At 33.6% G+C, this 70,973-nt stretch overlaps 12 protein-coding genes across 12 annotated transcripts; 7 read left to right on the top strand and 5 right to left on the bottom strand.

Annotated features, from left to right (window-relative positions):
• Positions 1-567: 567 nt before the first annotated feature.
• TRIADDRAFT_15835 (uncharacterized protein) lies at positions 568-1,302 on the bottom strand (the record flags this gene model as incomplete). Its single annotated transcript, XM_002110601.1, has 1 exon — positions 568-1,302. A coding segment is annotated over one exon (735 nt), but the record flags the coding sequence as incomplete, so codon positions are not given.
• A 1,910-nt stretch (positions 1,303-3,212) lies between these two features.
• Positions 3,213-7,461, bottom strand: TRIADDRAFT_54852 (uncharacterized protein; the record flags this gene model as incomplete). The annotated part of the gene is made up of 17 exons (XM_002110600.1): positions 3,213-3,234; positions 3,301-3,370; positions 3,449-3,525; positions 3,644-3,747; positions 3,826-3,900; positions 3,996-4,082; positions 4,339-4,402; positions 4,512-4,582; positions 4,891-4,954; positions 5,313-5,417; positions 5,756-5,847; positions 5,995-6,206; positions 6,291-6,387; positions 6,627-6,740; positions 6,799-6,925; positions 7,104-7,159; positions 7,393-7,461. The coding sequence occupies 17 exons, from the start codon at positions 7,459-7,461 to the stop codon at positions 3,213-3,215; spliced, it is 1,506 nt and encodes a 501-aa protein (XP_002110636.1).
• A 9,283-nt stretch (positions 7,462-16,744) lies between these two features.
• TRIADDRAFT_22406 (uncharacterized protein) lies at positions 16,745-18,942 on the top strand (the record flags this gene model as incomplete). The annotated part of the gene is made up of 9 exons (XM_002111130.1): positions 16,745-16,881; positions 17,351-17,474; positions 17,610-17,664; positions 17,792-17,912; positions 17,988-18,072; positions 18,157-18,216; positions 18,352-18,479; positions 18,585-18,729; positions 18,832-18,942. The coding sequence occupies 9 exons, from the start codon at positions 16,745-16,747 to the stop codon at positions 18,940-18,942; spliced, it is 966 nt and encodes a 321-aa protein (XP_002111166.1).
• A 4,121-nt stretch (positions 18,943-23,063) lies between these two features.
• TRIADDRAFT_37422 (expressed hypothetical protein) lies at positions 23,064-28,066 on the top strand (the record flags this gene model as incomplete). Its single annotated transcript, XM_002111129.1, has 9 exons — positions 23,064-23,200; positions 25,792-25,915; positions 26,049-26,103; positions 26,283-26,403; positions 26,476-26,560; positions 26,706-26,765; positions 26,894-27,021; positions 27,133-27,277; positions 27,379-28,066. The coding sequence occupies 9 exons, from the start codon at positions 23,064-23,066 to the stop codon at positions 27,487-27,489; spliced, it is 966 nt and encodes a 321-aa protein (XP_002111165.1). The 3' UTR covers positions 27,490-28,066.
• Positions 28,067-31,301: 3,235 nt separating this feature from the next.
• Positions 31,302-32,667, top strand: TRIADDRAFT_22801 (uncharacterized protein; the record flags this gene model as incomplete). The annotated part of the gene is made up of 2 exons (XM_002111128.1): positions 31,302-32,046; positions 32,444-32,667. 2 exons carry the CDS (start codon positions 31,302-31,304, stop codon positions 32,665-32,667), a joined length of 969 nt encoding a protein of 322 aa, XP_002111164.1.
• A 1,505-nt stretch (positions 32,668-34,172) lies between these two features.
• TRIADDRAFT_63788 (uncharacterized protein) lies at positions 34,173-39,178 on the bottom strand (the record flags this gene model as incomplete). The annotated part of the gene is made up of 22 exons (XM_002110599.1): positions 34,173-34,220; positions 34,311-34,424; positions 34,516-34,600; positions 34,696-34,733; positions 34,838-34,920; positions 35,001-35,109; positions 35,208-35,354; positions 35,447-35,528; positions 35,631-35,707; positions 35,776-35,838; positions 35,914-36,030; positions 36,106-36,192; positions 36,386-36,436; positions 36,650-36,751; positions 36,856-36,898; positions 37,039-37,142; positions 37,260-37,316; positions 37,462-37,560; positions 37,670-37,781; positions 38,673-38,767; positions 38,895-39,008; positions 39,107-39,178. The coding sequence occupies 22 exons, from the start codon at positions 39,176-39,178 to the stop codon at positions 34,173-34,175; spliced, it is 1,899 nt and encodes a 632-aa protein (XP_002110635.1).
• Positions 39,179-41,103: 1,925 nt separating this feature from the next.
• On the top strand, positions 41,104-42,158 carry TRIADDRAFT_54847 (uncharacterized protein; the record flags this gene model as incomplete). Its single annotated transcript, XM_002111127.1, has 2 exons — positions 41,104-41,854; positions 41,935-42,158. 2 exons carry the CDS (start codon positions 41,104-41,106, stop codon positions 42,156-42,158), a joined length of 975 nt encoding a protein of 324 aa, XP_002111163.1.
• Positions 42,159-47,636: 5,478 nt separating this feature from the next.
• On the top strand, positions 47,637-48,442 carry TRIADDRAFT_7968 (uncharacterized protein; the record flags this gene model as incomplete). The annotated part of the gene is made up of 4 exons (XM_002111126.1): positions 47,637-47,660; positions 47,786-47,955; positions 48,068-48,181; positions 48,316-48,442. Coding segments are annotated over 4 exons (435 nt in total), but the record flags the coding sequence as incomplete, so codon positions are not given.
• Positions 48,443-52,100: 3,658 nt separating this feature from the next.
• On the top strand, positions 52,101-57,739 carry TRIADDRAFT_22278 (uncharacterized protein; the record flags this gene model as incomplete). Its single annotated transcript, XM_002111125.1, has 20 exons — positions 52,101-52,145; positions 53,457-53,521; positions 54,083-54,238; positions 54,544-54,679; positions 54,776-54,878; positions 54,957-55,056; positions 55,188-55,237; positions 55,328-55,394; positions 55,557-55,674; positions 55,775-55,815; positions 55,922-55,984; positions 56,065-56,139; positions 56,257-56,366; positions 56,454-56,494; positions 56,609-56,704; positions 56,818-56,856; positions 56,935-57,055; positions 57,134-57,192; positions 57,301-57,384; positions 57,449-57,739. Coding segments are annotated over 20 exons (1,860 nt in total), but the record flags the coding sequence as incomplete, so codon positions are not given.
• A 2,026-nt stretch (positions 57,740-59,765) lies between these two features.
• Positions 59,766-63,025, bottom strand: TRIADDRAFT_54844 (uncharacterized protein; the record flags this gene model as incomplete). Its single annotated transcript, XM_002110598.1, has 14 exons — positions 59,766-59,880; positions 59,958-60,051; positions 60,154-60,234; positions 60,324-60,465; positions 60,564-60,664; positions 60,774-60,863; positions 60,942-61,073; positions 61,149-61,187; positions 61,283-61,310; positions 61,385-61,498; positions 61,877-62,002; positions 62,301-62,414; positions 62,660-62,764; positions 62,960-63,025. 14 exons carry the CDS (start codon positions 63,023-63,025, stop codon positions 59,766-59,768), a joined length of 1,347 nt encoding a protein of 448 aa, XP_002110634.1.
• A 2,673-nt stretch (positions 63,026-65,698) lies between these two features.
• Positions 65,699-67,300, top strand: TRIADDRAFT_50081 (uncharacterized protein; the record flags this gene model as incomplete). Its single annotated transcript, XM_002111124.1, has 8 exons — positions 65,699-65,781; positions 65,893-65,945; positions 66,038-66,105; positions 66,212-66,299; positions 66,386-66,492; positions 66,624-66,818; positions 66,953-67,044; positions 67,132-67,300. The coding sequence occupies 8 exons, from the start codon at positions 65,699-65,701 to the stop codon at positions 67,298-67,300; spliced, it is 855 nt and encodes a 284-aa protein (XP_002111160.1).
• Positions 67,301-68,369: 1,069 nt separating this feature from the next.
• On the bottom strand, positions 68,370-70,078 carry TRIADDRAFT_54842 (uncharacterized protein; the record flags this gene model as incomplete). The annotated part of the gene is made up of 5 exons (XM_002110597.1): positions 68,370-68,473; positions 68,798-68,969; positions 69,055-69,156; positions 69,240-69,292; positions 69,958-70,078. The coding sequence occupies 5 exons, from the start codon at positions 70,076-70,078 to the stop codon at positions 68,370-68,372; spliced, it is 552 nt and encodes a 183-aa protein (XP_002110633.1).
• Between the last annotated feature and the right edge of the window lie 895 nt (positions 70,079-70,973).

Raw genomic sequence — 70,973 nt, 5'->3', positions numbered from 1 at the left:
AACTTATTCTTCGACTGCACAGTATACTAAATTGATATAATATAGAGCATTCGATAAGATATTACCGCTGTAGTATACGACATCCGCTACACTATGATATTACATCAAAAACTACATTATCAAGCATTAACTACAGGAGACTATGGTGTTGATGTCCTCAATGTTAACTACACCGACTGATTTAAATAGTTGCTAATGTTAGTATATTACTATAGATAGAGTTAAATCTCTGTAATATGATTGACGTTGCTTATATCTATTATAGTTTATAGTATACACAGATGTTTTCTTTAATTACTTCTTCAGTTTATCTTTCTCAGTAATAAACTGCCAATTAATTGTAATCCAATTACCATCACTATCGACTGAGATTTTTATCGACACGAGCTTTTATTATTGTACCTTCTATCGAGCGTATTTCCTTGCATTTAATCGTATAGTACAGTATTACTCATCTATTACGTTGATAGCAATAATCTATAGTATCTACCATCACATTATACGTGTGATTTATATATATACATCATCATAGTAGTTTAGCATCAGCATGAATAATATATAACCGTTATCGATATTCGTACACTTACCTTTCTCTGGAACATCTTTATAACTTTCTTTTACTTCGTCATTTACAGCTTCGAATAGGGTATTCATTCCAGTTACTAACTTTTCAGTATCGAGAATGTTTGTCCGAAAGAATGTTGGACAAATACAACAGACCCTAACACCAAATGCTAACATCTCAAATCTTAATGTATTAGTAAATGCTACTAATCCAAATTTCGAGATACTATATGGCGCTGCAACTGGTGGTGCTTGGATACCAGCCAAGCTTGCCATGTTTACTACTCGACCTTTCTCTTTCTTGATTAACGGTAGAAACTGGCATGTAACCTCGATTAAGCCAAATAAATTTACATCAGCGACTTTACGAAATGTTTCCATCGGTAACCATTCGATAAATCCTGAATCTGCGATTCCAGCATTATTAACAAGGCCCCATAATCCTTTTCCATCTGGTAACTTCTTTTTTACTAGAGCCACTGAATTTTTAATTTGTTCGCTATTTGTAACATCGAGTACGAATGGAATTATCTTCTTAGAATGAGCCTTTAATTCGTTAACAGCGGAGTCTGTTAAGCATGCAGCGAATACATTGACACCCACTTGATCTAATCTTTCAGCTATTGCTCGCCCAAATCCACTATCACAACCAGTTATAAGCACATATTTCTCGTCGATGTTAGCTATTTTTGACTTTCTGTTGAGCATGTAATATAAGTACACTATCACAAATACAACATTACCAGCAATAAAAATTGCAGCAGCAGGTTCCATCGTTACAGCGCTACTGGAACACAAGTAGATTGAAGAAGTTACCAAATCTCGATAGCCTAAAGTGGTTCCCAAGCCGTTAAGCAGCGATACAAGTCCGTTAAAATACGACCGACTATTTGGAAGTTTTTCACTCAGCTTTATCTCTGTCGTAGATAGTGATTTTAATAACAATAATACTACAATATTATACCTATAATTTATTCATTAATTATTCATAATCTTATACTTATCGATCAATAAACAATGTACTGAACAGTATACGCGCACTTAGTTCTGAGATGATTTAAGTACTTCTACTGTCTGTTAAGCTGACCTTGTGGTTGGTTAGCTATCCTTGCAGCCTTGCAGTTCGACCGGATACCTACTTATGCTGCAAGGCGGCACTAAAATCAATCGCCTATGGTAATTGCCCAGTATCAAGATTGATCTCGAGCCACATTGGACTAATCTTCAGAATAGGATAATACTAATCATTATCCTGTAGTACTGTGATATATAGTAAAACACTACATTGCAGACAAATGCACTCTAAATTAATTCGATCTCTTTTTATTTATAACCATACCTATTATTAGTAAAAATCGATTTTTTTATGCTAGTATCAGTACAAGCATAACCAAACTCGATTGCATTAATTATATGGCAAACGAACAGCTTATAAAGCTGAGCTATGTCATAATCAAAACCTTGTTCATCTGAGTGAAGTTTGCCTTTTACTATAACTAACAACTTACAATAATGAAGAGGAAGATTTAGTTAATTAATCAGGTATAATGATTTGGTTAGGGTATTCTAATTCTAATGATAATCAATTAATTAATCTATTCTATTGTACTGTAGCGTTCGTGATAAATTATTTGCTATAATTAACTGAGTTCGAATAATAAATATGATAGATAAGGCGATTCTTTCTAGGCATCATCCATGAAACGAAATCCATTTCTTAATCTACGAAAGCAGACTTAATGGGATATCGGTAGTTTATTGGAGAATTGTTTTATAAATAATACAATTACTCTACAATTAAGATTACAATGACATAAGATTAATACTAATCATTGCAATACATAAATTATACATTAGATTCGAGGATGCCGCATCTTTACTATGCGAGGTAAACGAAAAATCTTGAAAATGTTCATGCCATTTTCTTGAGTAAGCTGGTATTGAAATCGTATAATTTTGCCAGATAATATTAATTAATGTGTATAGAATAGATCTCACTTTACTGTAGAGAGTTAAACTGTACATAGTACTGCAATTCTAGGGTGATAACACATATAGCAATAAAAGTATATTAGGCCCTATGACTTGGTAAGAAAATAGAAGGCATAATAAACATTGTAGAGATTCAAGGACATTCAATAAAATTTCAGGATAATAGTATATCTTAAAGCGATTGTTCATTCAATAAATTTGAACTAGCTGCAATTCTTAAATGGTTACTTTAGCTCTATAGTATCTTAGATGATAGTTGATCGATGCATTCGGTGGTATTCATTCAAGAATTAATTATACAAGGTTACAAGATTTAAGATTATTTGATAGGTATGTATAAAAGTGGTTTTAGTGATAACATCTGATAACTGAAGGTAAATATCCACATTAATTCATAGAAGAGCACCTATCGATAATTATGATATGATTAAAAAGTAGAAAGGGATCATGCCTGCGATGCTATTTATAACAGGGGCTCTGTATCGTTCCAATTTACTGCAGCTCCTGGCCATCTGAAATGATATTAGTAGAGAATGTTACAATATTAAATTTTTTTCTTAGCATATTTTGCAGATATTAAAATTTTGTGTAAAGTATTGACTTCAATAAAACCGTAAACTACATCCTAATACGTCAAAGATTTATTTCATAATTGATTAAGCGTTAAGAGTATAAAGGCTAAGACAAGATAAGACGCTAAAAAATAGTAAGTGATAGATCTATAAAAAAATTTGCTCTATATACCTCGTCCTAATACATAAATCTAACGGTGGGATGAGGTCCTTTTCATTGACCGTAACTTGCTGATATGGATCTTGAGGTTAGAATTCAATAGCAAGATTAATCACCAAAAATTAGAATGTTATTCCTAACTAGTGGTACTATTACTTACCCACAGTCAGCCTTATTTCTTCATCTTGATTTCCCAGACCATCGTAGTAATAAAGGTCAAAAGTTTTCGGTACATCACTGCATATTATCCAATGGAATAGTGTTACAATTCACTGCACTAAGATAGTGAATCAATTAAACTAATCCATCGGAAAACTATTAGTTCTTAAAGTAGAACTTGATTATTAAACTCTACCTGAGATCGAGTATTTTTCTGTTTAATGAGAAAACAACACTATAATGACTTTCACTATAAACTACCCATATTGGATACTCAGGCGATTTAAAATAATTTCCGACCTATGAATTAAAATATTTATTAATGACCGTCATTATACGATGCAAATATACAGTAGAATATATTTAACATAATTATACCTTGCACGATTCGTAATGTTCTAATAATGATAGTAATCCAATCTGACTTTGTGATTTTAGTCCAGTTAGTTGACACTTCACCAATGCAAAATCAAAAATTTAGGACATATAAAATAGAGTATACTGTTACTGCTTCGTATACATATTTTAGCTCGCTTTCTAAGAATAACCTTATCTCCTTCATTCCCCGTTAATTCAATAATGCCATCAAAGGTATTTGAAGTTGCTTTACCAGTAACGATTAGGTTGACAATTTCCTAACAAGAGCATGAATCAGTATATTATTTTGATCATTAAAGTAAAGATGACCCAACATTGGGTAATGGTATAAGATAGATCAATAAGCGAAGAGCAGAAGCTATACAGTGTGTAATTTTTCAATAAATAATAGTTTTGGTATTTCATAACTATGTCAAGATATAAATAACTTCCATTATATTTGAAAATGACTAAATCATATGATATTATAGTTTTCACCGTAATGTAAAATAGGGCTAGTAAATTCTTATATACCTGCGAGCAATAGTTGTAGGCGCCCATTAATTTGCAGTTTGGGTCATCCATATCTTCCTTAACTCTAGGAAGAATAAATAAGCATATGGAATCGATTTTTTCTTTGTGATAATTGGAAAGTCATTTATTGGTTAATAAGAAAGGATTTCAACGATGTAAGGGTTTAAGCCTACCCTTCAACTGTTCTGCTTAATATCAAGGAATATAAATACAGTATGCATCCATTTCCTTTTGGATTTTGAAACTACAGTATGAAAAACAATGGTGGTAGAAAGATTAAGATTGAGATTGACTTCAAACAACACACTTTCTCTATTAGTTAACATTATATATTAAGTAAGAATTAGCGATATAGGATGGAAATTAATTGCATCACTAGTTAAAAACCTGGGAAAGATTTTCTTGGATTAATTTGCGTAAGGACTCCAGCGATATGACAGTATGCAGTGTTAACTGAAATAACAATTTTAAATAAAACGGAAGTCGTGTAAAAATTTTTTGATATCTAAGCAGTATGTATAACAAATCTAAATAACATATTCACATAACTACCTTTTCAGTTAACTGATCAAGGCGAAACTGGGAATTGCCTTTAAAATGGACTGAGCTTTGTAACCTGTAATATTCCAAGTATTTAGCTATAGCAACGTGTAGTTGTTAAATATAAAAATTTAAAATGCCCTCAAGCAAATGCGATTCTTATTTATCAGATGCAAGCGCTGAGGCAAAAATATCACAAATTTGATTGAGATGCAAGACATTTACATAACAACTGTAAAAGTTCTATAGTAACATCTACTTTAATAATTTTATCTGTCTATAGTATCCCATTTAATCAAATTAAGAATTTGTTGCTAGACAAGTACAATAATACTTGACAATGAAATTAATGAAAAGTTAGCTATAACCATATGCAATAGTATGATTTTTCTAACGAATTTATCGATTTTGTACAGTATATTTCAGTAACTTACAGCGCTACAACGGATCGTCGGCAGTTGCCAGCTTTCCAAAGGGTTTCAGCTATAGCAAGTACAAGACTCTCTTGTTGCATACTTTCAGTTACGTTAGCGATTTGACTATAAAAGAAATTATCAAATGCTGAATTAGTAACTGCCATAAGCTATATTCATGCTTGAACAATAATTACAGAAAATAGTACGAATATTTCAATTCAGAGTTATGAAGACGATTGAATAAAAATTCGAGACACATCAAGAGAAATATTAAACACTGTATATTATTTCTAATAGTAACTGTAACAGTCTTGTTCCAAGACTTTTTCTGTAGATCTAAGAGATAGATATAGCTTGAAGCAATAAGTAAAACAGGCTCTGACAAATTATGCGATGCACTAGAAAAGTAGATGATAGTATTATTTATTTTATGGTTATTTACACCTTATTAATTTTATAACCTTTTAGCTATATTTTGATTTTCAGGATTTGTGAAAAGGAGATGCTTCAAGAAAAATGCTTGCAAAGCAGCTAAGATTCCACATGGGCCACCCTATAATATAGCCATTATCGTCATATGATATTAAAAATCCATACTCTTTAATTTTTTAGAGCTAATATTTGTTTAAAGTCGTGATTATTTTATGCACCATCAATACTCATAATAAATTAAAATCTAAAATTTAAGATACGCGTATACCTTTTTCTGCACTATACCATATTGAATACCCTCGACATCGCTAAATAGAAAGCTTTGAATTCTCCATTCGTAATTAAATAAGCCTGTACCTTTACCAAAAATGATTTCTTTCAATGCTGTTGCAATATTCAAGGTAATCGGAGTTTGTCGAGTTGAATCGTGCTGCTGTTGTATTCTCGGTGATAGTGTTGGAGAACTATGCTCTAGTTGATCTAGTAGCACAGTTAATTAAGCTGTTTAGAATGCAAAAGTCTCAAACTGATCCCACACTTCTTTACAAATTTAATAATTCATACCTTCTAATTCGATAGTTTCTATATCATTGTCGACATTTCCATTATTGCTAGTGCTATCGTCAATTACAGGTTTTGTTACTTTAGTAAAAACTTCATTCTAAATTTTCAGCTGTGATGGTCTCTATAACATTTTTACTATCATTAATTTGACTCTTGTTATGTTCTCGATAGATTAATTGATCAATAGAGACAGCACGAGAGTTACTGAATTGTTTCTCAAGCGTCTAAAAGTTCAATACGAAATGTTAGAGTAAGATCGTCAATAATTTTATAGCATTCTTTGTTCTGTAATTAGATTGAATTTATCAAGATTAATAGGACGCAAATAAATATTACTTTGTCTTCCGAGAAGCTAAGGCTTCTTCCAGAGCTCCTAGTCCTAGGTCTACTGGTTTCTTTGATATGCTTAACAATAACTTCAATCATGGTAGATAATGGCTGCTCCTGGCACTTATAAGCATAAAATTAAGTAATAATTATTAACAATAGGTATTGCTAGACGTTTTACCAATACATCGATTATATTATTAGATAAATCTTTCAAGAATTCGCCCATATAACAAAAATAAACCTTGTTTTTCTTCAGTAGTCCCTCAAGATGCATTTCTCTTGCAAGGGTAATCCGATTATTTATACTGGAATGGAATTAGGGCATCAATTATTCACAATTAAAAAAAGAAATTTATGATATATGATTTTAACAAAATTATTGATTCGATTTTTAACCTTGTTTACTGACCAAGATACTACTGTTATTGTTACTAATGATATATATAAGAATAATTTAATTCGTAAGCGATAGTTTTAATCTACCTGAGTTCCTGCCTGGGAAGCTCAGCATCCATAGTTTTAAGAGTTTCTTTTAGTCCCTACGTACAATAGATTATTATCGTATGCGCTAACAAATCAGTGCAACGAAAAACATTGTCGTACTTTTACTATACAAGTTAGTGATAAAATTTGCTATAATAAGAAGAATAATAAGGACGGTATAACAATTATTTTTACATTGTATTCTATAAATAAAAGAGTATGATGTTATACCATTATTAGTTCAGAAATTATTCTTATGAAGTAGATCACACATTAATTCCTGTTGTACCTTTCTACTGAGATATTCTCTAATCAATGAACTTGCAAGATTTTCGATAACTTTGTTTTCGATTGGCATATTTGTAATTTTTGAATGTAGTGGGCGAAAATTGTTGCTAGATAGACTTTATAGTATTAGTTGATAGATGGATATCTAAATGAATAGATTAAGGATTACTGATAGCGAATTAATTAAAATTGTTCAATGCGGTGAAAACCTAGTAAAAATAATTTTGGAAAGAGCAGGCTGTAATTAATTTGACATGAGTTTACTTCCATAATACAGTCAAAATTAATTTGATCCCGAGATAAGGTACTATGGCTAGTCTTAAAATTGATTGCAAGTATAGTTTATGATTATTTTGCTAATTCCATTTAATGTATTGTATATAATGTAGCGTATTTAGGCAATCCCTCAAATGAAATTAACGGCATATTATTCTTACTTACTATACAGCTATAAAATATAGAAAATTCTTACGCTCAATTTTGAAATATTGCCCGTTATTATTATTGATAGGAGTTGCTCATCATTTTACCTGCATTTTACTATATCAATCAAGAAATTAATTATGGAATACTACGATTTTCTAATAGAATAATGAGGATAACGATTAAGACTTTTGAAGGGGTGCTTCATGACTATCAAGGGAGAATATTAAAATAGCATGAAAATATTTTACTGACACACTGATTGAGTTTACATTAAGTCCAAAGTCTAAATTTACAGTTAATAAAAACGACAGTTAATAGACTAGTTTTTTATCTTATAGCCCTATGAAGGAAACAGGAAAAAAATTGTGAATTCAACTGTCTATTGCCCTACAATACATGCATCCAAATGTTGACATGAAGCGATGATCATACTCGTAATTTCGGGATTGACATAAATTGAATGTCTAGACTTTAAAATGGATTAATAAATGAATAGGTTGATGACCTAGCTCAATTAAGTCAGTGAGAAAAAGTTGACCACGTCAGATAACCATGCAAATCGTCTTGACGTATAAAATTAAACGTCATGATAAGATCGAAAATTTGGCCTAACAATGCGATAATGGTTAATTTACTAGAATGTCCTTCGTCTGTATAATTTGTTAAAATTAAGTGCCATTTTGATATTGATCTATGGATGATATGGGTAGATTAATCCATAACATTTATTAAAATCAACAGTAGTCAATAATCAGAGTTGCTCAGTAATGTTAATAATAAGCTGCTACTCTCAACATGTTCATTTGGACTTTTGCCTTTGGTAGCATTAAGAGATGATTTTAATTTAATTTTATCCTAGACTCTGTAGATGTTAAGATTCAAACATTTAAATTATTTGGTCGACAGGTATAGAATATTCCTTACCACTAAATCAATAGCGGATATAATAGTAATCAATAATCTAACCCACTCGATTATGCTGATGATAGCGAGCTGTACAGAGGTTAAGGCATTCATGTACGATGTCTATCTATAATAATATTAAGGATAAATTCATATCCTAATTTTTAACTCTATGGATGTTCATACTGAAATATTTAAATTAACGGATTGGTAAACGTAGAAGAATCCATTAGATAAAATGCCAATCGCGATAATAACGGTTATCAATGATTTAGCCTACTCTATATTGATGATAGCAAGCTAAAGCTGACAATATATTTATAGTCGATGTTTGCCCTACGATAATATCAATAAGCATACTAATATCATTTTAAAAAAATTCTATCGATATTAATTGAATTGGAAACTTTGAAATCTGATCAATAAATGTAGTAATCCACAATATCAAACACTAATAAAGGCGATAACGATAACTTTTTATCGAATCTGCCCAACCCGATAATGATGGTAGTAAATTACAACTCTCAACGTATTAATTTTCAATATTTGTCAATAGTAATATCAAGAGCTAAACCAAAGTCATTTTTTTAATTCTATCGATATTGGAATTAAAATATTGGCATTTGATCGATACATATTGTGCAATCTATGAATATCGAATGCCAAAAGCAGTCGTGATGGTAACCAATAATCATAATCTAATCTATCCGATCATGTTGATGATAACAAGCTACAGCTCTTAACGTATCCGCTAAAACACATTCATTTTCTATATCTGTCTAGAGTCATATCAAGAGAAGAACTAATGTTATTTTTTCTAAATTTTGTCCATATTGAAACCGAAATACTGACATCTGATCGATAGGCGTGCACTTATTCACAATATCGAATACTAATAACGATAACGGTAATCTGTGATCTGACCTACGCGATAACATTGGTAATAGCAAGTTACAGCCCTCAACATATTCAACTTTCAATATTCGGTTTAGAGAAATATCATGAGACGAACTTCTGTCATTTTTTCTACATTTTATCGATATTGAAATAGAAGTATTGACATCTGATCGATAGACGTAGAGCAATCTACAATGTCAAATGCTAATAACGATAACGGCCACCCACGATGTGATCTACCCTATAATGTTGATGACAGCAAGCTACAGCTCTCAACGTATCCATTTCAATATCTATCTAGAGTTATATCAAGGCATGAATCAATGTCATTTTTTTCTAAATTTTGTCTAAGCTGAAATAGAAATACTGACATCTGATTGATAGACGTAGAGTAATCCACAATATCAAATGCTAATAACGATAACGGTAATCTATGATCTGACCTACTCGATCATGTTGTTGAAAGTAAGTTATAGCTCTTAACGCCTTAACTTTCGATATATGTTTACAGTAATATTAAGAGATATATTGATGCCATTTTTTTAGATCCTATCCATATTAAAATGGAAACGTTGAAATCAGCTGATCGATAAATTTAGACTCATCTAGACTACTAAATATTACTAACGGTAATCCATGATCCGACTTACCCGACAATATTAACGATAGCAGATACACTGTTACTGCCTTAATTTTCGACGTTTAGCTACAGTAATCAAGGGACGAATTAAATCATAATTTCATACCACTCTATCTCAGTTGAGGCTCTATTAATGCTAATATTGAAGCATTTGAAATGATTAATGGATAGCCGATGATATAATCAATGCGATCGCAATCCTCATTATTTATGACATGACTTACCGGACAGTGTTGATATTAAGAAGTTCCAGTTCTCAACACATTTACTTTGAGATAGCTGTTTGCGGTTCTATCAAGGTCGAATATAAATCGATTCCAATTGAACTACAGTAATTTACCTTGCTCATCAATGGAAGATCGGGAAAGACTAGCTAAAATTGATGACAACCTCTTGTTTACCTTATAAACAAGCCAGTGAGTGGAAGAATAGAAGTTAATCAGTTAGACTATATAAGCTACAGCCTTCCTTTCTACCATTGAGGGAATACAGTATAGTATAGCGTGCAAAATGGAATGTCACTTGTTTCGGGGTCATTCATAGGACTGATAATAGGGCTAAGCTAGGCGAGGAAGTCAAATGGGGTGGCAGCTCATTTTGCACACAGCAGATCAATTGTAGCCCAAACCATTCCTTCTAAAGCACAAAATTGTATAGAAAATAATACTGTTCTATTTACTAGAGTAAAAATAGTACAGGCCTCCAAGATAGCTTACAAGTATCGCAATTATGATGGATTGATGATGACTTTTGCTATCCATTTCTACGTTATGGATCGCTAGTAGACCTGTCCAAAGTAGCCAAAAAAGAAAGAGAATGATCGCTTTTACTGTCCCTTTCTAGAATTATTTCAAGGACAGTATCGATTACTGATAGAGGAGTGTATTAATATAGACCGTTATCCGAAGTCCTTAACCCCTTATTTAACCATAAAATGCGAGCATATCATCCCTGACGCATTATTGTTGAGTAAATAAGCCATTAGTTCTATTGCTGTTTAAATAATCACGGTATGCAAGATATTCTGCTACCTCTTCAATTCATCCTTATCAAGAATAGAATAGACAGTGTAACACCAGAAATAAAAGCTACAGCCACAAGTTATTTTGCACAGGATATCGCCTGATCTATAGTATTTATGAATAATTCATGATAATTCCAAATTAATTAATTCTATTCCCTAGCATAGTTATTCTGCTATTAGTAATGTATAACGTAATCTCTCGAGCAATTTGGTGACTAGGTACCTAAATCTCCATTTCTTCCTCCTCATCTTGGATTGGTAGCAAGTAATATTACTACCTGAGATTGCTTTGTTTCTAACTTTGTACCATCGACGATGGTACAAAGTAACAAGCATTACCAGACCTCTATCCTGACATTGAGCCTTATGACTCTGGTTTCTTAAAAGTCTCCGATCTTCATACTATTTATTACGAACAGTGTGGCAATGCATCAGGCAATCCGGTGATCTTTCTATAGGTTAAGAATGCTTTACCATTCTTTAAACTAGCCATAATTGTGTATGATGGATTGGCAGTAGTGATGATTGGAGCATTGTTAGCATATTATATAAGGAATTAGACTAATTTAAATCACATCTGATGAATTATTTTTTACAAATTGTTGCTCTAAAGTAATGTTTACTATTTGCTACGTTAGCAACTGTTAGAGCTTCGGGACATCGAATCAGTACTAGTAAAGGGGGGGGGAAAGTAGAGGTATTTCTTTCTTATGCAATGAATAGATCTCGCTGATTAAACTACAGTAAAGTGAGAAGCTCAAAAATTCAACCCTAGTATTGAATCAGTAACGTATTATTTAGAGAAAATGAGCCATTTCTTTCTAAGATACAATATTTTAATCTCTGATCGAATCTCAACGAAATAAGAAGATTTAAAATGTAAATCTTGACGTCGAATAAGTGTTAGTTGAGGGGAAAATAGATATATTTCCTTCTAATGCATTGAGTAAATCTCTCTAAGAGAACTGCAATAAAGAAATCAAAATTCAGTCTTGATATCAAATTAGTAGATGATGAGAAAAGAAAATGGATACAGACGCATTTTACCAGATTATATTAGGGAGATTACTCTGATAATACTAAAATAAAGTATAAAATCAAAAAGTCCAATCCGAATACTTAATCAGTAGTTGTAGAGAGACAATTCCTGCTATTGCTTTACATAAATCTCCCAATAGAATTGCAATAAAGTAACGAGCTAAATGTCCAATCTTGACATTTAGTCAGCTGCAGTAGTTGAGGGAAAAGGACACATTCCCATCTAATACAATATTTTAAATCTCTCTGATGAAATTGATAGTAGTGGTAGAAGAACCCCACTGACAAGAATTGGATTGCATTAATCATTATAATCATTTCTAAAATAAAGATACTGGTACTTGACAAAATTATACTTTGCAATAATGCAGTAATCCATTAAGATATAGTTGACCAGTGTGATCCTTTAATTTACTGCATATACCCAATTACTATAAATCCAATTCTGCAGTGTTTAGAATAACTCGATTGACGACTGGTAAATTATACAACATGATATCAAATACAGTTGCCGTGGTCATACTTCGTCTAACTTATACTGTATACGATGCTAGTCTCATTGCCAGTATATTATTCTTTACGTGAGCAGTATGATCAATCCTGATGAGAAGTTAATTTGATCATTTGTATTGATTATAAAATTTGATATACGAAGGTTGAGGGTGGAGAACGTGATGGGTGCATATTATCACCCTTTGACTGGCAATGACGAAGAGGTAAGGCCAAACTGCTATTCACACGTCAGCATTTTATAACCAATTCTTTATATGCGGTAACGGCATTGCGATATTGATAGTTTGTAGAAAACGAAATCATTTTGGTTTATATCCTATACTTAACATATAGGTTGAAATACGATATACATGTGCATGGTGCAAATGGGAATTGTCAATATTAAGACTATTAATAGACGAAGAAGTCCTCGCTCTCTTTGAAATTGACCATTTCACCCTCGCTTTAGCTCATATTGAATGGTGCATCAAGTTTTCGCCTAGTTAATATTGTCGATCATAACGTTATATATTGAAATTAATTCAACAGTGACTGTCTTTCTATCCGGTATGTTTTTATGATTGAAGCCATTTCATGGTTCATGGCGGATATTTTAAGAGTACAAATCACATTCTGGATAACGTGGAAAAGATTCGACATATATCAGGTGCCATTGTGCAAGGATGATATGATGTCATATGTCCCATCCAGACCGCACGGGATTTGCATAAGGTTCAAATTTGATAGACAAATGAGCTGTTCTTAATTTGTTCACTACAAAGAAGTTGTAGTTCTACTCTACATTTTCATTCTAACATATGCATGTTCCCTTAGGCATGGCCAGAGGCTAAATTTCATGTTGTTCCCGATGTCGGACATAATGACTATGAACGTGGGATAATCGGAAGACTTACAGAGGCTACTGATAAATTTCGTAATATTTAGAGAGGAAACAGCCACGTTTTTAACATCAATTGATGAAAGATGTACCAGTATAATATACTATCTACTTGAATAGTTATTAATCCGACCTAATGACCCTACAATAATGTTGCATCAATATAGTAGTGAAATATTCATGACATTTACTTCATCGCGATTATTTAGACTTGCATTAACGTCTGTGTAATGGAATTTAGTAAAGAAAATGTTTTATTCTGCAAATAAACTTTTTTTTGATGGATTAATTTCTTCTATTAGTAATAAAATTTGTTTGGTGTGTCGAAAAAGTTTATTCCATTCTACATTGGTCATTACTGTAATAATATCTTCTTTAAGTAGCGTAAAGTATTTTAAGGTAGACGATGATAGAAGGTATAAAGGATTTTATTGAGATACAAGTTATAGGCTATCAATGATATGGTTGTTATAGATAAGGTATTTGAGATAGCAGGAATGTAGGAACTGACTAACGAGTTAGCTTACAAGGGTATTTATAGGTTTTAGATGAGATTGAGATAATGTCTTTATATGTATAGCATGTCGTCTATATGTCGTCATGATGTCGTACATTATGAATGTAATGCAATACAGTACTTAAATGGTATATAATAAGCATTCGTATATTAGGATATTACTATACTAGGCATCTTCTATATAAGATCATAATGTTACAATTACCTGATTATATTCGATTTTAATTAGCAATACTCAACAACCTTGACTGCATTACAATATACTAGAATTAATTTTAGTCAAAGTATTACTATAACTTTTCTGGTTAGCTGCAGCTTTCACCGCATTAAATTCTGATATCTGTCTGCAGTAATATTAAGGGATGAATTGATGCCATTTTGGATCCAATTCATATGATAGAAACATTGAAATCAACTGATTGATGGACGTAGACTCATGTACAGTATATTATTAAAATAATAATAAACGGTAATCCATGATCTAACTTACCCGACATTTCTAATATTAATGATAGTAGGTACACTCAGGCTTTGACTTTTGACGTTTTCCTATAGTATATCAATGGACGAATTAAATCATGATTTTATATAATTTTATACCAGTTAAGGCTTTATTAATGTTAAGATTGAAGCATTTGAAACGATTGATGGATAGGCATTGGTATAATCTATTTGATAGCAGCCATCATTATTTAAGACATGATTTACCGGACGGTACTGCGGTTCTACCGAGGTTGAATACAAATTGATCCTAATTTCCAAATTGAACTACAGCAATTTACCTTGTTTATCAACGGAAGATCAGAAAAGACTAGCTAAAGTTGAAAACAACCTCTTGTTTATCTTATGAACTAGCCAGTGAGCGTAAGAACAGGGAGTTAGTTATTTTACAGTTAGTATAATGAAAGCTAGCGAGTGCCCCTCTGCCACAATACTGTAGACCACATTAATAAAAATATACCGCTATTCTACATTCCTAGCAATTGTTCAGTCACTGGACACAAACATATAATTTCTAGATACAATTGTTGATTTTATAATCCATCAGTTCTACGGCCGTTTAAATAATCAGAGTGTGTAGAATACTCCGCCACCTCTTCGATTCACCCTCCTCATCAAGAGTACTCAGTATAACAGTAGAATTAGAAGCTACAGGCAGGACAAGTTATTTTGCACAAGACTTCACCTAATCCTTTAACGACTAATTGATGATCTTTCCAAATTAATTAATTCTATATTTTCTATTAATTTTAGTAAGGCTTTTGCCACAATAGACGGCATTGAAACATACTGTTATCCTAAGTTCCCAACTCTTGTTCAACTACAGAATACAAGCATATCATTCCTGACGCAATTGTTGAGTATATAATCCATCCATTCTATTGCGGTTAAAATAATAGTTAATCATTGTGTGCAGCTATTCTGCCACCTCTTCGAATTATCCTCGTCAAGAATAGACGCTATAATAATAGAAATAGAAGCTACAAGAACGACAAGCTATTTTGTACAGGGTATCAGCTGATCTATTTACGAATAATTGATGAAAATTTCAAATTAATTCATTTTAGTCCCTCGTTATTTTATAGTTAGTATAATTAAAACTACGTATAACATATTCTCTTAAGTAATCTCGTCACCGAATAATTGATAATAATTCCAAATTAATGAATTCTATATTCCCTTATTATTTTTATTGTAAGCTAGCGAGTGCCTGCCGCTATAGATACCATGACAATGAGAGCAATCTCGTCACTCGATACGTAAATCTCCATTTCCTCCTTGTAATAGTAAGGGGATTGGTAGTATTTATGGAGATTTAATAAGCTGACTTTAGGTAAGATTAATGAGATCCACGAAAGTAGATAGAGCAAAGGGCTACTAGATATCACTAGTCATTTTTAGTCGTCCATGATAGAGGGAATGAAGAACTTTGTTCTCAAGACACAGAAAATCACGTACGTGCATTTGTGCACTAAGTTAATAGAAAGACATGCAATACTCTCATTGACTCGATAAAGAGACAATCCAAGCAGGGACATAGTTATAATACAACATACTATAAGCATAATTGATTATTTATTTAATTTAATTAATATCACAGCAAAGACTTGTGAGTATTTCTCTTACTAGTCCCTCGTTACACTGGCCACCTTGGATTGGTAGCAAGTAAATATCACCACCTGCGATCGCTTTGTTTCTAACTTTACACCATCTATGACAGTGCGTTCTGTAAGTGGTTTACTATAACTATCATATCTTGTACTAAACATGATAGCCAATCAGAGACAACGATATCTAGGAGTTATAGCTATACATGCTGTATATATATATATATATATATATATATGGAAGTCTTATCCTTATTACGATATTATCACGGTTAAAGGTTTACTTTCTTTCTATACCGCTGACTGCTGGAGTAACCATCAGTAATTAAGCTGTCAAGAAAACTCCTTCCTTCATCCTCAACCTGTCTACACAATCCTTGTGAGTCAGATATAACATTACACCATCAACGATGGCAAACTCACAAGCATTACCAGATCTCTATCCTGACATCGAGCCTTATGACTCTGGTTTCTTAAAAGTCTCCGATCTTCATACTATTTATTACGAGCAGTGTGGTAATGCATCAGGCAATCCGGTGATGTTTTTGTAGGTTAAAGTTGCTTAATCATTCTTTAAACTAGCCGTAATTGCGTAACATAGATAAACGTAATCTATAGTCGTAATCATCCTTTATCTAATTTATATACAATGTTAGTCTCATTGCCTATAAATTATTCTTGATGTGAACATTGCAATTAATCCTAGTAAAGCACAAATACATCAGAAAGGTTTTAGATTTACCCACGATAAAAGTCATAATTCCCTGGCTATTTGGATATTGTATCTCTAGCTATCACATTATCTCTTTTTATCATAAAGTATAGATAAATTAAAATTGAAATTGTGTGAATATGTTGTTGCTATATCGATGAGATTGATCGCTCTTATCTTCCAGTTCTTTCTACAACTATAAAGTAGCCTGGAAGACATAGAGTAAACGGAAATGATCATGATAGATTGTAACATTTGCATAATAAAACTATTCTACCTTTTACTGATTAATTATCATTAATAGACACGGAGGCCCTGGAGCTGGAACTTCTGAACATGATCGTCGCTATTTTGATCCAGAGAGCTATAGAATTATTATGATGGATCAGCGAGGAAGTGGAAAATCAACACCTTTCGCTGAACTACAAGTAAGATATAAATTTATTACTTACTCAACTTGACGGAATACAGAATTCATCCCGAAATTGATTGCAAGGATATTACACAGTAGATTTAGAATTTATCATGAGACTGATTAAAGCATGAATTAAATTCTCAATTAGGATAATAACACTTGGACTCTTGTCGAAGATATTGAAATCCTACGAAAGCATTTAGGTTCGTTTATGACAAGTTGTAATTTATGACTAACTTGGTGAAGAAACAGCTGTTAAGAAATTTTGGGTAGCTATGGAGTGAGACAATACTTTGTTTAATTGTATTGTAAATAAATTTTCTATTCTAGGGATAGAAAAATGGGTTGTTTTCGGTGGAAGTTGGGGATCAACATTATCTTTGATCTACACTGAAGAATACCCAGAACATGTTAAAGCGCTCATTGTCAGAGGAATTTTTACTTTTAGAAGGTAGTGAATATAGTGATTACCTTTCATTTAGTGATCAATCCTACTCACAACATGAAAATTTCTTACTCAATATAGAAAAGAAGTGACATGGGTTTATCAAGAAGGAGCATCAGCTCTCTTTCCAGATTATTTCGAAGAATTTGTTGAACCAATACCTGAGGTAATATCAGTACTCAACACTTTTTATGATGATGAGAAAGTTATTTCGATCGTTTGTATTGATTATAAAATTTGATACACGAAGGTTGAGCGTGGAGATTTGATAGGTGCATACTATCGCCGTTTGACTGGCAATGACGAAGAGGTAAGGCCAAACTACTATTTATACGTCAGCTTTTTACATCAATTCTCCATATGCAGTAAGTGCATCGCGATACTGCTAGTTCGTAAAGAACGAAATCATCTTAGTTTATATACTAACTATATTCATTACATACAGGTTAAAATACGATGTGCTCGTGCTTGGTGTAAATGGGAAATGGCAATATCAAGTTTGCTAGTAGATGAAGAAATCTTCGCTCTCCTTGAGAACGATTATTTCACTCTCGCTTTTGCTCGTATTGAATGGTACATCAAGTTTTCGCTAAGCTAATATTGTTGATCATGACATTGTATCATAAAATTAACTCGACCACGACTGTCTTTCTTTACGGTATGTTTTTATGATTGAAGCCATTTTTCCGTTCATGGCGGATGGTTTAAGAGTGCAAATCACATTCTGGATAACGTGGAAAAGATTCGACATATTCCCGGTGTCATTGTGCAAGGACGGTATGATGTCATATGCCCTGTCCAGACTGCACGGGATTTGCATAAGGTTCAAATTTGATAGACAAATCAGTGCTTCTTAATTGGTTCATTACGAAGAAGTGGAAGTTCTATATTACGTTTTCAATCTAATATATCCATGTTTCTTTAGGCATGGCCAGAGGCTGAATTTCATATAGCTCCCGATGCCGGACATAGTGAATATGAACGTGGGATAATCGGAAGACTTATAGAGGCTACTGATAAATTTCGTAATATTTAGAGAGGAAACAGCTACGGTTTTACATCAATTGATGAAGAATTGTAGATGACCACTAGTAGTATACTATGGGTAGCGAGCATTTATATGCTACTTGAATAGTTATTAATTCGACCTAACGGTCGTACAACAATATTGCATCAACATAGTAGCGATATATTTATGATATTAATTTCATCGTACATATTTATTAGACTTGCATTAAAGTCTGAATAGTGGAGTTTCGTAGAGAAGATGCTTTATCTGCAATTATGTTAAAATTGATTCCTTTCTCCTTTTAGAAGTAAAACTTGTTTGGTGAGTCGAAAAAGTTTATTCTATTCCACTTTGGTCACTACCTGATTGTATTCAATTTTAATTAGCAATACTCCACAAACTTGACTGCATTACAATATATTAGCATTAATTTGAGTTAAAGTTTACTATAATTCTATTGGCTAGCTACAGCTTCACGGCATTAACCTTCAATATTTTTCTACAGTAATATTAAGGGATGAATTATTGCCATTTTTAGATCCAATCCATATTAAGATGGAAACATTGAAATCGACGTAGACTCATGCATGTATACAGTACTATTAAATACTACTAAACGGTAATCCATTATCCGACTTCTCCGACATTCTAGTATTAATTAATACAGTATTGCTGATTATACAGAACAACGTGGTGGACAGCATGGATAGCTAGTTTTTATTCGAATAGATCGTTATCCCAACCCTTGTTAAACCATAGAATTCGAAAGTAGAATCCTTGATCCAATTCTTCAGTTCATTGAATACTGCCGAATATTGTATAATCCATCGGTTCTATGGCGGTATAAACTACCACTGCGTGCAGAATATTCTGACACCTTTCAACTCATCCTCATTCATCATGCAAATAGAATAGACAGAGCACACCATAGCAAAAAACAACAGGCGTGACAAATCATTTTGCACAAGGTCTTGAATAATTAATTATAATTAATGAAGAACAATAAAGAATAATATATTGAAACATGTCCATCTGTTCTCCACTCCTTATTTATTTATTTATTTATTTCACTTGAAAGCTAGCGAGTACTGCTCACTTCCACGGGTAAATTACGTAATCTCTTGAGCAATTTCGTCACTTGCCATCTTAGTCTCCAATTTCCTCCTCTTCTTGGATTGCTAGCAAGCGTTACCACTACCGGTAATCACGTCGATTGCTAAGTGATAGAATCCCCCATGATAAGCTTAGAAGTATTGGATGATCTCTATCCTGAGATCGAGCCTTATGATATTGGTTTCTTAAAAGTTTCCAATCTCCATACCATTAATTACGAGCAGAGCGGTAATGTATCAGGCAATCCGGTAATCTTTCTGTAGGTTTATTGCTTAATCCTTGTCTAAATTAGGCGTAAAGTAAAGCAAAAATAAACTATTAACCGGATGGTGGAACGATATGCATAACGATGGCAGCTTGTATCGTTTGACTTTATTATTGTAGATCAGCCATCATCTACTAGTGCATCTTGCTTTTTATTCACTCCGAAATCAAAACACTGCCACTTACTGAAAAACTATATGAAGCTGAACAGACTACGTATTATGCATCACATAGTGCTTCTCTTCCTATTGCTATTGTAATGAGCTGAAAGTACTATATCTATCCATGGATACAAGGTGTGCAGAGGTATTGACATTGCATTGCATTCAATGCACAACTTTTCGGTGTCTGCCTATAGTAATAACAAGATATGAATTAGTATTATAAGTACATTTTAGCTGCATGGGTATTAATACTGAAACATTTAAATTAATTGATTCAGAGTCGTAGAAGAATCCATACCAATGAATGTTTATCGCAATAATAATAGTAATCATTGATCTGACCTACCCGATAATGATAAATGGCAAACTACATCTCTTAGCGCATTTATTTCGATGTTTATCTATGGTATTATCCTGGGATGAATTAATGCCAATATTTACTGTACGCGTATTCTATCGATAATAAAATGAAATGTTTGAAATCTGATCAATACATGTAGAGTAGGCTATCCAGAATCTGGTCTGGCCTAAATATAAAGCAAATTCACAATATTGAATTCGAATAGCGATAATATAGTTAACTGATGATCTAACTTACCCGATCATATTGATGATAGTTACAGCTCTCTATATATTAAATTTTCGATATTTGTCTAGAACAATATCAAGAGATGAACTATTATCACCATTTATTTTCTAATTTTTATCAATACTAAAATAGAAATATAACATGTGATCGATAGATTAGAGGAATCCAAATTATATCGAATGCCAATAACCATAACGGTAATCCATGATCTGACCTATCCGATAATTATCGGTAATAACAAGTTACAACCCTCAACGGCTTAACTTTCTATATCTGTCTACCGTAATATTAAGAGATGAATTAATGCCATTTTTTAGATCCTGTCCATATTAAAGTAGAAACTTTAAAATCGACTGATCAGTAAACATAAACTCATGCATACCATTAAATATTTCTCATGGTAATCCATGATCCGATTTACCTGATAATATTAATGATAGCAGGTACAATTTCAAGGCATCCATTTTTGACGTTTGCCTGCAGTATATCGAGGGATGAATCGAATTATGATTTTATACTATTCTATCCTAGTTGAGGGTTTATTAATGTGACTATTGAAGCATTTGAAACAATTGATGGATAAGCCTCGATATAATCCAAGCGAACGCAACTATCATTCTATATAAGCCCCCATAATTGGCCATTTTGGCTAGCACTACAGTAGACTGATGTTGCTTGAAATGGTTGAATATTGTTGTGCATTATTCATGGCATAACTAAGCTGCAGCTCTCAATTCATTCGCTTGAGATAGGTGTTTACACTTCTATCGTGGTTTAACACCAACTGATTCCAATCTCCAAATTGAACTGCAGTAATTTACCTTGCTGGTCAATGGAAGATCTAGAATAACTAGCTAATGCTTGAGGTAACCTTTCGCTTACCTTGTTAACAACTCAGCAATTGGAAGAATAGGAGGTTAAGGTTAGACTGCAAAAGCCAATATCATACGATGAAGCACAAGAATGTACTGTGTGCAAAATGAAATGTCACCCATTCAAAGCGTCAACTAGACCTAAGTATTGCAACACAAGATTATACTGTGTGCAAAATGAAATGTCACCTCTTCAAGGCGTCTGCTATAGTCTTGATTGATACCACTGTAGTAGAAAGCAAGTCCAATAGCAGTAGGTGATTTTGCACACCACAGTTCCATTGCAGCGCAAACTACCCACTTTAAAGCATATAACTGTATAGAGTCTACTTATTCTACGATCCAGGTTGCAGGGAAAAGCCTTCATGATGATCTACAAACATGATGGATCGATAGCTTTTGCAATCGATTTCTTCATCATTAATCATAGCCAGCCAATATGTGCAAAGTAGTCAAATAGAGAAAGAAAGAGATGGATCGCCTTTGCTGTCAATTTCTGTAGTATGATGGATAATAAAAGTAATATTTAGAGGTGAGTAAGATCACAATCTTACTAATCTCTAAACATGGCCATACTTGGTATACAATACGAGTGTATCTGCAGCAATCTCGAAGACAGCATGGATAGTTCGTTTTGATTTAAATAGACTGCTATCCTAAACCTTGTTAATCTACAGAATACCAGTCTAGAATCGCTGATCCTATTTCTTGGTTGATGAAACATAATTCTAATCGGTCGGTTCTATCGCGGTGTAAACGAGCATCGTGTGCAAAATAGTGTTGCAACTTTTCACTCATTCTCAGCCATCGGGGATAATCGAATCGACACTGGTACATCAGCAATAGAAGCAACAACAGTGACAAGTCATTTTGCACATGGTCTTGAATAAATAATTAGATGATGATGATGATAGTTGAATAATAATGATCAGTCCATTCGAAATAGAACATAATTATAATTGGTAGATTTCTTATGTATTTATTTAACTTGAAAGCTAGCGAGTGTTTCTCACTACCACGGGTAAATTACGTAATCTCTTGAGCAATTCCGTCCCTTGTCTCCTCGATCTTCATTTCCTCCTCACGTTGGATTATTAGCACGCAATATCACGATCTCCAATTACCTTGTTTCCAAAAGTAACCATCATGGCAAGCATAGAAGTATTACCCGACCTCTATCCTGAGATCGAGCCTTATGATACTGGTTTCTTGAAAGTCTCCGATCTCCATACTATTTATTACGAGCAGAGCGGCAATGCATCAGGCAATCCGGTGATCTTTCTGTAAGTTAATTGCTTAATCCTTCTCTAAATGAGACGTAAAGTAAAGCAAAAGTAAATTACCGGATGCTGGATAGACCAGCATGATGATAGCAGCTTTTGGCCATGTACTATAGCAAGATTAGACATAACTACACGGTAATGAATTGCACCGTTTTATCATACCATCCATCATCTACAATCACTTTACTTTACTTTATGAAGCTTAATAGACTATTCTAAATCACATATTACCTCCTTCCTATTACTACTGTAATTAGCTGGAAGCACCAGATTTATTCTTTGCGATTATTTGATTATAATTTATAGAAATCCTTATTCCAATTCGTAGTTAATGTGTAAGTTAGTCTTCCAGGAGTAATGCCATGATTGAAATCAGTATTAGTTAAGGGAACGCATGTCCTTGTTAAAGCAATAGGTAGATCTAAACGACTGGATTATAATAAAATAAGAAGCTAAAAAATTCCAATCTTGACATTCAATTCATATCTGTTCAGGAAAAAAACGAGACATTTCTTTCCAAAATGCATTAGCTAAATCTCTCTGATAGAATGACAATGAAATAAGAATCAAAAAAAATTCAATCAGGACGAATGGAGGGGATAAATGGAGAATTTTCCTTTTAATGCAATAAATGATCTCTGGTGGAAGTCCAATAAAGTAAAAAGCCGAAAAATAATCAATCTTGACATCGAATTAATAGTACTGGACATAGTTGAGAGGAAAGTAGAGATCTTTCTTTCCTTCTGTGCCGTGAATCGATCGCTCTGATCAACCAAAGTCAAGTAAGAAAATTTGAAAAATTCACTCTTGACATTCAACCGTTGATTCAGAATAGGGAAGGTGAGGGGAAGAAATAGAGCTATTTCCTTCTAGCAAAGCAGGTAAATCTCTCTGATGAAACTATAGTAAAGTAAAGAGCCCCCAAAACTCAATCTTACCATCGAATTAGTAGTACATAGTTGAGGGAAAGAGAAATCGTTATTTCCTTCCATGCTGTAAATAGATCGCTCTGATCAACCATGGTAAAGGAAAAAATTGAAAATTTCACTAATGGCATCCGATCAGTAATTCATAATTGAGAGTAAATGGAGACATGTTCCTTCTAATGCGGTAGGTAGATCTCTCTGATTGAACTACAATAACGTAAGAAACCAAAAGTCCAATCTTGACATCAAATCTGTAACACATAGCAGAGAAAAAAATGGAGGCATTTTCTTCTAATGCTTTGAATAGATCGCTCTGATGCAACTACAGTACGATAAAGTTTGAAACTGAAAATTGACTCTTGACATCAATCAATAGTTCATAGTTGAGAGGAAAATGAAGATATATTCTTTCCAATGCAGCAAGTGAATCACTCTAATAACACTATATTAAAGCAATAAACCCAAAAATTCAATCCTGACATTAAATTAGTAGTACATCGTTAAGGGAAAATGGAGACAGTTCCTTCTAATGTAGGAAGTAGGTCGCTCTGAAGGAACTACGATAGCTAGTGTACAGTAAGTAGTCAAATGTCCATTCTTGAAATCAATATAGCTACAGCCTATGAAGAAGAATTGGACACATTTCCTTCTAAGGCGTTAAGTAAATCTTTCTCAAAGTACTGCAATAACTAAGAAGCCAACATCCATTCTTGTCATCAAATCCGTAGCAGTTGAGAAAAAAAATAGATACAGACACATTTTCTTCTAATACAGTAAGTAGATTGCATTAATGAGACTAAAATGAAGTAAGAAACCAGAAAAATCTAGTTCTAATACTAAATCAGTAAATCAGCAATAATTGAGGGGAATATGGATCCATTTCCTGTCTATACCTTTCGATAAATCCCTCCTGTAGACTTGCGATGAAAGTAAGCAGCTAAAATCTAATCAGTCGTTAAATCAACTGCAGTAGTTGAGGAAAAAGGACACATTTTCATCCAATCCAATCATTTTTAGATCTCTCTGATGAAATTGGTAGTAGCGGTAGAGAGCAATCTCAATGACATGAACTGGACTGCATCAATAATTACAACCATTTCTAAAATCAAGATACTTATACTTGACTCGATGATACTGTACAATAAGCCGTAATAAGACATTATTGGCCTGTGTGATCCTTTAATTTATTTTATATAGCCAGTTAAATCCAAATCTGCAATGTTTGGAGCAATTAACTCCATTAACGACGTGTAAGTTTTATTGCACATGCAACTTATATACCTTGCTCGTTGCATTACCTATACATTATTCTTGACGCAAGCTCTATAATCATACCTTGAAAGGTAAGGATATATCAAATGGTTCTAAATTTACTCACAGTAAAAGTAATATTCGTTCAGTTGTTTAGCATCCTTACCTATCACGCGATGGCCTTTATTACAGCAGATGAATTAAAAATGGATGAAACAAGTTGATGCGATATCAATTTTTAAGATCAGTTTCGTCTACTAGATTATTTCCACAAATATATAAAATAGCCATGAAGGCACAGAGTACACAGAAATCATCATGATAGAATCTAATGTTTAACATACACAATGAACTATTAATAATTATATATATATAATTATGAATGTATCTAACTTTTGCTAATTAAATTACTAGACATGGAGGCCCCGGAGGTGGAACTTCTGGAAATGATCGTCGCTATTTCGATCCAGAGAGCTATAGAATTATCTTAATGGATCAGCGAGGTTGTGGGAAATCAACTCCTTTTGCTGAACTACAAGTAAAATATAATTTATTGCTCATTTAATATCACGAAATACATCAAGAAATTGATTACATAGATATCACACAGAAGATTTAGAATTGATCATGAGACTAACCTAACTGTAAATACGAATTAAATCTCGAATTAGGACAATACGACGTGGACTCTTGTTGAAGATATTGAATCTCTACGAAAGCATTTAGGTTCGTTTATAATAAGTTGTAAGTTATGACATGAGTTGATGCTATGCCCTGGTCTATCAATTAGAAATGATCTGTAGAATCCACACTCAACGTGAAGAAAGAGCTGTTAAGAAAATTTTGTTAAATGTGTAGTAGGATAATACCCTATTAAATTGTGTCATAAATTTATTTCATTCTAGGAATAGAAAAATGGGTTGTTTTTGGCGGAAGCTGGGGATCAACACTATCTTTGACTTACGCTGAAGAACACCCAGATCGTGTTAAAGCGCTCATTCTTAGGGGAATTTTTACGCTTAGAAGGTAGCGGATATAGCTATGAACTTTCTTTAGCGATCATTTTACTCACCATATGAAATTTCTAACTGAATATAGAAAGGAAATTACATGGTTTTATCAAGAAGGGGCATCGACTCTCTTCCCTGATTTTTTCGAAGAATTCGTTGAACCAATACCTGAGGTTATATCTTAATAGCGCTATGCAACTTCGTGAGCACGTAGAGCAATGACATTACCTATGCTTAATGCTCAATGCCTTTTCCTGATAGTGATAAGCGAAAGCTATTTCGATCAATAACATTAATTATAAAATTTGATGTACTAAGGTTGAGCGCGGAGATTTGATGGGTGCATATCATCGCCGTTTGACTGGCAATGACGAAGAGGTAAGGCCAAACTACCACATCTACGTCAGCATTTTTTTATCAAATTCTCTAGAAGTAGTAGCTACATCGCAATGTTTAGTATACCAGAACGAAATTGTTTGGATTTATATACCTTACATAATATACAGGTCAAATTACGATGTGCACGCGCATGGAGTAAATGGGAAATGTCAACAGCAAAATTATTAGTAGACGATGAAGTCATTGCTCGTGCAGAAGACGATCATTTCGCCATCGCGTTTGCTCGCATTGAGTGGTACATTGAATTTTTTGTCAAAGTTAATACTGTCCATTATTACATTATATAATAAAATTAATTAATTCGACTGTGAATATCTTTCTTTATGATATGTTTTCATGGTTAAAGTCAATTCTTCGTTAATGGCGGATGGTTTAAGGGTACAAATCACGTTCTAGATAACGCCGAAAAGATTCGACATATTCCTGGTGTCATTGTACAAGGACGGTATGATGTCGTATGCCCGTTCAAGACTGCATGGGATCTACACAAGGTTAAAAATTCATAAACAAATAAGTACTGATTAATTTGTTAACTATAGCACAACTTTACATTTCTTCTCTAATACATATATGTATATATATATTTCCTTAGAGATGGCCAGAAGCTGAATTTCATGTCGTTCCCGATTCTGGGCATAGTGCTCGTGAAAAAGGCATAGCCGGAAGACTTGTGGCAGCTGCTGATAAATTTCGCAATATTTAGGAAGGAACCAACCTTAATTTTAACATCAAATCATTGAAGATGTACCAGTATAGCATTCTATCTACAACAAGCCATTCATATTAGTTGATACTTGAACAGCTATCAATTTAGCCTAATGACCATATCTTGTGATTGTAGCAACGTAATAGTAACTTGTGGAAAATATAATGCCATTGTTTCTAGATATCCATGATATTAGGTCATGATGAATATTTACACTTGGATTGATGTCTGTAGTGAATTTACTAGAGAAAATGTGTTATTCCATAACTACGAGTAATGTCTTGCAATTTATTTTCTTATTCTTTTAGTACAAAAAAATTTGTTCCATGTGTTCAAAAATTTATTTTATTCTACCGTAGTCGCTATCTGATCGTGTTCGATTTTAGTTAGCAACACTCAACTTGATGACGTTATAATATTTTAATATTGACTTAAGCTAAAGTATTGCCATAACTTTACTGGCATCATCTACGATATCAGTATACGACATGAGTCTGACATGGGCATACTTCTTTCATGTGAATGAGTAATTCAACTTAAAATTGCGTTCTGAATTAAAACTATAGTTTTCAATAGCAATAAAGTATAGGTTTTATTTCTAAGTTAACTTGCACTACTGCTCTGCTAGTGTATAAGCTCTCTCTTGACTAATTTTCATTTTGAGATATTGTATAATCGTTCATTGAGTGTAGTGTATGCAGTACAGGATTATTGACACTGGCTATCTTTACAGTATATACTATATCGGTTTATTATATTATTTATTAGGATATGGAGGATTTATTTTTTTCTAGCGATGCAGTTATCGCTTACATTAGTCGATTTTTACTTTCTAAATAATAATTAGTCGTGAGCCTTTTAGACTTATGGCTCTGTGGAATAGCTGAAGTGATTTAAAGACTGGTCAATATGTACTATTTCCATATAATAAGTACTGTGTTGTACTGTATGACCACTAGTAAATTCTCTATCGAGTAATGTTTATAAATATCAATTAGGATAATATTGTACTAGCAATATAAAAAGTTAAAAGTAGTTGCAAGACAGGAGTTCATTTATAGTTGTAGTACAAAGAATTATATAAGATTAAGAATATAAAACTAAAAAAATTTGCAAGATATGATTTAATTTATAGCTCTAGTAATAAGAATTATATAAAATTATGAACATAAGGTTCCAAAATAATTGTGGGTATGAAGTTAATTTATAGGCCTGATATAAAGAATTAGTTAAAATGTTGAATATAAATTTAAAACATGTTTGCAAGATTTAATTTATAAATCGAATTCTAAGAACTGCATAAGATATACAAGACAACTTTAAAAGCATTTAAACGATAGAAATTAATTGATTGAATTGATACTTCCAATACAAAGAATTACATAAGATGTTGAATGTAAGAATATATACAAGAGTTGAGTTAATTCATAGGTATACTAAAATAATTCTATAATCTATATTATATAAAATATAATTGTATCCCGCATCTATCGCTCCAAGGATCTGTGTATCTGCAGTGATAGTTAGGACAGATATGCATAGTGATGCTGTACTGTATACGCATATGTCAGTATGTAATCTGTACACTATACTAACATATGAACTTCTGCTTTAATTTCACGTACAGCGATTTCGCCAGTCGCCACTACATAATTCATCAAGCACGCACAACAGGTTCTACGTTCGGGTACACTCGTATAGTGATTATCAAACATTTGCAAGAGTTCATTGAATTAATTCATAGGTAGAATACAAGGAATTATATAATATAGTGAATATATGTATATTAAAATAATTACAAGATAGAATTAATACATAACTGTAATACAAAGAACCGTAGAACATGATGAGCATTCTAACTAGATGATACATGTAGACTCAAAGCACTCCCTAATTTCGAATTGTTTTTCCTCATCATCGCTGCCATCCTCACTAAAGCCTCTTTACAATACGATATCTCCTAATAAGACCCCTTTATAAGAATCCGCTACTATAACCTGAAAGATACATTACATATATCTAATAGATCATAATTCGATCCCGAGTAGCTTTCCACCTTCAATACTTTATTCTTAGTATGCTACAGGTGAATTCTAGGTAAATCTGCAAACAGACAAATAGACGGTTGGACTATCCTTAGGCCAACTTGTATTTTAAGAGTAAATAAATAAATAAAAATCAACGAACAAACAGCTCAAAACTGGAGGCCGGACTTATTAATTATTCTATTTATTGCACTTACTGACCACAAAGCTGCCTTGTTATTTCTGGCTCACTTCTAATGATTGTACCTAACCTTTTTCTAGATCGGCGGATATTAAAATTGATCGCAAGGGCATTTAGCTCTCTTTGCCATCCATCGAAACAGTTTAAATCGCCAATTACAGCCACCTATTTAATGGGAAAAAGTTTATAGCTAGAAAAACAGCTAAGCTACTGAAATCAATTTTTGAACTCATTTCCTTGTTAAGATTGGCAATCCTTGTTCTGTTAATTCCCTTCTATTATAATCTATTTCCACATTTTAATTTCGATAGAGTTTATCTACCGTTCTTGATTGAATACAGTACGCGGTAACGAGTTGTATTTATTTACTTGATATCGATCTTCAACTCTAATTCTTACCTTGCATCTTGGAAGGGAAAACTCATTAGAATTCATCCACTCATTCATATTTTTACGTAGTTATCATTTCTGCTAATGTTAATGATCGGTGCCGGTAATTAATAGAGCTCACTCAGAGAACTGATCTTTGCCATTCAGATTTTCCGATTATTTGAAGGAAAACATCATGTCAACCTTTCAGGATAAAATTCGTTGATATTAGCAGTAGATATTTCTTTACTATTGAAGAAATAAGATTTACTGGAACAAATTCGATCGCGATTATTTTTACCTACGATCACTTCAGCTTATATTCACTATCGCTAATTAATATTATTCACTCAGAGAATTGAAATTTTTGCCATCAAGATTTCCGATCATTTAAGGGAGATCATTATATCTACCTTTCTGAATAAAATACGTTGATATTAACAGTAGATATATTTTTTTACTATTGAAGAAATAAGATTTACTGGAATCAATTTAACCACCTCTTTTTTACTTAACTATCATTTTAGTTCATATTGACCTTCGATAATTAATATTGTTCATTCAGAGAATTAATAATCCTTGCTATCCAGATTTTCCAATCATTAAGAGGAAACCTTTTATATTTCTGAATAGAATACCTTGATGTTAGTAGTAGCTACGGTACGCTTTTGATATTGAAGAAATAATTCTCTGGAAGCAATTCAATCACAGTTGTTTTACTTAGCTATCATTTCAGCCTATATTTACCATCGGCAATTAATATTGTCCACTCAGAGAATCGATGATCTTTGCTGCCAAGGTTTCTCACTTATTAGGAAGAAACAATTATATCTATCTTTCTGATCGTAAATCTCTATTTATATCATGCTACAAATCTTCCAAGAATAAATTCACGGGAATCAACTCAATCATTAATATTTTATATAGTCAACATTTCTGTCAATGTTCACGATCGACAATTCATATCGCTCCCTCAGAGAATTGATGATTTTTTACTATCAAAGTCTTTCAATCATTTAACAGAAATAATTATAATTACATCATTGCTACTTAATTCTACCATTCATTTGACTAACAGACACGATAGCAAGACAGCTGACTGCTACCTCATTCAATTTCTACTCCAAATCTGACCATAAGATTCTGGATTACCTAAATACAAACGTCTTAATCATTTTTATTTCATCGTTGAACCATATCCTCAATTTCAAGATATGATTATCACCATTATTATCTTACTAGCATTAACTTATCTATGTTATGCTTGCTTTTTGGTTAAACCTAAAGGAAAAGTGGAAGGATTATCCGATAGATATGTACTAATTACTGGTTGCGATAGTGGTTTTGGACGCTTACTAGCTGAAAGTTTATGTCAGCAAAAAGTAAATGTTTTTGCTGGTTGTTTAACTCTAGATGCAGTCCAGGAATTGAACGAGAAATATTCCACAATTCATGCTTTCATCTTGGACATTACGAGGGCTGAACAGGTTGAGCAGGCCTATGAACTGGTTCATAAAACCCTACCTAAAGATGTGGGACTATGGGGAATTGTCAATAACGCTGGTATATTAATCAATGGATTTACTGATTGGTTATCCACAGAAGATTATCATCGTATCGTGGATATTAATCTCTATGGCACCATCAGAATGAGCAACCAGTTTGTTCCTCTCATTAAAATAGCTAAAGGAAGAGTTGTTAATGTTGCTAGTATCTTGGGCATAGCATGTCCTTTTTATTTTGCACCCTATTGTGTATCCAAGGCAGGAGTTATCGCCTTTTCTAATGTCTTACGACGTGAAATGGCGCCTTTTGATGTTTCAGTAAGTTGTATGTGTCCTGGATTATTTCGTACACCTTTATCACAGCCAGCAAAAATATTAGAAGAGCTGAAGGAGAAACAATCTAAGCTCAGCCAACAATTGCAAAAAACGTATAATCAGAAATTTTTTACCAGCTGTAAGTATAAATTTATGTACCATAAATTATTTTCATGTGATTATGGCTAACTTCTTCATTACTCTATCATGATGGCATACCTATTAAATAGTTCCGAACCTTAATAATTTTCTCGATCCAAGTCACGAATAGATATTCATCAATACTGTAAATATGGCATATTTTATAGCATAAAACAGTATTAAATTTTACATCGAAATAGAATATAAACTGTTTAGTGTTAGCATCAGTATAGAGAAATGGAAAGTTTAAAAAAATTCAGTCTCGTTCAGTATTAGTGTAGTTATATAATGAATGAATATCTTGGAAATCTCTATACATTGTATACTTAGTATATGCTATATAAGCTAGTAGTTATGTTAAATCTTTCATTTTTTTCACCTTTATTCCTTTAAAGTGGAGGAAAGCTTACTGGCAATAGCTGGGAAAGCCTCACCTGAGGTGAATAAAGTTACTGAAGCCATTGAGGATGCTCTTTTTTCTATAGCACCTCGCGAATTTTATTACATTGGATCTGATGCATGGATATTCTTAATCATTAGTTACCTACCGTATAGCCTTGCTGATTGGTTATTTCGAAAATTTTCACCTATGCCAAATCCAAATACTTCTGAATTGTAATATCTCCTACCTTTGTAACAAGTGTTAAAAACAGTTTATCACTCTACATAAATTGATATGCATATGCAATTCCCTCAAAGCCCCGAACGGCTAGCCAGTCAATAAAATGAGCCAGTGCAATTGATAATGATTAGCTTAAAAGTATAACATTTAGATATACTATTCTAACACGTTCTGTTCTCTCCTTTGGAGATTTCTATTTCGTAATATAAAAATATAATACGTCATCAATGATATTAATGACTCTGCCCATTATTTAGATGTATGTATAGCTGTTATTTCTATTTCATAGCATAATTACAATTTATGTAAAAGCCTCATTTTAACTTGGATGTACCGGTCGGCGACAGTAAAAGAATATTTACAGTAATAGTTTATTATATCGTTTTCATGATCTTCATTAGTTGCATACTTTGAAAGCTTTGCTCAATTTTCAAAGCCATACAAGTAATTTTAATGGTAGCAACATACGAGTAAGTTTATGGTATCGCCTTTCCTATTCATTTACTTTGTAATTTTCGTATCTGCCGTCGCAATTATTTTTGTTGTTGCTATATTTTACTTACAAGTCTTCTTTGTTGTGGTAGCTCTTTATCCTAGCACTGATGTTAACTTTTAAGGCTGCAAATGCACTGTACGAGAAAGATGTTGCTTTTTTACTCTCGCAGTTAGTACGGTTAATGTAACAATGAAACTGTTATAAACGAATTTATCTGCGATTGCTTTTGATACCAATTTCGAACTCTTCTAATAACGTAACGATAATCGCTACTGGTTCTGTGTATAGCAAGACAATCTTAGAGCCAGAAAGGCTACAAATAACTTCAATGACCGCAAGTTCTTCAGGTAAACAGCTTTTTAAATTTTACTTCACGTTAAACATATTTTGTAGTAAACAAAATCCAATTAGTTATGGTTCGGTAGACTTTGGTTAGAAAATAATAATATGCCGTTATTCGCGCTGCAAGGACACAACGTAAATCCATAAATTATGATTCTGAGCCGTTAAGGTAGCATTTAGGGCATTACTTACTGTATTACTGGTAATAATAACTGCAAACAGCTTTATCTTAGTAGTAAATAAACTATAGTCTTTAGGACAGTATCATATAACCTTCAAATGGCATTTAAGTATATTTGAGAACCATCGGTATTGGATAATATTATTAGCCGACAAGCTCGATTCGTTCAAGTGCTCTTAAAGAATACAGGACATTTAGAGTAAATTGACGAAAATATTTTCAAACGACAACCAATTAAGTACACAAAATGATTCAACCAAAATAAATTTTATTACCGAATTAAGATTCATGCCCTAAACTCGATAGTAGCAAAATGTACCGGAAATAGGTCATATCAAACATAACATATTCTAATATCAGTTCAAAAATGGTAAACGGTAGTTAGAATGACTACAGTATTTAATATTTTACGTGCACATTGAATTATTCACATACTGTATAGGATACATTTCATCAATATAAACAAATCAAGTTTAGTAAAATCTATCTTCTTTCCAATTTTGCAGTTAGTATTTCATTCTTCTTGCATTCCTTTAAAGTACAAAATCAGATCGTAAGCTGAATATTACATAGCCTGCATTGAGATGTATATACAACAATTGACAACAAATCAATAAATACCTCGGTAAAAGCTTTAACAGTCTTTATGTACAATCTTTGTTTATCGACTAAATCTAAGTATCGATCAGTAAGCTCATCTCTACGCATTTTCTCATTAGCTCTTTTCTTTTCGGCCTGCAAAAAAAATCATTATAATCCAATGGATCAAAATGATCATTACAAAAAACGATACGACTGAAGAACATTTCTAGGTAAAACTATTAACCTTTGTTCTATTTTGGGTGATTCCGCTCACGATCTGTTCCAACTGTTTCAGAAACTGCTCTTTATTAGCGGCAGAAGCCATGGCCCTTTCATAAAATAATTCGCAAGGAAAGAATATTAATTTGGGTTAAAACAGAATTCTTGTCAAAATATTTTAACTTTAGAGTGTATATGGACTTACTGTTGAAAGTTATCATGGATCGAGTTCAGCAGGCTGACCTAATGAGTAAAGTAGAAAATTAAATGATTCCTTGTCAATAAATCGATCTTTGTCTATCGCGATTGTTAGCAGTAAAAATATTAGCACTGGAAAAGTTTTATACCTCTTTCGATAGGTATAACTTTGTATCATCCAGAGTATTATACAAGGTAAAATATTGCTTCGTTTCGGTTAATGTAGTTGCGACTGTGGAATAATAACAAAGGAAGGTGGCTTAAAGTGCGCTACCTCACGTAACATATACGAAATAGGAAACAATCTCAAACCTTGATTATATAGTTCCACGAAACGTTTCTGATATTGAGTAAGTTCAGCTCTTGTTGGAACTTCATCAATTTTTCGCTGAACTGAAGCAATTTCACGATTTCTACCAGCCTTAACAAAGGATAATAATAGAAGATCAGTAACAAGGACAATAATGAATAATTGACCGTTTATATTTATATTTTGGCCAAAATAATAGTATAGCATACAAGGAATAATTTTATTTTATTGAATTTCTCTTTATCGGCAGTATATTGTTTTTCTACTAAATGTGACTTCTCTTTGTCCAAGCTTAAATTATCTTCTTCTTCGTCTTTCAGATTATTAATCATTTCTTGGAGACGAATGATCTCGTCCTAAATGTAAAATCATTTATCTTACTATACATTTGGATAAATTGCATGTATTCGCTAAAAGTTACATCACTAGCATTGGGCTTTAGCCTTACCTTGCAGAAACTCTTAAATTGTTGTTCTTGCTTTTTTAATGTCTCATTTTGAAGTACAAGGTCTTGCAACGTTACCAACAGGCTGTAAACAAATATAAAAAGGGATACAAGATTTATACTTATAAAAGAATCAAAGGCAAATCGGTGAAGCAGCAAACAATAATGAAAGATCGTTCAACTTTACCTAGCATTTTCGCCAGACTTTTCGATCTCATTGAATTCCTCTATTTCGCTAACGTACTTTTCCTTCTTTGTTTGATACTATAAGAAAAATAAAGGTAATTCTATTATCTTATTGTTAGTGTTGAGAAAATGATGATGTCAAATACCTCTGCCAAACTTTGCTGCTTTTCTGCTAGTTGTGTTTCCAATTGGTTGTGTTTTTGACTTACCTACATTTATACCGATTAAAGCAATTACTACTACATAATGAATATAAAATATCGTAAGTTTTGCATGACATGTACCACTGAAAAGTTTTGTTCTTCTGATGCAATCTGCTTTGATAGATTCTCAACAATTCTCTTATGGGATTCTAGGCCTCTCACTTGTCCTGACTTTTCATCACGGCCAATATCAATTTGCTGAAATATATAAGTTAATAATATTAGTAAGGTTGTAACTGTATCAAAAAAATACTGTGACTTTTATCTATGTACCTTTCCAGCATACTCAGAGGATATATTTTGAATTTCTTCCGACTGTAATCCTACGATTGATCCAACTAGACTTGATGAGACCGTAGCCTAAACAAACGTAAAGAATATCTTACGTTCTCAACTTGTTTATCAAGTATAGAAAAGTTTTATAATATCAACTGGGTATTTCCAGGATACTCTATAGAACAATTACCAAAAACTAACACACCGTATCATTACAGTGTAGTGTTAGTAATGCGTATCAATGCAAAGTTTAACTTAGGTAGTATAATACACTTACCTCAGCACCAGCGGCTGCAGACATATCATTCATTATTCGTGAGATTTCTTTCTATAATTTTAATACACCAATAGTTACAGTAACTGCACGTACGATTATCGTAAAATATGCATGAAAAGATAATTTCCTTTCTGTTTCCCAACTAATTTTAATAATTACTATATCTGTGATAATTATATAATATACTGAATGTCGTAACATGATTCGTAAATAAATGTTACATTATAGTATTATAGAATGACCTTAAAAACATCCTATACTCACTTCATCAACAACTTCCTCTTCATCATCATTAACTTCTTTACCGGCAGCCGCTTTAACTGCTGAGCTAACGGCAGAAGCTTTTTTTGCAACTTCACTTTGCTCCTATATTATCAAGAATTAACAAGAATCAATAAGTTTACCGTGCATATACCTATCCTTGCTTAGCCTAAACAGTATAGAACATTTAACATGTTTCATTTCCTTACCGTCTCGTCCTCACTTTTGGATTTAGGAGCTGCACCAAATTTCCTAATAAATATAACAACATTCTAATTTTAAAACGATTTATAAAGTATTAATGGGTACAGAGATCCGACTAATTCTTATTGTGTCGTTGTATTTGTATGATTCAATATGAAAAAATTGAAGATAGATAAACAAGCACTTACATGCCGTACTCTAACAAAGTCGATTGAATACGAGTTGGTTCATCTAATTGTGCGACTGCTTTGCTGTCTGATCGACGAAATCTACGATTTGGTCTATAGTTATCCTTCAAATAGCAGCAGATAGGATATTCAATTCGCAGTTGATGTTAATAACATTATTAAGACAAGAGTATACTGTATAGTTATTGTGAGTATCACAAAATATTTATGTGCTTAATTACCATGACTGTTTTTAATCCTTTAGAAATTCCTTCTTTCTTATCGGCATATTGATCATCCTATTATGTGTGATAGAACATTTTAAGGAAAATTAAAGGTTATCATTGCGAGCAATAGTAGTATTTAAGTAATGACGATAAAATATGGATAAATTAGCCATAAGCTATGGATAAAGTTGAAGCAGTGATAGCTAAAATTTTCTACCTCAGGTGCACGGTAAGACTTTGCGAAGTTGAGCTCAGAAATCTTTCTAGTAACATTACCAGTCTCTTGACGCGTTTCTAAAGCTTGTTTTACCAACCACTATAATTATAGTCTAAACTTAGTACTTTTCAACAAGATAGCACCTAAAATTTTTTGCATCTTGTTGACAAAAACGTTACACAATCATCACAGTTTCTAGCTGACAAACCTGAACAACTGGGTATATATGTATAAAATCAAGACCTTGAATTTGATGAGGTTCAATACGATAGGGGCACTTCATCTTTGGTAAGACGGCAACAATCTTCTCAGTTAATGCTCTAAAATTTCGAGATAAATACAATTTGATGGTATTCGTAATTGATTATTTACGTATCAATCCTCATGAACTTTAGCTTTCATTACTGCACTGTAGTAAAAAGAAATAATCAAATCGAATCGGATATACGGTCTATTTGTTTGACAAGCGCAACTATTCAAGGTAAAACTTGATAGTGAAATACAATAAGATAATTTATTTTATTATTTGCATGTCAATCTGTACTATTTAATCCATATGAACTTTAACTTTATCACTGTATGGTCGTAAAGAATAACAAGATTGATTCCGGTATATCATCTGCGTATCCTGACTAGCGAATCCATTGATAGTAAAAATGTAACTGGATAGTAAAGTGGATTACTTTACGTCAAGTTGTACTGATCAATCCTCTTAAACTATAATTTTATTACTGTAGTCAAGAATAACAAGATTGAATCGGCTATACAGTCCATTTATCATGGCTGGTGTCAATGTTAACGTTCAACCTTGCCAGTAAAATATAATAGGATAGTTTAGTTTATTACGTTCATGTCCACCGTCACTAGTCAATCCTTATAGACTTTAATTTCATAATTTTAATGAAGACTAACAAGGTTAAAATTGGGTATTCTATCTAATTGATAGTAAAGCGTCATAGAATAGTGTACTCATCGTTGATTACTTTCATATCTATCTGCAATGATCGATCTTCATAGACTTCAATTCCATCATTGCAGTGGAAACTAACTAAATCAAATTGGGTATTCTGTTTATGATCAATCTCTATGGACTTCCATTTCATTATTGTCGTATTAAAGACTAACAAGATGTAACAGAGTCTTCTGTTTAGGAATCATGATAAGTGTACACAACACAATCGCCATCTCCTAATTACACTGGCAATTCTTACATCTTCTGCCCAATTGTAGAATTCTCTTGGTATAACAAGTCGACATCGATATCAAAGTTACTGGAGGTAATACACCAAGTCATTCCACCTACAGTCTATTATTCCATTATCGAATACGTTTTTAAAATAAAGGAAGAAAATAATATCAGACTTTATGTATGACATGGATGCCACGCTAAAGTAGAGAAGATTTCAATCCATTATGCATCCTATTTGTCTGACCTTATCAAAAGGCGAGAGGCCCTTAATACGAGCACGAAAGTATCCAGCAGCAATAAGCAACTGCATTGTATCATCTAATTTAACTTGTTGCTCCTCATCCGTTCTAATATCAGCCTAGAAACGAGAGAGATGAAGAAAAGCAGCTTTATTTTTCTGCATGGCTACAGCAGCAGCAAGACATCAAGATGAGCCAGCAAAGCAAGAGGTTTTACCTTTTGGAACTGGTCCTTATCCGCATCACTAAATGCGGCTGAAGTAAGCCGAGAAAATACAGAAGTAGACATCTTGCCGTGGCACCAACTAAAGCTATACTATCGCCCGTTAAAAGTGAGCAATACTTGGCTAAGATTGAAACTAGAATGGTGTTGAATTAAAAAGTAACTCCAACTGGATTGGGATTGCTTTGCCAAATCTGTGCTGCTTCTCTAGCAATTGCTATAGTAACTTGGGGCATGAATATGCGCTGGAAAGAGCATAGTAGTAAGTACTGTATTGAGTACAGTACAGCATACTGTACACTGTAGACTTATGGCCAGTATGGGCTGGACCGGACCGGACCGAGCCGGGCCATTGGCTCGCAGTCACGAGTCAGTCAGTCGCAGGTTCCATGACAGCTAAGTGTTGCAATCTGCAGTAAGCGAGCGAGTGAAACCATTCATCACCATTTCATAATTTAGATTCAGTATCGATGCCACCAGTCTGTCAGTCGCTCAGTCCATCGCTACTACATCCTGTACTAAGTATAAGTCAATCTTCAGTCCATGACCGCAGTGAAATCACTAATCACTATACTATGATTGAGTATCGATATCAAGAGTCCGTCACTCTGTCCATCACAACTAAGTGTTTCGATCCGTAGCGAGTGAGCGATTGAAATCATACATCGCCCGTTCATGATTCAAATTCAGTATTGATGTCACGAGTCTGTCAGTCGTTCGGTCCATCGCTATGATTCAAGCTTTACAGTAGTTACTCAAGGCATGATTCGAAAGTCTCCGATAGCAAGAGTCCGTCGCTCTGTCCATCACAACTAAGTGTTTCAATCTGTAGAAAGTAAGTGACTGAAATCATTGATTACTGGACTATGATTCAGGATTCAGTATGGAGACCACGAGTCTGTCAGTCATTCGGTCCATCGCTATGTACTGTAGTTACTCAAGGCATGATTCGAAAGTCTCCGATAGCAAGAGTCCGTCGCTCTGTCCATCACAACTAAGTGTTTCAATCTGTAGAAAGTAAGTGGATGAAATCATCGATTACTGGACTTTGATTCAGTATTCAGTATGGAGACCACGAGTCTGTCAGTCATTCGGTCCATCGCTATGATTCAAGCTTTACTCAAGCCATGATTCAGTATGGAGACCACGAGTCTGTCAGTCTCTCAGTCCGTTACTACTACTAAGTGTTTCAATCTGTAGTAAGGATATGAGTGAAATCGCTAAGTTGTGCTAGACACGACTCAGTTGATTGAAATTGTAGACATCGCATGATGACTATTAGAGTGCTCTATCAGTAGTGAGCATACTTGCTATCTGACTGCGACGGTGGCCTAGTTAGGGGGTTGCATTAATTCTCGTTTTTTCATCATCTTGATCTACCTTTTGCGTTGCCATCATCGAAGTCTTGCCATTGCTCGAGCTTCTTATTACTCCCTTATTCATGAATTAATTAATCATTAGTATCATTGATGAGCCTGACAAATGGCTTATTAGCGTAGGAAAGGTGTGTAGTTACTGTTGTACTTCAATACTGAATACGCTTGTTTGTCATCTTTCATCTGCTACAAGATCATTGCTAGGCTTGCAGCAGTGGATTTTGCACACCGATCTCCAACTTTTAATCCACAATCAACTTGCCCTAGGAAGACTGTCTGCAGGTTGTACAACTATCGAACTTTTAAACCCATCATGCTTACGATAGCAATAGGTGTAAGCAACTATCGAATACGGTTGGATTATTAATCTTGATTGACCACACGATCTTGTGTACTGCTTTATTAATATTGCCGGTGAAGGATCCTAACCAATGGTGAATTAGCTTGCCATCGGTAGTGACGAGGTCGGGGCACAAAAGACGTCTTCAAACGACGTAAAATAGACGTTCATGCATTCCCAGTTTCTAATTAATGACGACGGAGCTGTCCATAACCTCAAGTAGAACTATCGATAGTAGAGACACACTATTGTAGTCAACATCTACGAATATGATCATGACATTCATATTGTATACTTTTATTGCCCTTCTCACTGCTATTATAGCTTATAAAATCTTCCGTTATTCAACGAATGGCAAGATCCAAGCGACTGACAAGTTTGTCTTGGTGACTGGATGTGACTCTGGTTTTGGCCGACTTACTGCTTTAAAACTGGACCAATTAGGATGTTATGTATTTGCAGGATGCTTAACTCAACGTGGCATCGATGGATTGCGTAAAATAGCAACCAAACGTCTTCATCCGTTCATGCTGGATATCACTAATGCAGAGGATATTGCAAGAGCTGTTCAAATCGTAACGCAAACATTGCCTGATGATCAAGGCTTATGGGGTATTGTCAATAATGCTGGTGTATCTGGCAGTGGATTAATCGAATGGGTACCCATTGAACGTTATAAGAAAGTAACAGAAGTCAACTTGTTCGGCTCAGTAGCCATCACAACAGCTTTCTTACCACTGGTTAAAAAATCACGCGGTAGAATTGTCAATATTGGTAGTATTCTAGGTCGTATATCCACTGCTGGTTGCAGTGCTTACAGTATCTCCAAGTACGGCTTAATGGCATTCTCCGATGCTTTACGCCGTGAAATGAAGTATTTTGGTGTCACAGTGCATACAGTTGAGCCTGGCTACTTTAGAACCAATATGATTTGTGGTGGTGCTCTTGAAAGAGAGACTCTCCAGTTATACAACAACTTGGACGATCAAACCAAAAAATTTTATAGTGAAGAATATGTCAATAAACGTAAGTTCAACATACTATCATGACGGTAGTGATATAATTACAATTATTATAATGCATAACATTGACTATTGATCTTTTAGTACTAGAGGATATTCGAATTTATGTTCAGCAAGCTTCATCGGATTTAAATTTGGTTGCTGAAACTGTTGCCGATGCATTACTATCGACCAGACCAGACTATCACTATCTGATTGGTTTTGAATCGAAATTAATGGCATTGATAGCGCTTTTACCTACAAGCTGGAGTGATTACTTATTTAGTCAATTTTTCACTATTCCATTGCCTGCAGAAAATAACTTATAGCCAAATTTTATGCAGCAAATTCAATAAATGTATACAGGATAAGTCTTACTCGTTTCAATCGATATATTACAACGATTAGGAAATGATTTCATGATGTTTAGTCGAACCTTACTTTTATTAATAGGTATTTCTATTGCAAAATGACGAGTTATATTGAACGATAAAGTTGTTTTCATATGCTATAGCCGTAAAGATGTTATTATAAAAGTGATATTTTAAACTATAGTCTGTTCGTGTCTTGAATATCGAAATTCTTCATCAATCTATTTACTAGAGAAATAGCAAGCAGTATCTACGTAAGAACAGCTACTTTAATAACGAGTAACTTAATACAGTTATCAAATCTGTGAAAAGGGATAATATCTCGATCATCTATAAAGTGGACTCATATATATTTTACTTTTTACAAATTTATATCCGATATCGCGATTGAATTTATCATAAGATAGACTCATATGACGGTTAAATTGTTTATTAAAGTGATAATTAATTAATGATAGCGTGATAGTCAGATATTGTATTATAACTTGTTGCTGTAGAATATGTACCATCAAGTATGTTAAAGTAGAATTCTTATAATTAGATTGTAATGAATTCGTGTCGTGAGGTAGCTGTCAATATTTTTTATAAAGCTGTATGTAATGTTAGGAGTAGTTGCGTTTGTGTACACTGTCATTAATTATTGGCTAAATCGGAAATTGATCACATTTCTATGTATCCTTTTGTAAAAGTTCTGGACTATGAGATTAACTAAAGTCTAGTTACATCAGAAGCAATGAACTTATCATTAGCCTTACTTAAAAGATTTACGTTTGCTTCAATATTTACATCCTAATTCTGCTACTGGTTGGTATAGACATAAGATACTGAAAATGTAGTTTTGCATTGTCATTAGTTTAGGTTATACTGTAACTGTACTAAAAAAGCTCTTCTTTTACTAATTCATTATTGCCTGACTCTGAAATAGCATTCAAGTATCTACGCTCTGTTTCTCTGCGTCTGTAGAGTATTTAGTGGTATGTAGCAATAACAAAAAGTTTTCTATTGCTATCTTATATTGAAATAGTGTTTACAGATTCTCTACTGTTCTCGTATATTCAATATTGAATAGCCAAATTTTACCATGTTGGTACGTTATGTATTTGAAACACGAAAGTTTCTGTATTTCTATATATGCTATCAAATAACTTTTCCATATTAATTTTACTCTACGTATGATAGATAATACTATTATTTACTCTTGATCCTATAACTGAAAATTTTAAATCCACAAAAGTGACCCTGCCATCGCTGTTAGTAACGTCGTAAAATCGATTGCTATGGAATAATGCAACAAATTTTGGTCGTATTTTAATATTCCATTAAATTTGCCATTTTAAGGAAAAGGTTTTAATAGAGTAATAAAAACGACAAATGAATGGAAAAATATACCATAAAATCTGTTATTTTAATGTAGTTTTTCTTCAAAATTATTTCTACCTGCTATGTATTGCACGCATATTCGTGTATCTACGTGTATTTGCTAGGCTATAAAGCCAATTGCAAGCACTATAAACCAGGTATACTATATTGTCTGAACATTATACTGTATATCATATCTTAAATTATCTGCAATTTATTCAATCAAGACATCATCGTGTTCCTTTAAATTATTTAGCTGTAATTTTAGTTGTAAGCAGAACCATGATAGCTTGAACGCCCTTGCATGTGTACACGTTATCAATCCATTGCCAATATTACCTACTAAATTAAATTTTGAATACAGCATAGACTCGTATATATCATTATTAGTATCATGATTGTACAATTTGCTTGTCAACCCTATACTTGCTAGAAGAGTAAAACAATTGTCGGAGGTCCATTTTTACATTGCCGCTGGAGACTAATGTAGGAGCTGAAAGTATAGGGCTACTAAATTATTAGCATGCAGTTGCAATACAAGGGTGGAATTCAATCAGAGTATAGACGCGTACAGCTTAAAGCCTATGACTAGAGCTCGAAAAAAATGCAGCAATCGTAGAGCAATGTATACTTAAATCCTTGATTTTCCCCTGTGGAATTTTGCTATTCGGAAGATAGAGCATTGACAACTCCATTCTTGTAGTATTCTTGCGCTATGCAATGGTATACGAAGCGACATGATAGGGTTGTACAATTTGCTTGTCAATCCTATACTTGCTAGAAGAGTAAAACAATTGTCGGAGGTCCATTTTTACATTGCCGCTGGAGACTAATGTAGGAGCTGAAAGTATAGGGCTACTAAATTATTAGCATGCAGTTGCAATACAAGGGTGGAATTCAATCAGAGTATAGACGCGTACAGCTTAAAGCCTATGACTAGAGCTCGATAAAAATGCAGCAATCGTAGAGCAATGTATACTTAAATCCTTGATTTTCCCCTGTGGACTTTTGCTATTCGGAAGATAGAGCATTGACAACTCCATTCTTGTAGTATTCTTACGCTATGCAATAGTATACGAAGCGACATGATAGGGTTGGTACCCATTTCATTATTGCGGCTCATACAGAGTACATCAGATGATGGCGGCAACTACAAGTGTAAGAATAGAAGTTAGCTGTAATACGGTAGAGTAGTATAATCAGCTTGACAAAACATTTCGTGATTGCTAAGCTGAGAGGAGCCAAGCTGGAGCTGATGGCATAAAACATGATCTGACTCTCATTGGATGGATCATGAAGTCATTATAATGTTTCTTAACGGAATTCCTGAGGTTCTATTCAATCTACTGCAGCAAGAATAATTAGAAACTACTACAACAAGATCCACAAATTATCCTCTACCGAAAAAAGTCTGCAAAACTTGTGTGAAGTTATGGGTTGGCTAGCAAGTACGAGCGCAATGTCATGGATACTTACGATATTCTTTTGCTGGTTCATTTATCGCTATTTTGTGAAGAAGAAATTGTCTCCTTTAAGAAGAGTAAGTGCTATGTAGATGCAGTATTATAGCATCAAATCATATCTTACAAATCGCTTACGCAAATTGGAAATGATAAATGAGTTGTTGTTCTGCAGCACGGGATAGGTGTTAATAATGTAGATGCAGTATCATAACATCAGATCCTATCTTGTAAATCGCTTATGCAATTTGAAAGTAATGAAAGAGTTGTTGTTCTATTGTACGGTTATGTGTATCAGTAATGTAGATGCAGTATCATAACATCAGATCATATCTTGTAAATCGCTTATGTTCTACTGTACAGGTTATATGTATCAATAATGTAGATGCAGTATCATAACATCAGATCATGGAAATCGCTTATGCAATTTGGAAATAATGAATATGTGTATCAATAACGTACTGTAGATACAGTATCATAGCATCAAATCATGTCTTCTACTAAACAGCTGATACAAGTTGAAATGATGAGAGTTGCTATTCTACTGTATATAGACAATGTAGATGCGCTATTATATAGCATCAAATTGTGTCTTCTACTAAATAGGTTATGCAAATTGAAAAGGATGAAAGGGTTGCTGGTCTACTGTAATGCAGATGTAGTACCATAGCATCAAATCATGTCATGTAAATCGCTTATGCAAATTGGAAATGATGAAAAAATTATCATTCTACTTTATGTATCAATCACGTCGATGCAAGTATCAGCATCAAATTATATCTTCTACTAAATAACTTATGCAAATTGAAAATGATGAAAGAGTTGCTGTTCTACGATATGTACGTGTATCGATAACATCTAATTTAGCTATGGTATCTGCAGACTATACCTGCGGCAGTTAACTTTGGCATACTCTACGATATACATTATACAGTAACATCTGATAGATATTGTACGTATTTTTACTTTTATTTTCCTTTCTTTAACGCACCTAATCATCTACGAGACAATAATGTTTGGGATGTACATAAAGCTACTAATTTTACCAATATAAATATTATAAATATAACGCTTTCATGAAACACTTTTAGATGCCGGGACCGTTTACCTGGTCACCGCTAGGTCAAATGCTAACATTGCTGAAAAATGAACCAGCAGAACCATTCTTTGAGTAAGTATATTACCAAAAACTAATTGAAGTATTGCATATGCTTTTCTGATTTTTTAATGATTGGATAAATATGCTGCATTCGTATACCCTCACACCAAACAGTAGTTAAGTATTTAAGATGGCACTGTTTCCATCATCACAGATGGAGCGCTACCTATGGACAAATATTCTGCTATCAGTCTTTGCTGAATGAAGATCGTGTTGCAATATTAGATCCAAAAGCAATTAAGCATGTCTTAGTAACAAATAGTGAAAATTATCAAAAGCCTGCCTATATCTTAAGGTACGGAATGGATAAGATATCTGATGTAAAATAGAACTTGTTGTTAGACGTATTATATTTGTGTAACCTGCCAATGACATTGTTTTTGATCTATTTATATACCGTGTTTTGGTAATGTTGTTAATGTAGCAGTTTATTTATACTTTAATACTGATTTCATTTAGGCTTATTAAGCCTTTATTCGGCAACGGTGTAACGTCTTCTGAAGGAAAGACTCACACAGAGCAACGAAAAGTTCTTAATCCTATTTTTAAATATTCCAAAATTAAAGGTATGAAATAGATATATATTAAGTAGCAGGACCAGCGCCTACAAACTTTAACTTCGTATATAAGCTACTTTAGTACAAGTTTTTTTATCCATAGCATATTGTTCTTTATTGCCCTATAGCAAGCAAATAACATAAGACTATGACACCAGTTTGATTATTCATATTTTTAGCGCTAGTTCCAATGTTTCAACATTATGGAGATCTACTAGCCTCATTATGGTTCGAAGAAGTCAAAAATAATGTAGTGAAGATAGATATACTAAAAGATTTAACTAGGCTAACGTTAGATATCACATGCAAAGGCATCTTTGATTTCCAATGTAACTCCCTAGAAGATAAGGGTAATGATATCTCTGAAAGTTTCCGGACTATAATAACTGGTAGTGAACTATCGTAAGTATATGCTACATTAGAAATACAACATAATCAACTATACAGCACTGCTAAAACTGCAACCGATAATATAATGTGCCAGGTATATACCGATACACCCTTTTCTCCATCAACTTAAAAAGTGAAACTAATTTATCGACTATGCAACATTAGATTTATGAGCATGATTCCTATCATAAGAAATATTCCGATAGCGCGGAATGTCAATTTTGCAAAGTCTCTTAAACGCTGTCATGATGTTGTTGATACAGTTATTGCTAAAAAATTACAAGAACTAAATACAGGTAAGTATTTTTCTCTGTACACGAAATAATCCTTCAACGTATTGATCCTCTTCTACAATCTGTAGAGATGCACAGTAACTATATCACGAAATACTATTTTATTTGCAGAAGAAGTTAATACTGAACATAAAAGCATTTTAGACACTATGTTGTCATTAAGAGATGAAAATTTAAACCCGTGTGTAACCCAGCAGGAATTACACGATCAAATTATGACTTTTCTCTTTACCGGTCATGAAGTAAGGTTTTGTTATGATATCATACAACAAATTGTAAACGTAATTTTTCAGCTAAAAGATCTGCCTAATCGTAGTTGAGTCAATTTTCTGCCATCTTTAATTTCTGTGATACATTTTGATTGTAGACAACAAGTGTTTCTATGACGTGGACATTGTATGCATTAGCCAGTAATCCAGATGTGCAGGAGAAAGTACGCAGAGAAATTAGGATGGTATTAGAGGAACATCATTTGATAACATTGGATGTTCTAGAAAAATTACCATATCTTGAAAACGCCATTAAAGAATCTCTTAGGTTTATTCATCGTTTGTTAATTAAAGGATTAGTTTGTCTAATTGCAAAAATTGAAAGGCTTGAAATATAATCGATACTGAAATTATTTTTCTCTCTCTATAATCTATTGAAGATTATTCTCTCCTGCACCTATGACATTTCGTGTGGCAATCAATGATGATAAGATTGATAAATATGATATACCTAAGGGAACAGTAATTACTATTGTACCACCTCACAGGTATGCGTATCATTAGCTGTTATAGATTGTGACTTGTTCCTTTCGAAAGCGTTGTGATGATGTTAAAAATAGCCGCTATGTTTGATTTTATACATACATTGATGTATCCTATATTTGTGATGATTAATTCATAACCACAGATTGCCGGATTATTTCCCCGACCCGTTACAATTTAATCCTGACCGCTGGGAAGATTCCAACTATACGGATAAATACAGCTATGTGCCATTTCTAGCGGGGCCTAGAACATGCATTGGAAATAAATTTGCCCTAGCTGAAATGAAAACTGTACTAGCAATATTACTTAACAAATTGTCATTCTCGCTTGTACCAGAGGTGAAAATTATTCGTAAAATGCGACTAACCATGAGGCCAAATCCAGATCTCCACCTTCGAGTGACAAGAATATAATTTACGTAATATTGACTCAACAGAACATTCATACCTAAAACTGAATGTTAAAAATTGTCCTATTTTTCTATCCTATCGATAAAAGTGTTGATCCTTGTATAATAGTACCTATATTGATAAGCTATTTTTTTAGTTGTTTTCTCTAGGGAAGATGTTTTTAAAATCAAGCCTTTGCATAAAGACGCTCAGCTTACTACGAGAATGTTTTGGAAATAATTACAGAATAAGCGTAAATGAAATTATCATATATAAGGCTTTTGTAAGAATACTTTACGTTTATTGCATCTTTAATGAATATATCAGTTGAACAGAATATTGAAAAATAAAAATAAGGAATTATAGATCTGAGTCTTTTTACTGCTACTATTCGTATGCCTTATGCTTATCATACTACAAGTATAATACTGTACGCTGTGTGTTCAGTTTTGATTTTGTATTTTCCAGTGTAATAGACTTTTAGGAGACGAACTCTTTTAGCCGCATTTCTAACTATAAGTTAGAAGATTAATTAATTAATGAATACAATCGTGGAATAAGCTGAAATTTTAACACCAGACTAGACTGCAGTAGCAGGGTATATCATCCACGCTTGGCGAAGTGTAGATATTAATAACATGAAATAGCTGGATATCCCTAATGTACTCGCAATTCTAAACCTGTTGCACCATTATACCATACTATTTGTCGATTTTATCCCTGTCGTCCGTCCTTTGGGCCATTTCTGCATGTCTGCTTTGATTCAATCGTTAAGCATAACAAAATAAAATGCATTTCAACATACATTAGCTGAAATTGTTACACCCTTGTGCATTATTATCCAAGTATACTCCTGTCATTACAGAGCTGATATTTTCAATCTCGTTGATATCATCACTTGTAAGCACATTGATATCACCCTTGCCAAAAGTATTTTATATTATATAAATATTAGTATTGTATGGTAGAATTACTATCCAAGCATATTCCTATCATCACTCAGTCGACATTTCCAACTCCATTTCTATATCATCATTTGTAAGGATGTTTACCAGCATTGTGTGATAAAATACTATCCAAGTGCATTCATATCCTCACTGAGCCGATAACATTGTGCCATAAAATATTATCTAAGTACATTCGTATTAGTACTGAGCTGATATATCCAACCACATTGATATCATCCTTGTAAAGATATTCTATATTACTGTATATAATTATTATTACAAGCAGAATTATAACATGATTGCATAGTAGAATCACTATCCAAGCATATCCCTATCATCACGCAGCCGACATTTTTCACTCCACTTCTATATCAGCCCTTGTAAGAATGTTCACCAGCAATGTGTAATAAAATACTATCCAAGTATATTCATATTATTACTGAGCCGATAACATAATATGTATCATGTATAATAAAATATTATCCAAGCACATTCATATCATTACTGAGCTGATATATCCAACGATACTGCTATCCTCTTTTGAAAAATATTCTACATTTCTTATCATCGTTGTAGAGTAGAATTACTGTCCAAGCCCATTCATATCACTTCTGAGCTGATATATCCAACGATACTGATAACATCCTTGTAAAAATATTCTACATTATTATTATTGTAGAGTAGAATTACTATCCAAGCACATTCATATCATTACTGAGCTGATATATCCAACGATACTGCTATCCTCTTTTGAAAAATATTCTACATTTCTTATCATCGTTGTAGAGTAGAATTACTGTCCAAGCACATTCATATCACTTCTGAGCTGATATATCCAACAATACTGATATTCTGTTTAGAAAATATTCTACATTTCTCATCATCGTTGTAGAGTAGAATTACTGTCCAAGCACATTCATATCATTTCTGAGCTGACATATCCAACGATACTGATATCCTGTGTTGAAAAATATTCTACATTTCTCATCATCGTTGTAGAGTAGAATTACTGTCCAAGCACATTCATATCATTTCTGAGCTGACATATCCAACGATACTGATATCCTGTGTTGAAAAATATTCTACATTTCTCATCATCGTTGTAGAGTAGAATTACTGTCCAAGCACATTCATATCATTTCTGAGCTGACATATCCAACGATACTGATATCCTCTTTTAAAAAATATTCTACGTTTCTTATCATCGTTGTAGAGTAGAATTACTATCCAAGCACATTCATATCATTTCTGAGCTGACATATCCAACGATACTGATATCCTGTTTGAAAAATATTCTACATTTCTCATCATCATTGTGGAGTAGAATTACTGTCCAAGCACATTCATATCATTTCTGAGCTGACATATCCAACGATACTGCTATCCTATTTTGAAAAATATTGTACATTTCTCATCATCATTGTGGAGTAGAATTACTGTCCAAGCACAATCATATCATTTCTGAGCTGACATATCCAACAATACTGACTGGTATCCTGTTTTGAAAAATATTCTACATTTCTTATCATCATTCAGCCGACATTTCCAACTTCTACATCGTCCCTTGTAAGGATATTTACCAACATTGTGCAATAAAACACAATCCAAGTCCATTCATATCATCACCCAGGCGATATTTCCAACCTCCTTGATATCATCCCTACTCAGGATAAACCTCCCACTGCTAGTAAAAATATTTTGCCGGCATTGCGTCATTAAATATTTTTAGTCATGGCTACCGAGGACATTCCGTCCATATCCTTCCGTCCGTATCCGTGGTAAACAATCTCTTGTAGGGTGACGTGCGGATACGCCGAAACTTGCCGGACGAGAACAGCATTGTTTTTGTAAACAATCGTCGATCGCTATAATAAACCGTAAGGAGCGATCGAATCGAGTATAATTGGTATATTCTGATCTCTGTTTTGAGACCCTATCGTCTAAGCGTGAGTCAAATCTAATGTAAACATTTGACCATCCTATACTGTACTCTAATCGATCGGACTACCGTATGATACACCATATAGTCGACGATAACGGACGGACAGAGTCGGTCCAGCTGGCTGAAGCAGCGGTCGAGGGGATTTCCGTCCGTCTGTCGCAGAGGACTGCATACAACGAGTAGAATATCGCAAAGGATACTCTTCAATCTATACTGTATCGTATAATAGCGTGGCAGCTTAGGATAGCGTATAGCAACGCTAGAAAATCATCCATTCTCGTCCAGTCTGGCTCATTCAACGATGAAATCATCTTGGCATGGCAGGAGAGAAATAATTTGGTTCGCTTTTTAATCGACTTTCATCTATTTTATCCTGGTTAATTGGTAAAATTAGTCGGTGTAGAATAAAGTAGTGAGTGGAGAAGATTGTCAAGATGCCGTTACAAACAGTTTATACGAGATTACTGGCTGATACACCGGAGGAAAGTGGATCTGAAGAAGTACCTCCACGTTATTTGAATGAATTTCATACTGTACACGAAGAAAGCAATGTCAAGAAAGGTTTGCTATTTCTTCTCTATACTAAGATAGAAATCATCTATTTGTCTATGGATATCATCCATCGATACAATTTTCTTCTTTTTTGTTAGCACGATGGAATCATATCGAGAATTTGGATGTTTTCTTTCGGAGGGTACGTCATTCGATCAGCTAATATTGTCCATGTTGTAAATGGACGGAGAGCTTGATTTTTCTTCTTTGCTTTTCGCTCAATCATCAACATCGCATGGGCATGGTATTAAACTGAGCTAGCTATCCATACTAGTGGAAACGATGATGATGATGATAGCTCGATGGAGATAGATACTGTTTATTTTCATCCTATCCAACCTTGAAGTGTGCCTTGAAAAGAGTCTTTTCAAGTTAAATCGTCTTGCAGTAAGGTGTATTCGATAACATCAATTCCATTCTATCCTACCCATGTCCTAGATCAACAGGATCCACTTCCATACCAAAACAATCTATCCATGGCACAGATAGACACTGTTGAGTTCTATCCCATCCAATCTTGAAATGTGTCTTCAAATAGTCCTTTTAACTTCAATGGTCTTATAGTAAAATATATTCAACATAATTCTAACCTATCCATTTGTCGGATCAACAGTATCCTCTTCAATACGAATGCGATCCATCTATGTTGACTGTAGTCAATCGCATCGTATTTTATGGGATGATCATGGAGCTATCCCGAATTATTTCAACAACGATAGTTCAAAGACCATAGTAAAATATATTCGACAAGATCCATTCGATTCTATCCTATCCATTTCTTAGATCAACAGTATCTTCTTCAATACTAATGCGATCCATCTATGTTGACTGTAGTCAATCGGATCGCATTTTATGGGATGATCACGGAGCTATCCAGAATTATTTCTACAACGATAGTTCAAAGACCATCTAACTGTCGATTCACATTATATCCAAGCTTTTAAGCTTAGGTTGAAATAGGCAAAAACCCTTCTATATGCCCATATGGAGCAGTCACGGACTCGTCTATTCGACAATACGAGGCTACAAAGTAAATTTCAACCATCCTATCCTACTAGTACAAGTAAGCCATCTCCTCGATGAGTATTGCTTTTTCCAGGAAAGCAATCATATAACTTATCTAGCCTTATAGCGTATGTCGAAATAATCTCCGATCACCTTACAGTAATGCTTGTTCAGTATACTACGCGAGAAGAGGACTTCAAAGAGTCATGTCCTAACAGTATCCAATCTCCTCCATCAATAATGTCTTCAATAGCAAAGCAATCCATGAATGTACCATAGCTCATCTTTACAATAATAGCAGTAAAGTAAAGTAACAATATTTCTTAACTACAGTTTTATACTGTTGATCATTATCGTTCAATAGAAGAGAATTTAAAGAAAGAAATCAATTTCTTCATGATAACTCAATTGATGTCTTATTTATTTTTCTCCCAACAATATTCTATAGGTTTATAAATATTACATTAATCATGGCCTTACCTATATGATTCTCAATTACGTTTTTGAATTAATGTAAGTATTCTGTTATGGTTAAAACTTTTTTGAAATAATCTTGATAGCGATAATTATTGATGGAACAAAATGAAGCTCTGAAAAATAGTCGGCCTAAAAACCAATTAAGCACTGTAAAATCAATCGAATTGAAGCGTCGACTAGTCTTTCATGGTCTAGGGCTAGTATTAGTTGACAACAGTAATCAATCATTATTTTCGCTTACAAGAAACACGACAAAGCGAAGAACTTAATGACAATATAAAATATTGCTTTCGTTTTGTAATTGCTTGTTGTCATCACAATAAGAGAGTTTATTCCTCACTACTCTACTTATCGATTTATTTGATGGATGCATGTACAGTAGTACTGGATGTAATGCAAGAAAAGGAAGGATATTATAGATAATAATGTCCACTTCCTCCTCCTTGAATCGCTTCATTTTTCTATCAATATCATCGGCTGGATGCCCAAAAGAGAATAGCTAGTTTACATACGAGCGATAGTAACCTCTTGACTTTAATAAAAGCTTGTCTTGGTAGACTAAAAAATGCTTACCACAACGATTCTATTTTTCTCTAGGCAATTTCTCTTTATAATCCTCTTTACAACTTTCTTGATAACTTGTGTCGATTATCCTGTCTTATTTGGCGATAAACTACCATCCGGACATACTGGTGATTCTCATAAAGTCACTATTCCTGATGCTGTTAGACCCCTTGGACAATGTGTTAATAGGTATGGTATCCTTTGCTCATCCTTTCTAGGCTAAAGTGATGTTATCTTTTAAAAATCATAGTATAGGAATATCGTGCTCGAATGATTGATACTTGAAATAATGCTAGCTTACTACGAGTATTTACATTATTCAAGCACAAATTATTTTTGACAACATCATAATATGTTATGCAACAATAGAAAGCACCCTATGTGTACTCTTTATTGTAATAAGTAAACTTGAATTTATAGCGAATATATCACGGACTGATTTCTAGATGAATCAATTTGGAAATGCATTGATTAAATATACATTTCATTTACAGATTTACAACTTCAATCATTTGTTTTTTGGTAATTGCTTTTACTTCTTGGGCAATGCGTCTCATTAGAATTATATGGAATCTATCGCATTTCATTGAGATCAAATCATTCTACTCAGAAGCACTAAAAATATCAACGGTACAGCAATTTTATAACAAAAATGACTAATTGCCGCGTTTCAAATTAGATCGGAATAATTTGAAAATAATAAGTTCCCTTTCATCTTTACCACAGAGTGAGTTACAAAATATAACGTGGCAAGAAGTCCAAAATAGAATGATGAAATACCAACTTGAACATCAAATGTGCATCCATAAAGAACAATTATCAGAATTAGGTAATAATATCAATATAATCTTTGCTTCGCCATAATTATCAAATCATTTTGATATTAAAATGTTATTATCTTCTAAAGATATTACCCATAGAATTTCAAGATTTACAAATTATCTTGTGGCTATGGTTAATAAAGATATTATCCCAGTAAGATTGACAGTTCCTCTTATTGGACAAAGGTTAGTATTACGCGTACTACATTCTACTTTATTAGTAAGTGATTAAATAATTGTATAAAGTCGTTAATTTCAATTCTATTAGTTTTTATTTTGATTAATGTTTGTAATGGATTTTCTATTATCGTTTACAGACTATTCTTCACCAAAGGATATTTATATAATTTGGAAGCAATTCTATTTTGTATGCGAGTGTTAAAATTATTTTCGGATTGTTGATTATCAACTTATAATCTAACACTCAAACTTTGTTATTTCTTAAACTGTATAAAAGGGGCTCCCGGCAGTCCTTTTGATAATGACTGGCACTTACGACCAGATTATAAAAAAGCAAATAAGAGGTTGGTTAGACATGTTATATAATCAAACCGAAAGGACAGCAGTTGTTAAAATATAGTAACAGTAAATGACATGGACGAAGCTTTAATAACTGCAAAAAGATATCACTATCGAACATAGCTATATGATATTGAATTGCTCTTTCAATTATATTATTGCAATAGACAAGAGCTCGCAGAACAATTGAGCACCAGGATATTTTACTTTGCTCTTTTAAATATTGTCCTCAGTCCTATAATTTTCATATGGCAAATATTATTTTCCTTTTTCTCCTATGCTGAGGTGAATTGTACAATAACTATTGAAAGAATCATTTGATTTTCTTAAGTCATGTTGAGATAATACACCAATGCTAACATCTCAATTTTCTGTTTGAACCAAGATTATACGAAGAGATCCGGGAAGATTAGGAATTCGTCGATGGTACGTGAAAATACTGTCCATTAACACTTTATCCTGACTACTGATAATCTTATGTTCGAACTTAATTTGTCTATACTGCGGCACTAATACAATCAATACCCATTAGGTCACTATATTCACGCCATTACCTGAGGCATTTTAATGAATTAGATCACGACTTAAATCTTAGGTCAGGATTTTAATTATTCATTTACAAGGGTTAACATAATGCCATAATAGAGTACTCAATAGATCTCGTTCGTCTTTCAGACTTGGTAGGGCCTACAAACCTGCGTCAAAGTATATGAATATTTTCTACTCACATTTATTAGCCCTTATTGCAAAGTAAGATGTTTTTAGTCATTAGTCATCAACATGGTATTAAAAACAAAATTGGAAGTGTTCCATACATTAATACTGTTCATAAGTTGTAACTTTACGGTAAATTACTTGTCTATTTAGAAATATCGCCTTCTTCGCTGGTGCTATGTTAGCGGTACTTTTGGCGTTAACAATCTATGACGAATTTCTGTTGACCGTAGAACATGTATTAACTGCTGTAACTGTTCTTGGTAAGTCTAAACTGTTGCACGATCATTTTAGCTTATGTTGAACCACTCTAATAAAATTATTTTGCTCTATTTTGTACTTTTGATTAGGTGTCATCATAACATCATGTCGAACATTGATCCCCAATGAGGTTCATAAATACTACTACATACCTTGTATATCTTACGGGCAGTATAATGTAACTTTAGTCTAGAAATTACTAATATCATTTACTTTTTTACGCCTACTACTTGTTAATCAATAGCAAGACGTTCAATGCCCTCATAAGGCCATGAAATCAATTTTATGTCACATCCATTATATGCCCGATGACTGGAAAACTCAAGCTCATACTGTTACCGTAAGCACTATATCTGATGTTATAATGCACAACTTATTCTATGCTTAGGCTTTTTTAGTAATCGAAAACTTCTTTAATTAACTGAAATTATCATCAAACATCTATGTTTATAGATTAGAGAAGAGTTTTCAACCCTATTCCAATATAAATTGGTAAAACGATAAAATAATATTTCAATTAAACTATTTCAAATCATTTTTATATATCAATAATTTACTTTTTTCCAAAAGTCATTCTATCTAGAGGAACTACTAAGCCCCTTAATTACGCCTTTTGTACTGCTTTATGCTCTACGAACAAAGTCATTGACTATAATAGACTTTTTTAGGCAGTTTACGATAGAAGTTGAAGGTATAGCTGAATAATACCTCTATTGTATAATTTAAAAAACATAAAATAGCTGTCTATTCTATACGGTAATATTCATAGGTGTCGGTGATGTTTGTTCTTTCGCGGAGATGGATATCAAACGACATGGAGATCCAAAGGTACTTTATTCAGCCGGCTAAATTCTACTATGAATAAATTTATGCTCGCTTTACTAAACTCTTACATCCTTTAATTAAATATTGTTATTTAATTTTTGCCTACATTAGTGGTTATCGAGTAATAATCCTGAAAGAAACCAACAATCTACCGCGCGTGATGGAAAAATGGAATTATCACTAATTAACTTTCAGGTTATATCGTAATTCTCTTTGGTCTTATTTTCTATGACAAGTTAACACTAATTTTTCAATACAGATGAAAAATCCGGAGTGGAAACCTAATCCCGAAACTAGTCAGTACATAAGTAAACTAAAGGAACAAGGTAACGATTATCTTTTACAACTATATTGTACGTCAATCTTCGATAAACTGTTACTTTACTATAAAAAATTTAAGAGCATTCACATAAGGGCCATTTCTTTCTACAGCAATATCAGAAAGTGCAAGCTTTTCTTCACAGCAACATTTACTCTCAAATTTATCGTCTTTGGTATGGTAACATACGTAAATAATGCTACTCTTTTAACTTCTCAACACTTTTTTTAGCTAATTAATTTATAATAATTATCTATGATACACAAAAGCATTTTAGTACGCTATTTAATAGCCGACCGGCTACATCTGAAGACACTACTTCTGAAGGCATAGCAACCAATATGCAATCTATGCAGTATGACTATAGGAATACAAATAGTGCAATGTTGCATCCTTCTCTTGGATTTGTGGATGGTTACGGCTTGCCACTAGACGCCACCCATCAATCATTACGTGACCATGACATTAACATGAGTACCTTGATGTTGCACGAAGTATGCTTAACAGTATTTTGGTAGTCTATCTGCTACTGTAACTCACTGTATTACACGATAGCAAGTCTTCGGTGAATCATAAAATTAAATTAATTCTCTTATTCTGTTTCAGATGCATGATCGACGAGTGAATCTATCATCATCCAACCCTACTAGTCCTAGAGATAGGTCATATCTACGTCAAATGCATCCAATGGGTCAGTCAGCACAGAATAATGGAAATAGTGAAGAGAAAGAAATAGAATCAACACCTAGCCAGAATAATTCATCCGTTCAAAATAATGAAGGATTAACCGATGGCAAACCTCCCCAGAGTTATGGTACTGCTCACATTGTATAAATTTACCTTTGAAGCAAAAGTGATTGTCATGCTATGGTATAACGAACGGTTGTTGTACGGATACAAGATAGCTGAGTTTTAATTATGAAAATTTTACGTCACATGCTTTTTGGCATTTTCTTGTTTATCTATCAAGTTAATACATTAGTTGCAATATAACATTAGGGTATTATGAGTCATCCTAAAGTATTCCTCCAGGTTTCTGAACTTGTAATCCTTAAAATGATTTATTTTGCAATAATGCATGTAGAACAATATGCAAATTTTATATAGTGCTCATACGATTAATCAATGCTGGCAATGACTTTTTATTGCATAGTATTAATTAATTATCATTTCAATTTTAAATGGAGATCTCGTGAATACATATAAACCTCACTTTTGTTTAGAATTATTGCTCCAGGCTAAGGTATTTAGATCATGATACGTTTGATAGCAGTCCCAATGTGACAGTTAACATCTGTGAATAGTTTTTCGACTTACTCTAATACTACAATCAGCCGATAATATTGTCGTTGGCAATTTTATCAATTTCTTCTACTATTACTGTGCGATATACAACATGTAAAGTAATCATATACGCATATCATTGCAAAATAGTTTGCGCAGATCATGCATGAATGATTAAAAATCTGATTTATATAATTGGCATGTACGAATGTACATATACTCGTGTATACTTATACCACTGAAAGCTTGACTTTGTTGCTTTACAAAGATATATAAAGTCTCTAAAAAAAAATTTGGTGTTTTATGCTTCTGATAAATGTATGTATTAACAAATAGTGGTTTATTAATTATACATTGTCGGCGTTGTTTCGGTTATTGGATACATATCATTTTGTGTTGCCTTATAAATCATTCTGAGTCTAATTGTTTACTCCTCAGTCAAATAATAAAGCCTAGCTGTTAGAATCAATTCAAAGTGCTTCGACGTCTAGTATCAATATTAAACGGTAACAGAAACCATTATTCACAATATTAATAAATTATAATTATTAGAGATATGCCTTAACTCTTGGCACAATAACTGACAGTAACCATAATTATAATTGATGATACTTTAGCTTGATAATAATATCTAGACATAGTTTTACACTAAATAGTACTGTACCTCAAGTATGATACAAATTAAAGTGAACAAAATTTGAAAATGGTCCATAACCGTGATGTATCGTGTTACAAATATTAAAAATGTAAAATGATATCTTAGCGAATAATACGTTTCAGTAACATGCAGTATTTAGAGGTATATAAGAACTATGATACACATCAAATACAGTAGTTTGCCTATCAAATAACTACAATTTTAGGTATGATTGTTCAGCCAACTCTGCAAAGCAGATTTCACGCGTACAAGATACTTGGCTAACAAGTGCATAAGGACCATATCAGTGATATACCCGTTTATAGAAAAATAATATCAAGAAGGTATATCGTAAAAGCTGAGATCGCTAAGAATTAAAATATGACGAGGAAGAGCACCAGGAGAAGGTGACAAAACCTTTAATATCTTTCTATTAACATCGACATCGTACCTACATTGCAACAATAGAATGAATCGTAAATAGAGATATACCACAAAATAGCTGTCTTCTAATTTATGTCTACTTACACACAAACAAAGCCAATTACGGCAGTCTGAACAATATCTTCATCCGTTGACAAAGCCGCACTAACAGCTAAAATTCTATGTATTAATGATTTCTCTAAGAAGTAGATGAAATAATGACTATCATTACATAAAGGCGATGCAGGAGTATATCATATTCGCATATGCTAATTTTGAATATGTCTTTAAATGTCTATACCAGGAACTACATTGATTAATTTCAGTGCTGCATCTTCAGGTTTCATTCCTAGAGGCAGGCATGATGTCGGAAGATTTGGGCCTAGAAGTAATTTAAGGCACAACCCGTGTAAAGTTTATTAAAGAATTTGACATACAAAGTTGACTTAAGAAACGACAATTGTAGTGTACCTCCAACTTTAAAAATTTGTATATCTGAAAAGGCAAGCTCGTAAACATGCGGAGTATATCCGCTATTATCATCACCGTAAAAATACGTCTTTATGCGTAAAGCACGAGCATTAGCACGTGTACTTTGCGCCCTTTCTATAACCTATGAAAGAAATTCAGTATTTAACAGAACAAAGTTTACCTAAGGTTCAAGTAAATGAATTACCGGTATATATGATTTATTAAATCTAATACACATACTCCGCCAGATTTTGGGGCTAAGACAATTTCCGCATTGCTACCAAAGTGAATCATTAAATCGTTATATAAACGTTCATTGTCCAGAACGATAATTTGATCGACTAAAACGTAGCAAAAACAGAAGGAAATTATCATCAGGATAACCTTTAGTAGTTTATATCTAAGCTAAATCAATTCAATATCTAGCAATATTAAATTTACAGCAGCTACCTTTAAATGTTTCGGCTGCATCCACAATTATCTTATATCCAACATCGGTTATCCAGCCACATGTATTAATTATACAGCCGTTGTGGCACCCTAAAAATTTCATGATAACCCGTTAAGTCATAACTGTTAAAAACTGCTAAAGTGGGGCTTTTCATAACATCTCCGTACTTGAAGGTAAATTAGCCCAATATTTTCGCAAAGAATCTGCAAGTCGTGATACCAACGTCATGTATAACTTTACATTAGTTGAAGGGGTATTACTACCATAATGGAAAACTAATGATGGGTAATCATCCAGCCCTAACAATTATGTAGCAATCAAAAATATTTATCAACATGCTGTATAAAAAGGTGCGCAACCTCACAAATCTTTACCATCTGATACGGTAATGGTCCTATTGATATGTAACGCACCTATAATTAGGCAAAAAGTAAAAAGTAGTGCAGTGTTATTAACGCTAGATTGAAAAGCAATTTTGAATAATGTTCCTAAAAATTAAACAACTTACCAATCGTGCCAGGAATTGAAACAATACCCTAAATATAGTCAAGAAATGCACAGCATATAGATAATATAGTATCTAAACCGATAACATTAAGAGATCTTATACCTGTCCAACGTCTAAATCTATGAATGTCGGTAATCGTCCCAATCGAACGGCGTAATTAAGTAGTAAACGACATAGAGTTGACTTTCCTACGTCAGTAGGACCAATGACCATAGTCTTTAAATTATAATATCCATTTTAATTAGTTAGCAAATTGTGTCGTACGATGGCCCATTCTACTTTATCATCGGACTAAATCTTCGAAATTCTATAAAGCATTCTTATAGTATCGATATCGTATTATGAATTCACGACACGATAACAGCTTGATCCAGAGTAGGCATAATTCAATCCTTTACCGTATAACTAAGATATACTGTATATTGCTGCTCGATTATCAAAGTAACTCTTACAAAAAAATTGTAATGCACTTGAACCTGCTATACAGCAACTATGTAATATAAATATAACAACAATTCAATCCTTTTACTGTGTCACTAATGTTGATTCTATTAAATTGTCAAGTTGCCTAAAGTACAATTGACGTCAAATTACCACTGGTCCATCAGTATTGTTCTCGACTGCCTTGCATCGACGTTGTTCCAATGCTTCATGTAAATTAACATAGAATTGCATAGGAGTCTTATCCGAAACGTACGCATAAACAGATTCAGGAATAATCTACACAAAGATCATTGCTTAATAAATATTAATCAATGACAGGATGTATTTTAAACTTTAACCGACGCAGTTCTATCCTTTCATTGAATAATTAGTTTGGCAATTTATACTACATTACACGTAAGACTCGATTTCTTCTTGTATTACAGGCACTAGTGCGCTATTGATAAATATACTCTTCAATCTTACTCAATCAATAGTTGTACCGTATACGAGTATGTGACTTTTTTACATACCGATACAGATGTTAGATGAAGATTATGTATGTAATATCATACCAACACTCATTTAATCTTACTTTAATAGTACAGCCATGCCAAGTGAATACTGCACATGTAGTCCGTTTCCTCATATCCACAACTTTATCGCTGACCAATTCACAACCAAATATTTCTGCTTTTCCTTGCAGAAGCTGAATTAGAATATGTCATCATTATCAGTAATATACGTGTATGTGATGTTGTAATGTACATAACAAGGTTGACATGATTTGCATCATTATGGACTGTAAGTTGTCATTGGAAATGTTGGATAGTCATGCGTCTGGAGCTATGCCATATATAGCATATATCACTCTATTGATGTACAGTATATTGAATGCCACAAATACAATTAAGACCAAGAATGTACTGCATGTTATGGATCGGTAGAACTTACAATAACTTTAGCATCGCTAACACTTCGAACTTCAATTCTTAACTCTGTCTCAGCTTCCAATTTATACTCTTTCCCAGGTAGACTTGCTACAGCTCGAGCTTTGATCTGATACCATAAAAGTCAATTTAGCATTTTCTTATCATTAAGGAAACTTTGTACAATTCGATACCTTGTCATCGTTCTACCTTACTCAAAGTGAATGTAGCAGTTGAGCACATTACTGCAACTACGGTAGGACATCATTTCAAGCTACTGTTGTGCACTTTTGCAGTGCACAACAGTACTTTGACTCCAACTTACCCGCTGTTCAACAAGACCATCCTCATCTTCATTAGAACGAGTAACATCGACACCGGTGGAGGCCATTTCTATACAAGATTTTAGTCAGGGCTCGTTTAAAACAAGTTGAATAACTGACTAACCAAGTGAACCAAGTGATTATTTTTATTTATTTCCAATCGGAATTTTCAATTTTAGCCTACAGCATTTATAATTGTGAAAGTAAGGTCAGCTTGAGACTGGTGCAGCTGCAGTCTCAGGTCTGTGTACTGTAGCTTGATGTCTTTGCAGTACAGTACAGTACGGTACCGTACAGTACCTATCCCGCTCCGATTGTACCGTATAGTACAGTACAGTACTGTACTGTACTGTAGGTGACTTTACGGTGTACAGTACTGTACTGTACGTACAGTACTGTAGGTGACTTTATGGTGTACAGTACTGTACTGTACTGTACTGTAAAATACTGTACACTGTACACTGTACAGTATGCAACATGTGAGGCATTAGCTACTGTACTGTATGAGCAAAATTGGAGTGATGGCGTACAATATCCGAAAACATCATTTGCAGAAAGTACCATTATTTTATAGATGAAAGTGAATTCTGCCACTAAACTAGGGCAAAGCTGGATTCGATTGAACTTGTCTGTTTTTGGGACTGATCGTTGTTGGCAATTGAACATTCAATTTTGAAAGTGATGCACTCTTTGATTTGCAGTCGTTGCAAAGACTTTCTGCTACGCACTCATGATTTGCAGTCATTGCAAAGACTTTCTGCTACGCACTCATGATTTGTAGTCGTTGCAAAGACTTTCTTCTACGCACTCATGATTTGCAGTCGTTGCAAAGACTTTCTTCTACGCACTCATGATTTGCAGTCGTTGCAAAGACTTTCTTCTACGCACTCATGATTTGCAGTCGTTGCAAAGACTTTCTTCTACGCATACGCCATTTGTAGTACGCAGAGACTTTCTGCTACGCAAACATGATTTGTAGTACACAGGCACTTTACTACCAAACCTTCGACAGGTGTAACTGTGTACAGTTCAGTACGTATACAGTACAGTAGAGTCTTAGACTGGGACTGCTGGTGATCATTGTACAGTATATCTTGTACAGTATGTACTGTACTGCATGTACTGTACACTGTACGCTTGGACAGCACAGTGTACAGTCTCTATACACTGTACGCTACCGTCTGTTATTCCAGTTTGACAGTGGACTGTAGCAGACAACGCAAGTCTCTTGCAGACAAACTTTGAAATAAGAAAGAAGACTAAAACTAGCATCCAAGACATCGCAATCCAACTGTTCCAAAAAAAAGCGTGAAGATGTATCAGGTTTGTCACCAATAATATGGTTATTGATGTTACTAGAATATACAAGTACACCAGAAGTGATAGGTCGTACTATTTCATCATAATCGAAGAATAGACTTAACACGCTACAGCAAAAAAATCCATCGCTACATCGGATTGAAATTGGATCATCAAAATGGCCAATGGAGGTTGCGATGCAATGCGCTACCATAGGGTTGTGCTTAGTACAACGGTACATACATCCAGTCCAACACTAGAGAAAGTGTTGCTTCCATCAGTAGCTATACCAAATTGACCATAACATACAGATGAATAGTGTGGCAAATAGTTCCAACTATTCCATTCGATTCAATGCTTCAATCAGACAACTGGGTAAAAAAGGACATAGTTCAAAATGGCACTCATGGATGCCATCAACTGCAGTCACCACTTGATGTGGCCTTTTTGGGGGAAATGTTCTTTTTACATCAATAATCCTTAACGGTGATAGACTGGATAGTAAATACTGTACTGCCCATACTGTATCGTACCAAAGCGGTAGCCAAGAGGACATAGTCTAGGTGTAGACTACAGTACAAGCTTCATCATCAACACGCACTGCGCCGACGGGCAGAGTACAAGTTCGGTGTTTCGCTACTTGATTTCAACTTGTCAAACGATTCTACAGTAAGCAGAGCAATGCTTTCCTCCATGTTTTCATATACAACTAGGAATATCCTACATAGTACATTCACCTAATCTCTTCCACCGATAAAATATCTCTTTCAAGCTAGCTGTTGTTGGTTCTAGCTTGAACATTTCGTTCATCATTGTTTTTATAGCTCTAAAATGTTTGTCAACTACAGTAAAATGCTCTCGCTGAATGGACTTGTACAAAATTTCTTGTTCAACATGGCTAATTTTCTTACTTAATTCATCGATATCAAACACAATATTCTAACTAGTATACCTTGGCATAGAAAAAATAATTTACTAATCGTTCTAAGATCGGTTATCTACGAGTAAGTACAATAAATCAACAATAAAAGTTTTTAAATCCCGTAGAAAAAACAGATTGAATAGAGTGGATAGTTTACACTAGTCAATATTGCACACCAACTACATATTCTATTCGACATCGTACGTAGAGAAAAAATTATCAACTATAAATAATCTCAATGCTTTGTACAACTACAAGCACATCTTTAGTATACTGTACAGTACACATAAAAATGGACGATTGAAGAATTGTAGCAAAATTGGAGAATTCGTAAAAATCAGATTGATTTCTTCCTTCAATTTTATCCCTTGACTAATATGTCTATATATATATGGCCATCTTCTAGCGCTTTCCATTACCTCACATGGTGCAGCAGCCTGCTATTTCTCAATCACCGCAACAACAGTCAATGTTGCAAGCACACCAACAACAGTCACAGCCTAGGCAACAAGCAACAGAAATGGAAAAAATCTACTCCTTGGTACAGGATCTATCCAATCCAGCCAGTTCAGAAGCTAGACAAGAAGCCTTACTAGAGCTAAGGTGAATAATATAAATTATTTATCCTTTCTCACCAACGTTACAATCCAATCATACAGTACATGTATCAGAACTACCAATAATGTGATCCTTTGATACTTTTCAAATACTTAGTAAAGGACGTGAAAGTGTACAAAATCTTGCTCCACTGATATGGCATTCTTTTGGTAAATTGGATATTGATATAGTCTTTTTCTTTCCGCTTCGTAAAACATGCCTTACTGAATACGTTATTCTATTCTATTCTACATAATTATAGGAACTGTGGCTGCTTTGGTGCAAGAAGTAGTTGATATTTATCCATACGTTAATCCACCAACTCTAACAGTAAGTTGAGTCTTGAATTGCTTAAACTTAATTTAATATCAGATAAGATACATTAACTTAATCGTCATTTTTGATATAAAATTGTGCAATGTTTCTTGCGATTCAGGCTGCACAGTCCAACCGCGTTTGCAATGCATTAGCTCTTCTTCAGTGTATCGCTTCACATCCTGAAACAAGATCGCTATTTTTAGAAGGTTCGTAGGCAATGTTATTATCGTAACCTTCGCAACAATTAATTCTAAAACGTCCAAATAATGAAAAGCTTTGTTTCTCCACACAGCACATATTCCGCTCTTCCTGTATCCCTTCCTCCATACCACAACTAAATCAAGGCCCTTTGAGTACTTACGTTTGACCAGCTTAGGTGTCATCGGTGCATTAGTTAAGGTAACATACTTATTGCTGTTGCTTATAAAATCGATCGCCTGGCATAGGGTGAGATGAATGTTGGTTGATTCTGATACTATCACCAAAATGTTGTTTTTTTTTTGGATACCCTACCTAAAATTAATCAACAGACTGATGACTCTGACGTAACCAGTTTTCTACTATCCACTGAAATTGTTCCCTTATGCCTACGAATAATGGAAATTGGAAGTGAACTGTCAAAAACTGTAGCAACCTTCATCCTTCAGAAAATTCTTGTCGACCCTATCGGCTTGGCTTATATCTGTCACACATATGAACGCTTTTCGCATGTGGCCATGATTTTAGTAAGATTATTTGTCTATCAATTATTATAAGAAAACAATTTTGGGACAGTAATTTATTACCATCCATTGTAATTGTATTTACTATGGAATACTTGATTAAATCAACTTTTTAATGAAGTATTATTATAAATTAGAGTAAAATGGTGTCAGCTCTTGGCAAAGAACCATCAGCTCGATTGCTCAAGCATGTTGTTCGATGTTACTTGTGCTTATCGGAGAATTCTAGGTAAGCTTGAATTCTTGCTTGCTTTTGATATTAAAATTAGCCAACCTAAAATATTCATAGCTAATGCTTGGATACTTTTGTCAACAGAGCTAAAGAAGCCCTGAGGCAATGCTTACCAGAGCAACTCAGAGATAATACTTTCGCTATGTTCTTAAAAGAAGACAACTCAACAAAGCGTTGGCTATCTTCATTATTGAAAAATTTAAACTTACCTGATCCTGGATTAAACGAACCCCGCAATCTAGTAATGTCGTGATAATCTTACATCGATTAGCTCCCATAAAACGTTACCACGTCTCATTCATCCAGTTCTTGCGGTGACTTTCTCCCTTGCCATCATAAATATAGTCATTTTTATCCTTAACAATGTTGTAGTGCTCTTCAAATATATTTCGAATCCAGTGTAAGATATTCATAATACAAACTGTGTACATATCTATATCATACTGTAATTTACTGTAAAAGTATAGAGTGTACATTTGCTAAAAGCTATTTTTGAAATCTTGTATTTGATTTAAAGATAGTCTATGGTGCCATTTGTAAATTTTATTTCTACTGCATTTGCTTTTGCATGGAATAGTGTTAATAGATAATTTGCATTATTATAGTGGAGCGATTTTATTATGTAGACTGAAAGATAGCATTTAATTTGATAGTGAGTGAAATTTTATTACTGGTGTATCTATACAATCTGAAACTGCAGAGTGTCAATTATGACTGAAAAGTTACATAAATAACTGACAAGGGTAATAATATACAATTAAAATCGTCAGTACAGATAATATGCAAAGATAGTGCTATGCTCGAGATGATATTTGTGCATCTCATGTCAAATGACGCGCTTGACTAATTTTGTAGTACCTAATAAATACGTATATTCTTTCTCCTTGTCTAATGTTTACTTTATATTTTACAATTCAAACTTACGATACTTGGCTACCATGCAAATATTTTGTTATAAGATGCAGAAATCGTAAAGAAACAAATAATTTTTATAAATTGAACAACAAATATCTAGAGTGTCGAAGAGTTGTAGTAACAAGCTATTGCTTAAACACTTTTAATAGCATGATTCGTATCACATCTATCATAATGCATTCCCCAATTCGGATAGATTTTTCAGAAGTGGTAAATTATCTCGACGACTTCATTAAAGCCGTCAAAGAAATTACAGCACCTAAAAATGGTGAAAGCAACAGGATATACCGCGTTAAAAATAAGCCGCTAGAGCTAGACCCTAATATACATGGAGTTACTACAGCGTTACGACTAAAATTGAAGATAAAAGTTATTGACTAATAATAAAATAGCTGGATAAGAATAAATCAACCGTTTTTAAATAATATTTTCCACAATTTTCCATCTTTCATTCGTGTTGCAATATTCAAAGCCGTTACATTTGTCCAATTTTTTGCGTTAACATCACAACCTAAATTATAATTACGAAAATAAGTTCAAATGAATACCGAACCATAATTGTACTACATCATGATGATCCATTTAAGATTTTTTTACCCTTGATTTTTACAGGAATACGCCTATTTTCGTAGCTAATACCAGAAGAATAACAACTATAGTCTAATTGTTATAATTAACTTTATATCTATGTTGCTAGTTAGCCAAATTTTGTACAATATAAAACCGCGATGATTTGTTCAAAACATGCGATTTCTATTTCAGATTTGGTGTCCTTTCATTCATTTTTTAAAGGTTAAAACTCCATCTACCTACAGACTGTACCGCATCACTTTACCTTCCATAATTAGCAATTCAACAGTCCTATATTTTCGCGTGAGATTGGTCGCATAAGCTGCACAAGCCAGCATTAAACACGTATCTCCTAAAGCAGTCTTTGCTGTAACTTGTCCTTGGCACTCTCTTATTAAATATTGAATTGCTATGACGTCGTGCTTAGTGCATAACCACTACATGTATAAAAAAAGAGTAAGTCTAATCATCACGCAATGGAATGGTATCCATTATCCAATGCAATCGTATATAGCCACCTACTTGAAAAATAGACAATCCGTATGGACTCATTTCCTTGTTCACGTCGATCGATTGCTCTTTAATTACACGTAAAAACTCTGATCTCTCACTTTGATAAACAGTCTAAAAAGGATTTTAAAGAGTAAGCAGAAAATGATGTCTACTTAATCAACAAGGTATTCAATAATAACCATCTTGATTCCTACCATTAATTGGTGAAAGGTATTATTTGCATCCTTTGAATGATTGGCCGTATTACCTATGACTTTATTCAATATATTAGTATTGTAAGTAAAAAGAAAACTAAAGTGGCCATCATTAGGAGAATATATTTCAATCTATCTACTTTCAAGTTGAATTCACCAGTAACGTCAGAGAAAACATGAAGTAAATTCAATTTTAATTCTATCGTAGGTAAAAGAAAACTAGTGTAACCACAACTAAGATATTTTAAACTACTTTTCTTGGTTTCAAATTCTTTTCATGAACACAACCCCAGGAATGAAGTAACATCACAATTACTGTACAAAAATATTCATGACGTATACAGCCTATCCTCCAAGGAAGGCAATAAATAATACACTTTTCCGTAGCTGCAATCCCATCAACTGATTGAACTCTATACCATCCATACCTTGCTGAACTGCATCTATGCATTCGTATATCATTGCAATCATTAAAATGGCCAAAAAATAAGATATTCCAATGGTCACTATCCAAGCTAATGCCCGTATTACAAGTGCTTCTCCTAAGAACTCGGAATACATCATAATCAATGTATCCCTTGACAACACAGGTATACTGTAAATAGCCAATACAAAATAGAACCAATTCAATGCTCAATATTAGCATAAAACCAAAGTATCCATTTCCAAATCTCACTGAGGTCCATAGGCCTCTCTTGAGCCAAAATGTCTTTCTAACCTAAAAGAAGAGACTGGTAGATGACGCCTGCTGATATGGTCATATCTACTGCGCACGACTCGTGCGTTGACTTGACAAGAACGCGTGTCACAGAGATAAAAAGAACCTGACGCGTCGTCATGCCGCCGATCGCAGCAATCTCCTACAAATCATCATCGCAGAGGGATTACATGGACAGTATTCATTCATTATATACAGTACAGTACATAAACTATCACTAGTAAGGCAGCAAAAATAGACAGTAAAATTCGCTATTGAAGGTCCAATAGAATTAGAATCAATTTTACTGCCTAGGGATTGTCCTAACATCGCCTGTCTTGTAAACTACTCTGCTTATTACCTTGCAGTGTACGCGCCGCCATACAACGTGGGGAATCCTAGATATCGTACAATACTATTTACGGCTTATCTACTGGTACTAGATTAAGATCACATGCTACAAATGTTTACGTGCATTAGGATAGGGTATTAAAGTTATGTTCGTACTAGAGCTGATTCATTGTTACAGTTCTAATGTCTCGTTAACGTGTGTATGATATCGCGCTTGGCATGGCCTTCCAAATAAAGTAGACTAAGGAAAGGAAAGCTCAAATTCTTGATCTCGTTCCAGGGATTACACGTATACTCGTATTAATTATTATACAGTATATAGTACAGTACATAAACTATCGCTAGTAAGGCAGCAAAATAGACAGTAAAATTCGCTATTGAAGGTCCAATAGAATTACAGTAGAACAAATTTTACTGCCTAGGGATTACACGTATACTCGTATTAAACATAAACTATCACAAGTAAGGCAGCAAAATAGACAGTAAAATTCGCTATTGAAGGTCCAATAGAATTACAGTAGAACAAATTTTACTGCCTAGGGATTACACGTATACTCGTATATAACATAAACTATCACAAGTAAGGCAGCAAAATAGACAGTAAAATTCGCTATTGAAGGTCCAATAGAATTACAGTAGAACAAATTTTACTGCCTAGGGATTACACGTATACTCGTATATAACAT

Source organism: Trichoplax adhaerens, genomic scaffold (assembly GCF_000150275.1).
Source record: "Trichoplax adhaerens TRIADscaffold_3 genomic scaffold, whole genome shotgun sequence".
Taxonomy (NCBI): Eukaryota; Metazoa; Placozoa; class Uniplacotomia; order Trichoplacea; family Trichoplacidae; genus Trichoplax; species Trichoplax adhaerens.
Note: the sequence above shows the minus strand (reverse complement) of the source record. Positions and strands in the feature narration are given on the sequence as shown.